This window comes from Fistularia commersonii, chromosome 1, assembly GCF_037954325.1.
Source record: "Fistularia commersonii isolate RoL2024-O1a breed Wild chromosome 1, RoL_Fcom_v1.0, whole genome shotgun sequence".
In the NCBI taxonomy this organism is placed as follows: domain Eukaryota; kingdom Metazoa; phylum Chordata; class Actinopteri; order Syngnathiformes; family Fistulariidae; genus Fistularia; species Fistularia commersonii.
Window position 1 is genome coordinate 4,325,614 of NC_141284.1, and position 72,089 is coordinate 4,397,702.

General features: G+C 42.6%; 2 protein-coding genes across 2 annotated transcripts; one reads left to right on the forward strand and one right to left on the reverse strand.

Annotated features, from left to right (window-relative positions):
• Positions 1-855: 855 nt before the first annotated feature.
• On the forward strand, positions 856-7,533 carry rgs4 (regulator of G protein signaling 4). Its single transcript, XM_086144879.1, has 5 exons — positions 856-1,028; positions 1,145-1,231; positions 3,138-3,205; positions 5,588-5,751; positions 6,739-7,533. Exons 1-5 carry the CDS (start codon positions 985-987, stop codon positions 6,961-6,963), a joined length of 588 nt encoding a protein of 195 aa, XP_086001005.1. The 5' UTR covers positions 856-984; the 3' UTR covers positions 6,964-7,533.
• A 9,108-nt stretch (positions 7,534-16,641) lies between these two features.
• On the reverse strand, positions 16,642-27,224 carry rgs5a (regulator of G protein signaling 5a). The gene is made up of 5 exons (XM_086144909.1): positions 27,060-27,224; positions 26,428-26,541; positions 24,460-24,521; positions 20,564-20,730; positions 16,642-19,118 (listed from the first exon to the last, which is right to left on the reverse strand). The coding sequence occupies exons 1-5, from the start codon at positions 27,101-27,103 to the stop codon at positions 18,954-18,956; spliced, it is 552 nt and encodes a 183-aa protein (XP_086001035.1). The 5' UTR covers positions 27,104-27,224; the 3' UTR covers positions 16,642-18,953.
• Between the last annotated feature and the right edge of the window lie 44,865 nt (positions 27,225-72,089).

Genomic DNA, 72,089 nt, shown 5'->3' on the forward strand with positions numbered 1-72,089 from the left:
GCGATGGTTAAGAACGAGGCGGTAACCCGATCGGTTTCTGGGTTTTACGATAATATCGTGTTGATGTCGACGAAACACAACCAACAACCAACGGACGCTATTTATTTACGGCCAACGAGGTCCAGATCGGTACGGAGCGTCCAGAGAGAGTCGCCGATGGCGGAACCGTGGGCAGAACAAGCGATGTGGTGAAATAACAAACGTTCTTTGAATACTTTATCGATCCCTTGTGGGAAATTGTTTTGAACAAAAGCATGAACATGGGAGCGGTTTGGGGTTCGGCGTCAACAACACCTGGACACACTGGGAGGAGCTGGAAATCGTGGAGTTCCAAGGACGATCGCTTTAACCCCTGCGCCGCGCCACCCCTATAAGTTTCCCCAATATCTGGGCAAAACATTGCACGGTGGGAAGAAATCGCTGAAAGAATCTAGGTTAGATAGCGAAACTTAAAAACTAGTTTCTCAACATGAGAGTGTGGGAGAAGATAATTTTCCACCAGTCTTTTCCAAAGTCTTCTGGCGTTCGTGTAGTTTTAGACGCTCGTGCACATCATCCAACCTGGTTTGAGAAAACACTTGTTACAACCACCCAACACACACACACACACACATATTTTTTAACCCCCCCCCCCCCCCCCCCCCCCCGCCTTTCCATTGTGTTCTTGTGTCTGGAGTAAAAACACTTATTTTTGTTTTGGATACACGGCCCTATCTCCCGAATCCCCTTGACACCAACCTTCCTCCTCCTCTTTCTCTGATTGGTCGGCTCCCCCGGGCTCGGGGGGGGTGGGAAGTGTTGGGAGGCAGCGGGGGGTGGAGGAGGGGGGCGGAGGTATAAAACAGCCGCTTCGACGGGGGGTGGGAAGGGGTCCTGAGAGGGAAGACGCCTTGGAAGGAGCACAGCTGTCAGGAAAAAAAAAAGGTGAATTCTTAGGAAATTTGAGAAAAATAAAAGCGTGGTTTGTAGTTTTAAGATTCCACCATGTGCAAAGGACTGGCTACGCTCCCGGCAACCTGCTTGAAGAGGTGAGACTCGGACGCGGGAGGAGGACGGGCGGGGAGATGATTTGGAGTTGATCGGATGAACAAATGAATGAATGAATGAATGCACATGATGTAAAATAGCATCTATTTTTTTCCAGCGCCAAAGATATCAAGTACAAAATCAGCTTCCTGCTGCAAAAGCCCGAGCCGCTGGCGACGGACAGGAACGCGGCGGCCGCCAAAAGGTCAGTGGCTTTTCCAGCGTTGCTTGTGTGTGTGTGTGTGTGTGTGTGTGTGTGTACCTGAACGCGGTAATAAATGCATCATTAACGGCGGTGCGCTCGTTCTAGATCGTTTTTGCCGGTTCCAGCGCGATAAGCCGGCCGGATTGGATCCCATCAGCTTGAATAAACATCCATCGCACGCCATGTTTGACGTTGGCTCGGAGGGCAAGGCGAAATATTTGGAAAGTCCCCCGGTTAAAATGATTATTTACGCCGGGTCAACACCGCGTCCTGGCCGACTATGCTTTTTTTTAGTGTGTGTGTGTGTGTGTGGGGGGGGGGGGGGGGGGGGGGGGATTATTTCAGCCCTTTTAGCCAAAAATCAAAAATTGGTGTCCACGTTCTGAGCAGCAAACGCTATCAATGCGTTATTACATCGTCATTACATTGTTATTACAGCGTTAAAAGTAGTTAGGGATGCTCGAGAGAATTGGAGAGGTCAGGAAAAATAACAATCAAGAGTGTAATTACATGTCAATAAACAGACGTCGTGGAGCACGTTTTGAAACGACTGCACTGAATGTGTGGAAATCCATTCCAATTGAATTGTAATTACAGTTTGCGTGTCCAACCGTGACCTACTTTTTGAGTCGCCGTGTCTCCTCACGCGTGTGATTGCTCCGCGTGAAAAAGACTCACGCCCTCCTCAGAACCGCTCCTCTAAGACACTTAAAGATAATCAATAATCAATCCTCATCCCGTCAGTTCATCATTTGTGTTTTCTCTTTCCTAATTGGTTCACGGTCGTTTTCTCTCTCATTTCCGAGGCGGCGGCGGCGCCTTCGGAGGGGGGGGCGTGAAAGTCACCCGACGCCTTCTCGGAGCATTGATCCGATTTATTGATCGCCACCGTTGCCCGGACGATCACGACGGTGCGAAGGCTTTGAGGAAAGCTGAATTTGGATGGAAATGCGTTCAAATTCTCCGTCAACTTATCGGGAAAAAAAAAAATCAGCAGCGATGGACGCAGTAACAAACTCCCGCCACCGGTTGGGGGCGGAGCTTATGTGCCGATAAGAACCGTTTCCCCTCAAGGCGCTAAGGAAAAAGCAACCTCATTAACCCCCGGAGTTCCCATAGGAGGACAAATTGAACGCATTCTGCACAGTGTTAGTGGACTCGACTGTATTTAGCGCCACCTGGTGGCAGCAGATACAAACCGATCAGCGGAAACAATACAAATCGATCCATTTGTACCCATTTGAGATCATCTGTGCCCTTAAGCCCTTTTCTGTCCAGCAGAAATAGCCATCTTGCTAAAGCAATACCCCAAATCCACGTGAAAAAAAAAAAAATAAAAAAAAAATAAAATAAATAAATAAAATATATATATATATATATACGTATATATATATAATTTTTTTAATATAGTAATCATTCAAACGGATTTACACCGACATAAACCCATCGTATTGTGAATTAAAAAAATATGACTTTTTCTTTACATGGGTTAGATCTTACACAGCTCGGGGTAGTTTAAGCTGCATAAAAACAAAAAAAGTCCCTGGAGGTAAATGAAAAAATATAAAAAGCTTTTCTTCAATCAAGTTGATGATCTCTAACCCAATTATTAGAACATCCAACAGATGTTTGCGATTTTCGGATACGGCAGCCAACCACAACATCTGCAGCTTTTCTGAAATGTCCATAGAAGGACGTTAGCACTCGCTAGCAGTGCTATTGTTTAGCGACTATTTAGCTACTATATAGACGTTTAGCTGTTTAGCCCTAAACCTCTAAATGTGTGATCCAGAATTTTAGCCAGGTTTTCAGACTGCATGTAGAATTGTTTTTTTTTGGGGGGGGGGGGCACCTTTGCGCCCCCTTGTGGACACTTTCATGCTAACAGAAGGATCTGGTGTTCCAGTGCGCCGCCGACGGCCTCAGAGGTGGAGAAATGGAAGGAGTCGTTCGGCCACGTGATGAGCAGCCAGGGTGAGTGTCGGTCTCGTCTCACGATGCAAATACTTCATCCTAAAGTGGAAGCGTCGTGGCGGGGGAGGAAGTCGCTCGCCCCGCCCGTCCGGTCAGACTTCGACTCTCGAAGGATTTGCAAAAAATATCATCGGGGGTCCTGATTCCAAAAAGGCGATTTTTCTCTTGTGACCTGACGGAGAAGCAATCATGGGAATATCATTGACGAGCTACACATTCCTCTCCAGGCTCCAGAGGGATTTGGACACACTCTGCTGTTTGATACTTTGATTCAATAATAATAATGATTCAATAATAATAATATACTATTTAAATGAACAGGTGGTAAATACACCATAGGACCTGATGCTATCCTTTCCATACATATATATGCATGTATATGTGTGTGTGTGTATATATATATGTATATATACACACACAAGTATATATACATATATAGGCTTGCATATATCTACATATTCATACATATATGTAGATATATACACATATATACATATGTATATTATACATATGTGTGTGGGAACATACCTTAATATATATATACATACATACATATATATACACACACACACACACATATAGGCTTGCATATGTCTACACATAGGTACATATATACATACACACACGCATATATGTAATTATATGAATATACATATACACATATGTGTGTGGAAACATATATATATATATATATATATATACACGTACACATTTAAAGGCTTGAATTTATCTACATATTTATACATATATGAACAGATACACACGCACACACACACATATGGCAGTATTCTTAAAACCTATATTCATTTTACATCAATAAACCGCAGATCAGTTTGGGAGCTCTGTCTCTTTAGCTCTGTGTAGAAAAAAAAACAAAAAAAAAGCTAAAATAAGTCAGAAATTTGAAGATCTTTGCATTAGCGATGCTAACGGTAATACCGCTAACCGCCTGTGGGAGTGGATTACTGACTCAAAATTCTGCAGCTGCGTTGGCGGCCGACCAACTACGACGAAAGAGCGCCACCTCTTCGGATTCACGGTCACAGTGGAAACGGAAAGTTGAGGCTTCGGCTTGAACACACACACACACACACACACACATACACACACACACACACACACACACACACACACACACACACACAAATTCTCATGCTCTGGTCAGCTGCTACGTGTCTCCAGGCACTACTGGAGGACCCTTGGGGGACCTCGCTGACCAGTGGCGACCGTCAATGTGTCCGAGTGTGTGTGTGCGTGTGTGTGTGTGTGTGTGTCCTGAATCCACAACAGGAGCAATGGCCTCATGGTAACCGTTTGAGTTCTAACCCCCCCCCACACACACACACACTCCCTTTCGCGTTCCACGACCTCATCGGCCGTCTGTTTCCTCATCGGCTCCCAGCGTCCTTTCAAACTGAAGCAGAGCTTTTAATTTCTTTTTTTTTTTTTTTAATAAAACCCTCACGTCTCAAACCGCAAAATCTGGATTTAATAACTTGAATCCAAAGCGGGGAAAGGATTCAGGCGCCGCCATTATTTCCTTTTCATCGGGGGACCGGCTCCCGTGTAAATCGCCGGTGTTGTTGCTGGAAAAAAAATGTAATTAAATTAAATTGTATTTATTAATCATTAGTCGGGCCGCGTCTTCCAACAGTTTTTACTGGCAGGAAAGCTTTTTAGAAAAAAAAAAAAAATTACGCTAAACGAGCCGGAGAACTTCTCTGGTTTTATAATCACACTAATATATAAATATATATTTTTAAAAAGCGGATGACCTCATACGTGCTGCTTGAAGACGCAGCGGCCGGGTCATTGAACTCAGAGCTGATAAAATCCAAATGATGGGCTGAGGGTTTCCTGAACATCTGCCAATCTTATTGGCCGTTAAACTTTGACCGACATACGACTGAACTATAATTGTATTTGAACATATATTCCACCAGGCTTCGGTCCAATGTGTTGATCCGTGTTTTAGTACCCAACTATAATCGTATCACAGCCGGGAAGTTCTGAGATGCTAATTCTGCTTCGGCCGGATGATTTTCTTCGCCTAAATCCCAACCCAGACTTGAGATTTGGAGTTGCGGTGTGTAGAACACAAAGTACTACCAAGTTGTACTCCAAGTTGTACTTCTGGTCACATCGGGTGCCCTAACTTTCAAAACACCAGGTGGTCAGTTAATTGAAGTATCTAATCTGAACGTCCTTCAAGATCCACTTGTTTTTCGTCCAAGTTTTTGGAAAAAAATGGTTCGTCCCGATGCAGGATATGGATCTGTCCCTTGTACAGCCTTACATGTTTGGAATATACCATTTCTCCTTGTGGACGGGTGTCAGAGGCGCACTGGATTGAAAACCACCTGCTTTATTTGTGTCCTGCAGCCGGTCGTTCGGTCTTCACCAGTTTCCTGAAGACAGAGTTCAGCCAGGAGAACATGGACTTCTGGGTGGCGTGCGAGGAGTTAAAGAAGACCCCTGCGTCCAAGATGGAGACACAAGCCAAGCAGATCTACCAGCAGTACATCAGGGTTGACTCTCCCAAAGAGGTGAGCGGTCCTGATGGGGTCGAGACCTCGAGCCAGTTCTCAGCACCTTCGTGATTCTTAAGCGAAGTCGAAGTTCTCAACAGATTTCGCTCTTGTGAGCCTCCAAACCAGCCTATAGGGAACCACGATGTCATCAGACTGCAGGCTACTGATTGGCTAGAGAATGTCGTAGCTAACTGTGTCGCTTGGTGGAAGAATCAAACCTGCTGGAGCGCTACATGTTAGCATGGATGATAGCCCTTAGCCTTCTCTTGAGTGAAAAAACAGCCATAGACGTTTTGAGGAGGAGCTCCCCAAAAACAGTCTTTGGTCAAAAATACTGGCAATAATTCTGTAAATGAAATTATAGATTAGCTGATGCAGCCACGCCATGTTAGCATAGGTGATAGCACTTAGCTTTCTCTTGCGTGAAAAAAAAGCCGTACCGTTTTGTGGAAGAGCTCCCCAAAAACATTTATTGGTCGAAAATACTGGCAATAATTCTGTAAATGAAATTATAGATTAGCTGATGCAGCCACGCCATGTTAGCATAGGTGATAGCACTTAGCTTTCTTTTGCGTGAAAAAAAAGCCGTACCGTTTTGTGGAAGAGCTCCCCAAAAACATTTATTGGTCGAAAATACTAGCAATAATTCCCTAAATGAAATTATAGATAAGATAATGCAGCTGCTACATGTTAGCATGGGTGATGGCCCATAGCCTTCTCTTGTGTGAAAAAAAAGCCATAGACATTTTGTGGAAGAGCTCCAAAAAACAGTCTTCGGTCAAAAATACCAACAATAATTCCATAAATGAAATTTCGAAAAATTTGAGAAAAATAAAAAGTTTTTAAAAATTTTTGCCAAATAGGTCTTGATCTAAATTGACAATCGAAGGAAATTGTCATACTTTTATATCTTCGCAGAAAAAGCAGTCGATGGTGAGCAAAAGCTAGCGGTTAGCATGTAGCCAATCTAATTTTCTAACTTCCTGCTTTTCTGTTAAAAAGGTAAACCTGGACGCTTCCACCAGGGAGGAGACCAGGAGGAACATCCAAGAGGGCGCCTGCCCCTGCTGCTTCGACGAAGCCCAGAGAAGGATCTACGTGTTGATGGAGAAAGACTCCTACAGGCGCTTCCTCAAATCGCAGCTGCTGCAGGAAACGCCGCGGACGCACGGCGACAAGAAGGTTGGCCGCCACGGCAGACGGCGGACTTTAGCCGGCGGCACTTAAACAGGAAGTAGGAAAGGGCGGGGAGGGTGAGAAGAAAGTGCCGAAGACTGCTTTGTGCATGGGAGGAAGGGAGGATACGTGGCGAGATTTGAAGAGTTAATGAAAGAAAGAAAGAAAAAAAAAAGATGTTTTAGTTTTACAAACTGATAATGAAGTTGAACCGTCTTGGTTACCAGAAGAAGAGGAAATGTCTCAAATGGTTGCAAGAGCTGAAATGTTTCGCTGGCAGGAAGGAGAGCAGATTGGGGAGGGGATGGGGTGCGTGGAAAACAAATCAAAAAGGGATTTTAATCGTAAGCTAACCGATGCTAACTGAACGAAAGGTAATGAGTTCAGCTGCTTTAATTGTCTTCTGTGAGGTCAACTTTTTTTTTTTATTTTGAAGGGAGACTTCAATCTCTGGTTTACTGTAAATAAAAAAATCAAAAAGCTGCTCTCCGTCTCACCACCCTATTCACATCGACCCCGACCGAAACAGCGCCCCCTACAGGACGCCAACAACGGTTCATTTACCCGACTTAGACGCGGAATATCCGTCTAAAGAAATAAAAAATAAATAAAATAAAAAAAGAGGAGAGAGCGGCATCTGAATTTTTTCTCACTGAGAGCATCAGTGTTTATTCACGTTGAGGATTTACACACTCGGACAGATTTTATACATCTTACAGCCTTTTATTTTGAAAAAAACAAAACAAAACAAAAAAAAAAAAACTGACGTAAAGTTGCGACGGTGGCGAAAACTCAACAATCTGCCGCCTTCGCTCTGGTTAAATGTTACTCCTTCGTAGTGACTGTAACGCTGTGTACTTGTTTTACTATGAAAAGAGCACCCAGTGTAGTATCGCCATGCTGTTTAACAAATATATTTATTTCTGTGATGTTTGCACGTGATGCTGTGTTCGTCGTGACCTTGCATATCAGGAAATGTTTATCCCAAGTAATGTGTTTTATATATATATATATTGTATACATACGTATATGTGTATTCATTAAATTCGATTGATATCATGTGTAGATACACAATGTCTGTTAACCAATAAAAACCTCCTGTTTTGTTCTGTTTACTCCCTAGTGTGTTTTTGTTTTGGTTAGAAAAACGCATCCTAACCCAAATCTTTCGCTTACACTCTGACAAAGTTTGCCGACAAACTGGTCATGTTGACTCTCGCAACAAGAAAAACACTATGCGAGTAACACCGACCCCTAAAAAACGACCTCAGCCTGACATGCAGGTGGCTGTGAATATTATTGGAATAAAAAAAAAAAAAAACGGACTGAAAGTTGTAATTCACAGTTTATACATGGCTTATAAAAGCTAAACCAAAACTAATTCAAAATAGTGTTTGTTGACGGTTAATTTTCAGTAAATTGGTTGCCGATATTGAGACCGGCGAGGGTCGGACCTCATTTCAGCCGCCGCCAACGACGGAAGCTGAGAACCATTCCGACCCGAATGAATGTGTATTTTGTTATATGTTTGATACTTAAACATAGTCAAGAAATCAAAAAGCAAGTAGGAGATGTATTAATACATGGCTATCTTCATTTGTTCATTGCTAATGATGCACCGCTAATGATGCATACAAGGTTGCTGTAGGCCAGGAGCAAATTCCAGCTCACATTGGTAGAGGTGGCCATTTAACAGTTGATCATGGAGCCACGTACAGACATGCAACCATTCATGCCGTTGCCAACAACTAAAGATAAATTTGAGACCTTAATTACATACTGCATGTTTTTGGACAATGGGGGGAATCTTGACAAAAATCCCCCAACAACAGGTCATTTGCGGCATCCGGATCCTGTCCGGCTCCTTCCCCATCCTCCCATCTTGAGAGGCGTAAATCAATTTTCTTTGTGCATAACGTCCTGTTAGCTTAGCCTCCAAACACGCTAACTCTTAATGCTTTGGGATTCGGTTATATTTCGCTACAGAATGACTAAGATGACGTGGTGACGGGTTGTTCGGACCCCCCCATCTCCCCCCAACGTCCCTTGCGGTGTTAAAAAGCAGCCGTGATGTATATATATATAGACGTCAAGCTCCATGTGGTGTAAACAAACCCTGCGCCCGTCGGCTCGGGGGCTCCCAACCTCGTGGTTTGACCTACAAATACTCAGCCGGATGGTTTGAGTCTGCGACCGATATCTGTTTTCATTCATTTTTCCCCCCTCGGAAAAAAGGAAGGACAAAAATAAAAGCAAGAATTTCACTTGATTTGAGGGATTTGACATTTTCCAAATTAAAAGTCTCAATGTGTGAGGAACTCGGCGCAAGTCCGATCGCCGAAGCTGTTTTCGACTAGCCGCCTCTGATGTGTTTGACCTTCATCTGAGTTGTCACAAAAACACACACACACACACACACACACAGCGGTCGCTGGTACTCCTCTTCACAAAAAAAAAAAAAAAAAAAAAAAAAAAACAGCCCGCCTGCAAATTGGATTTTATTGTGAAATGGATCATTAGCCTTGAGGCCCCGGAGCCATCTGTCTACTTCAACCGTTGAAAGACTTGTTTTCCCCCAATTCTTATGCTGAAAAGGTTAGCATAAAGGTTAATTTTGCTTTTCATCCGTATCCATTCTAGGAGCTTATACATTTACTTGTTGCTATGTTAATAAACCAGCAATACAATATGTTTTTGACAGCAACGGTGAAATAATATGCCAAGCAATTCTGCCCCCTGGTGGTTCGGAGTGTGTAAAGTTGTAGTCACACACAGGAAGTTTTTAGTTTCTAAATAACGCACTGAGTTGCGCGTATCTAATTAAAAAAAACAAAAGTGAAATCTGCTTTAGTTCGATGTAAGCAAAGTACTCAAATTGAAGCTGAGCTTGTAACCGCGGCGCCTGACAACAATGTTGCACAAACGCCGTTAGCGTGCCTGCTAAGGCTCCGACGCCCATTTGATGATAACTTGCTTATTGCCCACCCTTTTCCTGATGCCGGACAGCTGCGAGGCCCGCTAATGAAAACCTGCCCGGGGCGAGGAAGGGGGTCTGGTGCTATAATGTGAAAGGAGCACAGGTACACACACACACACACACACACACACAAACAGCTGATGCTGCCATCGCTTGAAGGCCACACATTTGTTATAATCTCACCCATCAGAATACTGAAACTGAAATAGCCAAGATATTACAAGTTGTTTTTCTTCGGCTACACAATTCTACTCAACACAGACCCCCCCCAGCAAACACACAAACACACATGAGCGTGCAAACACACACACACACACACAACCCTGGGGGTGCATGTCTGGATCCCTGGTTTATTGTCTAGGATAATAAACAGCACAGGACTGACGTGATTCAGCTCTGTTGTCTCTCCACAAGCCCCTGCTTTCTGTTGCGGAGCCTTATTCATGTTCATGTTGGTGCGAACATCTGGTTGTAAGAGCAGAATTTATGACCCCTCCGCCATCACCTCCCCCAGTGACTTATCTCACCGGTAATGTAGAGTGCAGAGTTGAGAGCCATGGCAAGCACCAGGATTTTTAAGAGAAATCCATTTTGGTTTCACTCGCTTAAGCAAAGAATTAAGCCCCGCCCCTTTTTGGTGGCTTTTGGTGGACAGAAAAAGCTCTGGAAATACCTCAAGGGGAATCTTTTCCGTTACGTACACCTTACGGGCAGCGCTTGAAAACAAACCGCCGGTAAGAAGAGGAAGACAACAAGGACGACATGGAGATTGAATATTAATGGTGGACTATCAAAAGAGTTGACCGGTTTCTACCCGCTCCCTGCGCTGATTCGTAGTGTGAAGAACCTCGCTGTTAGCTAACTCTGTACTTATTTTGGCAAAAAAGTTGATTTTCCTCGGCGAGTCCTGGAAACCCCTCTGTGGCCAGAAGAGCGTGGACCCCTTCGTTGGTCCTTTCTTGCCGGTTCCGTCCATTTTGTCGCAAGTAAACTAGTAACCAACTAGTAACCAAAAGAGATAGTTTTTAAAATGGCACTCCGGAATCCACAAGAAGTATCTGGCAATGGGACCGGCTTAGAGTTCCACCAATCCCCCATGAGTTCCTATGAAACCCTGCCACGGAGTAGTAGGTCAAGTGGCTCCAGGAAACGAGTTCCTACTTACCAGTTCCCATGCTGGCCTAGTTGCTGAAAAGGTTTTTGGAACAGTAAAAAGTTCCAAAAAAGGCAAATGTGGCTCATGTATTCTCGGCTGCACTCGGCTGAGAAACGAAGCCAGAACACGGATTTGTAGAAGTCCTTGTTTACAAATGGCACAGAAGTTGTCTCATCTCTGATGATGCACAGAATAAAGACAATCTCAAGGGCATGACGAGGAGTCTACCCATGAAACGCTGACAACAGTTCCCAGCAACCCTCCGGATGCAGAGGGATAAAACCAAAACAAACCCCGAGTTGGAAATGTAACGTTGGGTGAGGAAGAAAGGAAGGAGGTGAGAAAACAAATCCTTAAGATTAGCGGAAGCAGCAGCGGATGTCCAGACGTTGTATGCCAAGAGTACAAATCAACCAAACATATTTGAGAGGTGAAATCCCGAAAATCATTTTTTAAATTCGCCGGCGCAAGAAACCTTAGAGCTAAAAAATACATAAAGAAATACACTCACCAGCCAGGAACTCCTTTTCTGGAACCGGACCGGAACCGCTTTTGCCTTCAGAGCCCTCTCAGTTCTTGGAGGTGCAGGTCCAACCCCTATGCAGGAACCATCGCAGCCGCACATCCACCACACTTGTCTCCAGTCCCCCACATCCCATAATAACAGCTCCGCAGGACTGGGACTTGTTGGCCTTGGAGGCCGCCCTAAGTCCTCACTTGGTTCTCAGGGGCGACGAAAATACCCCCTCCTGGTTACGTTGGTTTGCAGGAGCAGCTATTCCAGTGACGTTCACAGGCATGCACCTGACTTCCTGACTGCCAACTCCAGCAGGCGGCCTTTAGTACCGGACCCCCTGATTGGCCGATCACTCGAACAAGCTCGTAGTCCACTGGCCGATAAAGACGTAGCTCTAGAAGATCTAGACAGTCTGAATTAATTCATTTTCTATACTGCTTATCCTGGATGTGGGGGTTGTTGGAGCCAAGAGGCGGGGCTTAACCTGGATCAGACACCTGTCAATCATAGGGCCGCCTATTAGAGACAACCAGTCATACACGATTTTATTTCCAGCTATTTTGGAGTCTTTTCGGAGCTACGGGCAATTTGGTGTGACGCTGTAGCGCTAATAAATTATCCTGCGATTAGTCACCGATGAATCTACTGATGATTTTGGTTTACTTGAGGAAGGTGGAGAACTTGGAGAGAACCCAGGCAGGAGAACATGAGGAGGATGGAACCAGGAGGAAGCTTCTCGCTCGAAGGTGCCGCGCCGCCAGGAGAAGAACAGCTAGCATTCCACCTGTCACACTGGAGAACGCAAGAAGGATCTTTTAATCCCAGGCAATAAATATGACAAAGAAACACGCGTCTGCAGCTGAGAAGTAAACTCCCAGGATAGAGCTTCGTCTTCTTCGTTTTTTTTTTATTTTTTTTTTTTTAGTCTAAACACAACCGGAGCTTGTTCACTAAACCGTAAACAATTATCTCCGAGGAATATTTCCACCGGGGACGGAAAATTACGTCGCACGTTTTGTCGGGAAGGCATTTCCATGTAGAACTTAGGATACACTGTAGCTTCACGAAGGTACGTGTGGAGTTACATGTGCACGAAGTAACACGAGGTAGTATCACGTGCATCTGCAGTTCAATGGATAAATACAATGATATCCACACTTGATGAAATAAACCATCAATATGGTCTCGCGAGGATCTATAAAACATTAAAAAAACACCAATATATTCAAAAGAAACAGTATAACAGTATGCATCATCACTGCTTTCCTGTGTAATATCACAAGCTTCCAAGTGTTTAGTGTCGTAGGTACGGCATGGAAATGTGTTTCCTGGTAATATGAAATTAATTCTTTGCTGCCAGCAGTGTATTTGGCCGGCATGCAGCTGCAGAGCAAACACGTTTTGTCACGGAGGCTCCCATGTTGCGTAAGAAAAGAGAGGAAAGAGGGGAAGACAAGGGGGAAGGAGAGCACATTGGTCATGTACATTTGTCCAATAGTACTCAAACTACTTTGACTCATTTATTACTTTCAGCCGCGGTTTTTGAGGTTTTGGACCACTGTATTTCTATCAAAAGGATTTATAATGATAATAATAATAATAATAATAATGATAATAATAATGATAATAATAATGATAATAATAATGATAATAATAATGATAATAATAACCCTAAATACTTTTAATAAAAATACAGTGGTAATAATAATAGTAATATTATATTTATTTTTATATTAATATTATATTATATTATTGTTATATTATTACCATATTATATATATATATATATATATATATATATATATATATATATATATATATATGTGTATATATATATATATATACACATTAAATAATGGTAATAATAATAGTAACAACAACAACAACAAAAACAATAATAATAATAATAAAATACTTTTGATAAAAATACAGTGTTAATAATGATAGTAATATTATTATATTCTAATTATATTATATTATTATATACAGTATATATACATATATTATATAAAAAAAAAAAAATAATGTTATTATTGTTATAATGTATTTGTTACATTTTATGTATTTATTTATTTGTTTTATTTTTGGCCTTGAAAAGCCAGCCACTGTGATAGTTTGAAAGGAATTCGTGTTCCCGTAACTAAGCATTGAGGTACGCTTGTGCTGTCATACTTTAAATCCCCACATATATATATTCAGTCATTTATTGTCTAAACCACCAAATCCTGTATTCAAGATCGTATTGAAGCTTGAGCCAATCCCAGCCGACGCCGGTCTGAGGGGCGGGTTTTAACCTTGATGGGCCACCTGTCAATCACAGGGGTCTCATCTAAAGGTCCATGCTGTCATTCACACCTCTGGACAGTTTGGCATCTTAAGTGAAGACGGAGAACCCTGAGAGAACCCAGGCAGAACGCTCAGAACGTCTGTGTCACGCAGACTGACAAGGTGGCGCCGCTGGCGATGAGGAAGTTAAATAGTGGCGTGGTTTCCTGCGCCCTCGCCTGACCTTCTTTCAACAATTGTAAATACTGAAAGCAAAAGCATACTTTTATGGTCTTCATCCATTAGCAAAGACTATTTGGGTCCCTGTTGTGTGTGATTTTGTGTGGATGTGGGAGCAAACACCAGCCTTTTCCCAGGTCTCCACGGCAACACAGCCAAATGACCCTTGAGGGACTTCTTTCTTCACAAGTACGGGTTGAACAAAACCAACCTAAACCTTCATTAGCGTGTATTTACAATAAAAATGGATGTAAACAGGAAACAGAAACCTCTGGGTTGTAATATCTGATGAAGAGATATTGTTTTTGTTTTGTTGTTAAGGAATTTGTCAAAACAGGAATAGCTACCAGTTTGGATTTCTTATCAGTTGTTCAGTCAAGTGCTCCCACTGATGGCACGGTTATAAAATCAAATCAAATAAAATAAAATAAAATAAGTCCATCCATCCATACATACATCCATTCATTCATCTTCTACCGCATATCCTGCACTCAGGATCGCGTAGGACGCTGGAAGCTATTAAGATAGGATAAATAAAATCAAAGAAAATCAAATAAGATAAGCTAAAATAAGCTAAGTTAAAATAAGATAAGATAAGATAAGATAAGATAAGATAAGATAAGATAAGATAAGATAAGATAAGATAAGATAAGATAAGATAATACATCCGTCCATCCATCCATTTTCTACCGCTTATCCTGCCCTCAGGCTCACGGAGGATGCTGGAGCCTGTTAATATAGGATAAATAAAATCAAATAAAATCAAATAAAATCAAATTAAACAAGGTGAGATGAAATAAGATAAGATAAGATAAATTAATCCATCCATCCATCCATCCATCCGTCTTCTACCACTCATCCTTTACTCAGGATCGCCGAGGATGCGAGAGCCTATTAAGATAAAATAAAATAAAATAAAATAAGATAAAATATGTGGGTGTCACTATGGGTTGTGAATCCGCCTTGTATGTCTCTATGTGAATAACAGAGCGAATGATTGTGGCCCCGTGATCGACTGACGACTGTTCCGGGATGAACCCCACCTTTAGCCCAATGCCAGCTGGGATCGGCTCCAGCACCCCCACTTCCCTATGTGCACGGCAAGAGGTAGTTCATGAATGACTATATGAATGACTGAATGAATATCTTTTAATAGGAAATGTACCCATCAATCACACGATCCTACACCACTACATTCATTTGACATGACTTTTCAAACATCAGTTATAACCAACAAAAGGAAAATGAAATGCTAAATAATGTGTAACCGCCACTCGCTACCCGGCAAAGCAGCATTGTGCTTTCCAACGTGCATGTCCAGAATAGTTGCACGGCCTCTTGAGAGTAGCTTGGACCCAGAGCTTCTGGGATATTTATTTTAAGGATTGGGGGCCCGACAAGTTTGGGAGCCCCTGGTGTGTGAATCAGAAATATGAGCTCTTCTGTCGACTAATGGCGAGCTTCCCCTGTTAGCTTACATTTGCCGCCGTTCAATCCGTCATTGCGCGGGGCGTTTTCGACATTCCTGATTAATTCAAGTTTCGAGAGCGCAAGGCTTACTGCCGTCGGCCATCTTGGAGTCACGGACATTGAATCGCGCGTCTGGTTGGAATTTCCCGAAATAGCAACCTGTTGCCGTGTAGCCATGCCGTCACCAGCTGGAATGAGGCTAAATTCGTGCTAAGAGGCCGTTACAAATCAAGAGGGCAGGGATTTTCAACCGCGCCGATTCGGTTGGATGGAACAAACTTGGATTTTCAAGAATCTCAGCAGCAGAATCTCAGCAATCTCAGTGTGCGGTTGTAGTCGAAAAGTTGAAAGTGCTCATATTATTTAGCGTGTTAGCTAAATAATACACATTGATTCTCAGGTCATCTGATGACATTAACCCATCACCTGCCGCCGCCGCTATCTCGCAAAGCTCAACCCCGTGTTTTCCCCCAACCCCACGGAAACATTTTCGTAGCTCCGACGATCACGCCGCTTGTTTTGGCTCCGAAAGAAAAGTCGATTAGATGCTTCACATGCTAACCCCTGGCATGTTTACCTCATGTTTGACCAAAAGCGCCGTGTCGGCAGAGACGTCCACGATTAGAAAAAAAGCATTGAAAGAAGATAAAACAAAGAAAGGTCAGAAATCAGGTCGAGATTCAGGAAAGTTGACATTTCTGCCGCAACGTTGACTGAACAGCCAATCAGTCGCGACTTCACGGAGGCTCCGCCCCCAAACCAGGTGCTTCCCACTCCTCGGGTCAGTAAACAACTGTCGCTAGCACCTCCCTGTAATTGGAAAACAACGTTTTGGCCTCCAGTGATCACACACACACCCATACACACACATTGCGAGTAAGAAAAAGCAAAAAAATAATTTGAGAAGAAAAAAAACAGTGACAATGGAAAGTGGGATTTTTCTTTTTTTTTTTTTCTTCTTGTTTTTATATTTAAAAGAAGTGAAGAGCCCGGACCCAACTCGCTCCATTCGTTCCCAACGTCTCAACCAATAAGTTACGAGACAGCGGTTTTGCAAACAGCAAATATTTACATGTAAGAATAAATACATCTTGAGGAATCGTATGCATATATGTATATTTCTTTTTATGTTGCCAACAAGACGTACATGCAAGGCTACATGGGATAATACATACTCAGCACTCTTGAAGCCCCCATTGACTCCCGATTGGTTTTCGGACTTCATACCCAAGGGTTGCGACGCGAGACTGGCCAATCCGCGCCGCAAGATGAACCAATCGGCAACCAAAGCTGAAGGATCTTCCGTTCTCTGATGCGCCGAGACGGGATTTTGGCATCTCGGGCGCAAACGGGACTTTTCCCGAATGCTGAATACTCCAACGAGGATAACTCGTCTGACGCTAATACTTACACATTGGAGTACATACAGTCACACTGTGATCACTACGTTCAACTGATATATGTTGGAGATAAACAAAACAAAAGAAAACATTGCGCCCCAACCCTGATTTCGGGCGGGGCCGGTGAACGCGTGATTTCAAAAACATCTGATATCGTGACACGATGGAGGTTAATCGGATATGTGTGTGTGTGTGTCTGTGTGATACAGGCTTATTGTCAATCAAACTGTGATAAAACTGACCTTTATTTTGATAGCAGATGAAAAAAAAAAGGCCCGATCCTCCGCTCGCCCCCTCCTTTTTCCACTCCCGGCCCCCTTTGGTTGTGAAAAATATAAGCACTGCTCGGTCCTCCCGTCTTCCCGGAATCCCTCCCGTGTGATTTTTCCATCTTAGCAACTTGCAGTTTGGTGTTAGCTAAGTAGCTCCACCACTGAGCCAACTGGCCGGCGCCGTTTCTCAAGGATGCTGTTCAAAAAGGGAAGTGGGGAGCGGCGGTCAGTTTTTATTAAAGTCTAAACTGTTTGCGGCTGTGACAGTGTAGCGACGTTTACGTGATCGCGAGTGAACTCCATTCCGAGCGACCCCGCTGTTTAAAAAATCAGCGCCATCGCGGAGTTTCCTATTAATTGGGTCCCATAGCCCAAAACAAAACAAAACAAAAATGACCGTTTAAGGTCACGACCTTGGCGCTGGATTACAGCGTTGACATTATTCCTTGGGAAAGCACTCACAGGAATCGCTGCTGCGTCTAAATTTGGCGTTTGATTTTAATCCGCATCGAAGGCGAGAGACGAGTTTAGGGCCGTGGGCATGTTTGGATTCGTCGAATGCGGTTGTTTCGGGGGCGTCGGGGGTCGAGTCGGATTCTTTCCAAAAAGTATGATGCGATGTCTCGTTTTTTTTTGCAGCGTTAGCCGCGCTGAAGCTTAAACGTGCGGGTGAAAGGGACAATTTGGGCGACCTTATAATCACGTTTGTTGTTTTTTTTCTCAATCCGAACGAGACGTTTCGGCGAAGTAAGTTTAAAATGCCCATGTTCCACCTGTTCTGGACTCGGTGTGTGTGTGTGTGTGTGTGTGTGTGTTCCCGTCGTCTTCCCGGGCCAAGAACCCGACAAGGCGAATTTCCCTCTTGACTCATGAAGGCAGGAAAAGCGCTAACATTATCTTTGGCTCTGATCCATTTTCTGTTTTGTTTATTCGGCGGCCTGCGGCGATTATACAATTTCTTTGGCGGCGAGGGGTTAGCGCATAGCATCAGGGGACTGAGCTAAAGCAAGAAAATACACCCCAAAACGGGAAATACTTGCCGTGGGACGGCGAGGAGATGCGAAACACCGACTGACATTTAACATTTTCCGATGTAGCTCCGACCGCTAAACGCTAACAGGAATATGTTCTCTGAGACGTGAACTGAAAAATGCTAATCTTCAGGTTTTTGTGGACGACAGCAGTTACACGTTAAAAACAAAACAACCAAACCCAAACACAATGCTAGTGTTAGCTGCTAATTATCACTCGGTATCACTACTGGCTTCTTTGACATTTCGATACACAAACAGACAGGAATAATAAACGGCTAGCCGCTAGTGCACGCTAACACCGCCGATGTGTGTGTTTCTACTTCTGGTCACGGCGCTACCAACTCGCTGTCAGTTCGGAACGGATAAAGGGCAACATTTATTGACATTTTCATTTCCAAGCTAAGCCCATTACGTCCAGCCGGCTGAATCCCCTCCGCTTGTTTACGTGACCGCCAGCGTTTAAGCCAAAACGTGCATCTCCGCTCGCTTCCTTGTGAAATATAATTACGAGGGGACAATCGAATTCGGGGGCCATCTGTCACCGTCGTGTTCGGCCCTATTTAATTTAGCACGATAATTATATCTAACCCTGGTTTCTCCCTCCGACGGCGACGTCGTGGCAACCTGTTTTTTTTTTTTTGTTTGTTTTTTTAAACCTCGAATTATCTTGTTTGAACCCCCCCTCCCCCCCCCAACCCTCCTCGGGCTCCTTAGTTGACCAGGAGCTCCAGGTACTGCTCCGATCTCAGGAAGCGGCCGAAGGAGTCCTTCTCCATCAGGGCGTGGATCCTCTTCTGGGCCAGGTCGAAGGTCCCGTGGGAGAGGTCCACCAGGTTCCGCAGGGTCACGTCCTTGGTGAAATGGTCAATGTTGACCTGCAGCGGGAAGCAGGGGCGCCGTGATCATGAAGATCATGAAGATCATGAAGATCATGAAGATCATGATGATCATGATGATCATGATGGGCAACGAGGACGATGGTACATCTCAACATCTTCTGCATTCCAATCCAACACACCGAAACATCACTCTCTTGTATTTAAGCCATGCGTATATTTTAAAATCCATCTCATTCTGTGTATAAATATATACAGGACTGTCTTAGAAAATTAGAATATTGTGATAAAGCTCTTTATCTTCTGTAATGCAATTAAAAAAACAAAAATTACTTTTTCATGATAGTCTAATATTTTGAGATAGGATTTTTGAGTGTTCTTAAGATGTGAGCCATAATCAGCAATATTAGAATAATAAAAGGCTTGCAATATTTCAGTTGATTTGTAATGAATCCAGAATGTATGACATTTTTGTTTTTGTAATTTCGTTACAGAAGATAAAGAGCTTCATCACAATATTCTAATTTTCTGAGACACTTCTGTATTTACATCCATCTCATTTTGTATATATATATATATATATATATATATTTATATTTAGATATTTCTTTGCGGATACTTTTTATGATGCTATCTCTTATATTGTGCGTATGTACCTGGCTTATATGACAAATGAATTTGTTACATTTATAAAGATCATTTGAAAAGAAAAAAAGACATGGATGTTTTTGCTGACATTGATAAAATACAATTGAAATGTATAAATATAAATGGATTGTTTCCTCATCTGTATGGTTTTTATTGTAATAAAATTTCTATTGTAAAGATAGAAAAAAAATCAAATCATATATATACTATATATATATGTGTGTGTGTGTGTTTGTGTATCTAATAATCGAATTCTAATAACTATAATTATCATATTTTATTATAATGAACGATTATAATGAACAAAGTCTGCATCAATATCCTGACCAACCAAAAAGTTAGGATTGAATTTCTAAAAATAAAAATATATCCTTTTTCCGATATAACCTAATAATATTAAAAATGATGATAATAATAATAATAGCCAAATGATGATTATTGTAATGTCTGCTTTTTTTTAAATGACTACCTTAATAATCAAAGTCTGCTTTTTTGTATATTAGGTTTTTAATCCAAATCTGAATCTCAATCCTGATCAACCACAACATTAAATACACAACACTGATTGACTGATGAATGATTATTATTATTACTATAATATTCCAAAATGTTCAATATCACCATGAGGAAAATTAAACCTTAATTATAAACGTAAAATTTTGCTCAGTTGTCTGCATCGAATAAAAGTTTGAATCAAAACAACGCCAATGTCGGAAGTAACTCGGCAGTTTTACTCAATTACTGTGCACCACTCTGTTCCCATGCAATTTTGTGTGTGTGTTTGTGTGTGTGTGTGTGTGTGTGTGTGTGTGTGTGTGAGTGTGTGTGAGACCGACCTCTCTGGGTCCCTCGGACTGGATGTAGTCCTCGTAGATCTCCTTGGCCTTGGCGGCCATCTTGACGGGGTTCTTGATCTTCTTGAAATCCTCGCAGGCCTTCCAGAACTCGATGTTCTCGTCGCTGAACTCAGACTGCAGGAAGCTGCGGAAGGCGGCCAGGCCGTCTGACGGGAACCAAAGCAATAAAAGATTAAAAGTGAAATTATAAATAAAGGCTTCCCGTCGTGCCAAAATCTGGCAAATTGTGTAAATACACTCGTCGATTGTTGCGATGTTTCTTTCGCTTATCTTTTCCCAAATGAGCTTTGAAAGCAAAGGTCAGAAAATACCAAAATAAACCTTGTATGAACAGAATGATGTGAAATAAAAATAAATCAAATTCTGAAAATATTTCAAAATTTGCCTGAATGATTTAATCAAAAGCCTTTCTACTTTCTTCTGAGAATCATGTCTGAGTTATACATGTCAGTTATCTAAGATATGGAGTTAACGCATATATATATATGCATATATTTTATATGCTAAGTTTCATCATTTGCAGTTTATCAATCTTATATATCAAAATTGTAAAATTAGAAATGAAATAATCGCAGGCTTGAATTTAATGATGAAACGATTATATGCACAAACAAAAATGTATAGATATGAAAATAAAATAACATAAATCATCATGTGTGAAATATCAACACCCTTTGCTGATTTGTCCTTTATATACTGTATTGGATTTAGCCATCTATTTTATCATCGTATTATAGTTTAAAATCATATTTCGGATAAAAAAGTTTGGCCCCACTGATATGAGCTGCTCACTTAGTTTAATCTCTTATTCAATATATTTGGGTTCAGTGTCAGTCAGCAAACAAGACAAAGGTGAATTTTAATTTTAACTTCATTTATATTTTATCTTTTTTTTTGACCAGCACAGACCGGAGGCTGTAAGTCGCCGCGGAGACTCAGCATGGCATAAATCCAAACATCAGATCTTGGGCCCAATCACAAACAACACCCCAGAAAAAAAAAGAGAAAAAGAGAACAACGCCCTTATTTGGAGAAAGGTTAAAAGAACGGCGGCGCTAATGAAGATAAGACAGTTCATTCGAGCCAGCGCCATTGTAATTGAGCACAATGACCCGCCGACGGGCCCCATTGTCCCCACGGAGCATGTGTTGCGGATGATAAGCTCCTCGGCCAATCGGAATCCTCGATATTTATCTGCCATCTAAACGACCAATCGGCTTCAAAACAGCACCCAGGCGCAATCAACTAGGGCTAATCTTTATATATTATTTATATATGTATATTTTCATTTTTAACAACGCTGGGTACAAAGGTACCCACACCCATAAGGACACACACACACACACACACACACACACACACACACACATGCACACACACACACACACATGCACACACACACGCAGGTCGTGCATTAGCGCAGGAACCTCAAAAACAAAATAAAAGCTAAAAAGTGCCAGGATGAGTTGTGTAACCAAGTACTGAAAAACATCATTATACAATATATAAACAGTGTATTTTTGCATGTATGTGTGTTTGTATTTGTGTGTGTGTGTGTGTGTGTGTGTGTGTGTGTGTGTGTATAAAACCTGAATGGATAAATAAGCCTCCTGGAAATTACAAAAAGGATTAATTTAAGCCACTTATTTTTCAGAAAGGATTCATTTCGTTATCATTTAAAATAATAATTTCAAAAATAGAAATGTGTAATATACCCAAATTAAGCTTTCTTGCCAAAGCATATGACTTACTCAAAAAATTCCAATACAACATTAAATATAATAATAATAATAATAATAATGATAGTAATAATAATAATGATAATAATAATAATAATAATTTAATGTGGATAAAAACACATTTATTCACATTAAAAAATTATTATTGGTTTTAATACTTCATTAAAAACAGAAATAAGTACGCTGATCAACATTCTGATTAAAACTGTCATTGATTGACAGGAGATGAACACTTTAGATTGTTATTTAACACGCATGACAAAATGTTATGTTATTTTAATTCGTTATTTGAGGACCCCACCCACCCCCACTTGGTAGGAGCAAAGCATAACAGGAACCAATGGGACGTCCTGCCATACACACACACACACACACACACACACACACACACACACACACACACACGTGTTTGTTTTGATGTAGCAAGATCGGGCTGGTGGGGTCGGAGGCAAGCCGCAGAGTTTAAGTGATCCATTAGAGTTAATCATCAGTCGTCTCGCCTTCAGGAGCTCCTGCGTACGTGAGTGGGGTGGTTGGGGTTCTGGAAACTTCTGCCGCTGCTTTCCAACCTGTTTCATTCGGCACGAGTTTCCCAGTCAGTGCGTTGCCCGATCACTTTGGCCTTTTTTTTTTTCTTTTTTGCACGACAAACCCAGGATTACGTCATTTCTTGCGAGGGCTAATCTTGATATTTTAATTTTGAAGAAAAAATTAGATAAGCCCACCCCGGTCACTTGATTCATTTATATTTGAATATGGTTAATTACATAGTAATCACCAAGCTTCTGCCTTTTTTTTTTTTAACCATTCATTTTTCATTTAAATCGGTCATAAATATTCTTAAAATTATTCCCATGAATAGAGAAATATTCACATAATTTCTGAAAATGCAAACGACCATTTCATCTTAAAAAAATGAATTATTAATAAATTGCAAATTTTGTCGAAACACTTTTGAGCGCAGTTCCATCGACGGCCACCGGGGGCAGCAGTGAGCTACCAGAGATGACCGTCGCTCCACGTCTCTCCGCTCTCCATCACCCAACTTTAAAAAAAAGGATCTGTTACTGAACTCCAAATAACAACAGCATTTTTAACAAACAGGAGAAGCGTCGGCGCATCCCGTGGAGGCCCGAAAGCGAGTCTGGGAGACGCACGCCAGGCCTCCAGAAAGGCATGTTATTGTCTGCACGGCCGCTCCGTGTTCAAAACGTCAACAGATTACATAATGAGTTTCTTGGAACGGGACGGTTCGGAAGAACGGCGCTCGCACCCTTTCGGCGGGGATGTGTGTGTATGTGTGTGTGTGTGTGTGTGTGTACGTGTAAAAATAGAGGCTCTGCAGATGTGCTGCGCTTCACTTAAAAATGTCTTTCAGTTCCACCGTGTCGATTTTTCGGTGTGGGAAAATGCTTTATCTCTGTTATTACTACATGATTACACATTTGCACAAAAGTTTCAGGTATCACATCCTTGACCGGTTGGGTTAAAAGCCTTTGCGCAATGTTTTTTTTTTAAATAGAAAATCATCCAATGCACATTTCCATAACGTTACAATATATATTTGTATATACGAGCATTTTATTGAAATAGCAACATGAAATTTAAAAATATAGACTTTTTTAAAAACAACTATTTCCGCACCAAAACAATGCCGAACTGACGGCGTCCCAATGGAGACTCTTGCAAAATAAAACATTTCTCCTTTTTCGCAACCGAAAAAAACACCATAAGCAATTAAATTTTAATTCACTAATTTTTTGAATGGAGTTTGGTTCCAAAGGCAAAAGACGAGCAATATTCAACTGTGCACGCGAGAGGAAGAAGGGCATTTTTCGTTTTCCTGAGCTCACCTCGGAGAACGTCACGAGCAAAAACATTTACTAAAGAGTTGTTCTCTCCCTACGTGGAGGATTAATTATTTATCGCTAATTAAGCCGCTACTTCACTATTACCACCGAGGTCTGCCTGTAAGCCTCTGAGTAATGATGGTGTTTTTCCCTGACGGCATCGGCTGCTAATTAGGAACGTCTCAACTGAGTCACACCTTTTGTGAGGAAAAAGAAAAAAAAAGGGTGTGCAAATGCGTGCGTGTGTGTGAGTGTGTGTGTGTGTGTGTGTGTTTAGTAGACCTACAGCTGTTGCTCAGGACTCGATCCAGATTCTCGCGCCACTGAGCAGCCTCTTCGGGCGACGGCCTGCGGAAGGGAAAAAAAAAACAAAAACGACAAAAAACCCCATCAGTCAAGCAACATGCATTATATATTTCCAATCTGATAAAATTATAATTTTGTAATTAGAGGAAACATGTCATCCACATCACATCATTCACCATTCATTCATTCATAATGGAAGTGTCTACGTCTAAATGTTACAAAACAACAAAAAAACCCAACACTAAACCACAAATAAACATTTCTTAATATAAATCAAATGAAATCAAATAAAACACAAAAAAAAGTAAAAAAAACAGTATACAACAACATAATGTAATATAATATAATGTTTTAAAATATAATGCAATGTAAAATAATGTCACATAAAGTCAAATAAAATAATATAAAATAAAATAAAATAAAAAAATAGAAGTAAAATCAAGATAATATGTAATGTAATATTCTAAGATGTAATCTAATATTAAAAAAATGTCACATAATAAAATAAGATAAAATAAAATGAAATGAAATAAAATAAAAAAGTAAATAACAGGCTGATTATCAGGAAAATACCAGGAACTGGATCGGGCGTCACTTCCTGAACGACAGGTCGACGACTCCCCACCCCGCTGAAGGCCGAGAATATAAACAATCAGGCTTTTCAACGAGAAAAAACCCAAAGGGGACGAGGATGAGGCGGGGCGAAGACGCAAACCCGGTGACGGGATTGAATCCGGCCCTGATGATCCGGCTGTTTCCAAAGAGAGCTGTCTGACGCCAACGTTCGGCCCCGATGCCGCGTCAAAACGCCACAGTCTCAAATTGCCAGGAAACATCTTGAGCCCGGGGGAGAAGCATCGATTCTTCATCGCGCTGACAGGTCGAAGTAAAAAATACTCCCAAACGTCAAATATACGTTTGATGCATGTTCTTGGACCGGAGGAGCCGCGTCGGAGCCAGATGCCGGTCTGGAAACCCTCCCGCCGACAAACCGGCTCCGTCTGGTCCACGGACACGTCGGAAAGGGAAGCGAAAGCAAGCTGGCATTGTAAAAATAAAATAAAATAAAATAAAATAAAACAAAATAATATAAAATAAAATAAAATAAAATAAAATAAAATAAAATAAAATAAAATAAAATAAAATAAAATAAAATAAAATAAAATGTTGTGAAGCTGGGTTCGATCAGGCAAAACCATCCGTGATTTTAAAAATGGAACCGTGGTGCTACTACTCTGTGCTGTACGCAAAATAACAACAACAATGATAATAATAATTTTTTAACATGACCACAATGGGGCGCCTGATGAGTAGTTACATTTTGCAAAGCTCAGGGCTAAAAGAGGGCCTTGGATATTGGTGGTTGTTTCTGGAAACCACTCCACGACTCCTTGCTTCGTTCTCCACGAAGTAATTCTATTACATGGTAATTACCAGTTTATAGCCATTTGGATTCACGTGATCAATTCGCATTCATCCAAACCATGGATTAATTCACAAAAGAACAAAAATCTATGTGCTATCGTGATTGAATTTCCCCTCAGAAAGGTGTTACCAGTGAATAACGGTGTAATGTAAAGAAGCGCCTCCATTAGCGAACGTCGCCTAACCACCGTTCAATCACGGATTTTCGTCCCGGGAACTGATTGTCCGTTCGATCTCGCGGCGGCGCCCCGTTACCCGAGAGGTCGTCCGGGAGGACGTTCTCACGGGGAGCGTCGACTCTCTGAGAGGAAATCCAGATGTGTGAGAGTGCACGTGTGCGTGCGCGTGGCCGGCCGGCGTCGTGTCTCGTGGCCTCTGCGGCCTGCAGCGTCTCCACTGGACGCTAAACCCTTTGAATCCTCCATGAGCGGATTTCTGAATGACTTCCAGAATAAAACCTATAGATGTGATCTGATCAAATAATTGAATTAAAGTGTATTGAAATACACATTGCGGAACTTACTTCTGCAGCTTCTCCGGCTTCTTCTCGGTCTTCTCCGGGTAGGGGATGATGAGGTCGATGGCATTTTCCGGCTTCTGCAGCAGGACCCCCAACTTTGACTTGATCTCTTTGGCCCTGAGAAAATGAAGCCGGGGTCAAAGCTTGCGTGACGCTTTTGTTTTATCTCAAAAAAAAAAAAAATTTTTTCGACAGTTTAATTACACATTTATTACACACTTATTACACTATCAGCGTCTGCTGTCAGCTTCATTGTCTGCTGTCTATCTTTCTCTTCAGCGGCTGGATTGCAAAAATCCTAACCACCGTGAATCACGTCGTGGTTTTATCCTGCCCTGACCTTCAACTCCCCCGCGGTGAAAACACACTTTCTTAAATCACCCCGGGTTGTCGTCAAAAGCATATAAAATGATGTAAAATAAGTAAAAAACAGCTGTCATCGGGATGAAATAATAGGAGATCGGTATAATACCCCTGCAGGAAACCCTTCAAAAATAAAAGTATGGGAAATAGGAAAAAAAAGGATCATTTAAAGTAGAAAAAAAAAAAAAAAACATTAAGAATAAACCTGTGAGTTGTTTGCTGCAAACGGCTGATCTTGCGTGAGCAAATCCCCAGTGTGTGTGTTTGTTCACCTCTCCAGGCAGGTCTGGGGCAGAGCGGCTAATCCTTTACACATTTTTCCTCGGTGTTGTTGTGCGTCGTGGGTGTTTGCGGGTCCTCCTGGTTAGTCCAAGCTGCAAGCCTCTCAGTCGCCGCTGCTCTTCTGAGTCCGGCTCTCGCCGCGCCGGAAGCTTTTATGCGGGCGGGCTTTGGGCTTTGGGCCAAGACCTAAGCCAATCAGACTGGAATGTGCTCGAGAGCCGGGTCCGGGGCCCCCACACGCACACACACACACACACACACACACACACGTGTATCAATGCTTTGGGGTGTCAATCAACTTCCAAAACACACACATGCGGGTGTGCTGATCTATTCAGCCCTTCTTGGCAATCTTTGGTATCATCCAACCGATGGCCGTCCTTTGAGCAGGAAGCATACAACATCCAGTGCCAAGAAGTTCAACAAGTAACGCCGTTATTTGTAGTATAAAAGAAGTACTCGAGCACACTGGTTTATTAAATTAGTCCAAGTCCATTCAAGTCCATTAAGGTTCTCATGGATGAACCCGTACCGAAGCTCCCCCTGGCCTCCTGGAGACCCGGAGAAGATGAAACTGTACTTCCTGTGCCTCCGGTACAGGTAGCAGTACCGCCGTGGTGATGCAAGAATTTGAAACCAGGTCTCATTCTAGAACCTTCCTCCTGCATCGAGAGGTCTGTTGTCACTAGCCACCAGGACGCACTCGATGCTCTGAACCATCGGCTCGGGATCGCGGTATATCCATTTTGCTCTTCCGGACTCCAGGGTTGGACGTTGACAAGCGGACCAAAGTGCTCATTTTGAGATTGAAAACAGAGGCGTTCATTGGACACTGAAAAACAACCGGTGCGAGAGGAGACACTGAATTTTTTTTGGGGGGGGGGGGGGGGTCGTTGGCGATTCCTTGACGGGGTTAACAAAGACAAATAGAATAAACTTTATTGAAGCTTCGGAATGGGAAAACAGGAAATGAACTCCTGGCTCTGGTTTGGCGTGACGCTCCGACGCCAGTGAGTTTATTTTCATTTGTCAAATTAGAATGAAACTGCACAGGTTGCATCAAAATGCAGATGTTCGTCCGCCCACTCCACGTCATGGGGTGGCGGGAGGGGAGGTGGAGTTGGTCTCTCGGGCCGTGCGGTTTGGATGGCGGCCGATTCCCCTCGGGAACGTCCTGTTGCGCTGCTCCGTTTTTTTTTTTCTCATCGATTAAAATGGATTCGCCCGTTTCATGGGAAGTCAATCTGCGTCTCACGTTCCTTGTGGTTGGTGTAGGGGTTCACTTTCTCACGTCAAAACTTTCTCAAATTTGATTTATGGGCTTTTCCCATTGTTCTAATCTGAGCCTCCGTCGCTTCCCAGAGGAGGTGCAGACAAACTTCTGGTATCTCGGGCCTACGTACTACAACAGGGTGCCTGCACGGATGTTGACGTAGCTTCGATGCTCTCGGTCAAATAGCCTACGTGGGAAGCGCTTTTAATTTGAGGTTCATGTCAGCAGTGATTGTAACGATATAGAAAAAGATGTGTGGTCTGCCAAAAAACAAAATGGCGGCAGAAGCAGGAAGGGCAGCGCGGCAACTGAGGGCGATTGGCAGTCGGACAGTAGGGGACCTTGAATCGTAAAGATGATCCGGATGCGATGAAGACATCCATGTTTGGGGTTGGGAGGAGAAACAGAAAATGAAAGCAAGTACAGGTGAAAGCAGGAATACAACAGGAAGTTGACTCAGACACTTGATGATCCGGATGCGATGAAGACATACATGTCTGGGGTCGGGAGGAGAAACAGAAAATGAAAGCAAGTACAGGTGAAAGCAGGATTACAACAGGAAGTCGACTCAGACACTTCTTTGTTCACTGATTCTGTCCAGAACATTTGCAGACAGAGTTCCAGGGTGCAACCAGAGCAATGAGGAGATCCAGTTTGATGGCCTCAAGATTTGGAACTCCACTTTTTTGCAGATGGAGTGGAGGGGTTCAAGTATCTTCAAGGGGTCTTGTTATGAAGACAGAATGAAACGTGGATTGGTATAGCGTCAGCAGTGATGAAGACCCTGCATTGGTCTGTTGTGGTGAAGAACTTCTTTTGCTGGTCGATCTGCATCCACACCATCCCCTGTGTTCAGGAGTTCTGGGTGGTGAGCAAAAGAACCAGATCATGGAGGCAAATGTGATAGGGTGAGAAGCTCGGCGATCCAAGAGGGGGCCACAGTACAACCACTGCTCCTCCAGTAATAAGAGTAGCCAGATGAGGTGGCTTGGGAACCTGGTCAAGATGCCTTCTGGGGGCCTCCATGGAACGCGCTGGGGGACACGTCCATCTGGAAGGAGGTATCCTTGATTTTTCTGGGAACATTTTGTGATTGCAGGGAAAGGAAAGTCTTGGTCTTCTAGCTTAGCCTGCTGCTTGGATGCACAGATGGTTGGATGGATGGATGGATGGATGGATGGATGGATGGATGGATAGTTGGGACACAAGCACACTATGGGAAGTAAATGATGACCTCCATAGGTGTCCATTCTGCATCGGAAAACCAAATGGGGATTGGTGGACTCCATCACTGAGAACTCTTTTGTTTTGAAAACCTGCCTATGATGAAACGCAAAAGTTATTCGAGGACGAGGGTGTTAGTACCGCTTTATGTCTCTGGAGTTAAATGCGGCGCCGGCGAAAACTTAATTGCTCCATTAAATCGTGTTTAATGAAAACAAGGAAGACAAGTCTGACGCTCCCCGCGCCGCCATGGTGTTTGACGAATAAAGGTCCTGGATTAAAACGCGAGCATCAAAAGCACGGCCTCGGCAGTTCATCGGGCAGTTAGTCAGGGCCTCATGGAGACAAGAGTGACGCAACCGCTCCGCGGGGCGGATGGATGGCGGCCATTAAACCCGCCCAGTCATAACAAAAGATAGGGCCGTTTTCAACCCGTTTCCACGGCGATTACCCGAAGCAGACGTTATTACGGGAGGCTATTCTGAGGTATCGGGGCTGGAGATCTGCGAGAGCGGGGGCGCCTGGTGGTTGTGGGGTGGGGGAGCGGGGTGGTTCTGTCAGCTGGATCAAACCTTCTTCAACTTCTCAGCGTAATGATGGTGAGAATAACAAACTTTATTTATCCTTATTTTAACGCGGACCAAAACGAAGTCACAGGATGCTACTAGAGTCCCCGTTGTCCGCGTCCACCACAGCACGCTAGCCCATGCTAAGCACCGCAGGAATCTGACGGGAACTACAGAAACGGTGACGTCGGCCTTTCGAGAAACTGTCGGCACGCCACTCTTCTTCCTCTGTACTTGCTGTGTGACCAATTTGTCGCCAAGGTTTCCCCATTTTTTGGCAACACACGCTGTCCTTTAGGCACAACACTCATGCTAGCTCATTCCAAAAAATGCTAGCTATTTGCTCGTCTTGCCAATGGTCTCCACAACTTGCGGCTCAGATAGCATCGGCGAAAAAGCGGATTTTCTGACCAATATCAAGCTAGCTCTCGGACGCTCGGCGGGAAAAAAAAAATGTATATCCCACTATGTTTAACCATGCCGAGTTCAGCCCAATAGATGTTTCTGATTAAAAAAACAATGAAAAAACAATGTAAATTGGAAAAAAAATAAAACTAAATTATTAAAATCCCAAGCAGCGATTCTTGGATTCTGTAATTTCCTACCAATAGATGTCAGTAAATGCCTCTGGGGGTAAAGTTTAAATCTAAAATTGCCCGATCATGGAAAAATGTATTGATTTAATAAATTAATTGAAAATCAAATGAATTACAATATACTCAAGAATTGATTGATGAATTCCATTTATTTATTGCCCGAGGTGCAGCCTGGCCTCGTAATGTCACGGTATATTACAAAAAAAAAGACACAAATGCCAGGAAAACAGTGATTCATAAAGGCCAATGTAACTTGAGTACCCTGATGACAGAGTATGTGTGTGAGTGTGTGTGTGTGTGTGTGTGTGTGTGTGTGTGTGTGTGAGCAGGGCAGATTAAAAAAAAACTGCGCACATTAGCATGTTAGCATTTCGCTTACAGAGGGTGGGCCTCAATCTGATTCATCTTGATGATCGATTATTCTCGATACCATTTTCCCTCGTCCAATCCAAATAAAATTCCCTTTCTGTCTTTTTTTTTTTTCTTCTGCCCAGAAAAGACAAAAAACACACACACACTCCCAAACTGACCCCCCCCCAACACACACACCTGTTTCCTGATGAGAGACGTGGAGCAGGTGTGGGACTGGAGAACACAGGACAGGGCGGGAGGACACACACACACGCACACACATACACACACACACACACACACACACACACACACACACACACACACACACACACACACACACACACACTTCACTCATCCATATTTGGTAAAGTAAAGGCTTACCGGAACGTCTGGATGTGGGAAAGTTGCACCCGAAGGACGACGAAAACTAAACCAGGTGTGCCAACTACAGGTGGGCAGGAGGGACAAAATAGCATTAAGCTAACAATGAAGAGTGTTGCGTGCGTGCTGTCAACACACACCTTGCAGCCGTGGCAACGTCAGGGTCATGTGACAAAGCGGCGATGACCCGTGCACGAGCCTTTTGCGCACAATAATAAAAAGGGTCCTAGATGGAGCGAGGAGTAGAAGCCATGGTAATGCTAAAAATGAGAACAGCGTGACCCCCCTGCGACCTGATCAATCAGGAAGGTCGCAGGGGTCATGCTAGTGTGTGTGTGTGTGTGTGTGTGTGTGTGTCGGGGGTGTGTGTGTCAAACATCGCTAATCAATGGGGACCTGAGGTTTCGAGGTTTTTCCGAAGAGCCTCGCCATTGTGATGGTCATGGCGTGCAGGGTCGGATATTTTTGATTCTGTTTTTGTTAATTCTGAAATAAAGACGAAAAAAACAGAGAAAAAAAAATACACGAGAAGGAAAACAACGCAGATGGAAGAAATTAAGGTCACGGAAAAAACTGCATCTGAACTAAAAAAGAAGTTCAGATGGAGGAAACGATTACAAAAGATTAGGCGTTTTCTCACAGGTGTGTGTGTTGAGATAGATAGATAGATAGATAGATAGATAGATAGATAGATAGATAGATAGATAGATAGATAGATAGATAGATAGATAGATAGATAGATAGATAGATAGATAGATAGATAGATAGATAGATAGATGGATGAAGTAAGAAGCATGTACACATTGTAAGTACATTCACACATTTTGGATGTGTATATATATATATATATGTATACACACATATACAGGACTGTCTCAGAAAATTAGAATATTGTGATAAAGTTCTTTATCTTCTGTAATGCAATTACAAAAACAAAAATTAATTTTCATGATATTCTAATAATTTGAGACAGGATTTTTGAGTTTTCTTAAGATGTAAGTCATAATCAGCACTATTAAAATAATAAAAGGCTTGCAATATTTCAGTTGATTTGTAATAAATCTAGAATGTATGACATTTTTGTTTTTGTAATGGCATTACAGAGGATAAAGAACTTTATCACAATATTCTATGTAGAATATTGACTGTGGACACAGTAATATTGAACAGTTAACCATATATGTTTACTTGCAATCTGCACATGCGCAGACTCGCTGTAGGCGGGGCTTATGTCTGTTGGTCCAAATTCTATCATAACCTGTGCTCTGCTCTTCAGTAAATATAACTAAGTGCTACTCTAATATCTCCGGTCGCATCTCTTTTACTCAAAACACAACATTCTAATTTTCTGAGACAGTCCTGTATAAAAAAATATACATACACATATATATACGTACATATGGAGATATGTATATTTGTATTCATATGTGTATACTTTGTATACACACACAGGATGTCATGAATATTAACAGAAATACTATATATATATATATATATATATATATATATATATATACACACACACATATGTAAAAATATACAAACTCAAATATACATATGTGTATATATATATGTACGTACATATGTGTGTGTATAATATTTATGCATGCACAGGATGAGATGGTTATTGACAGAAATGCAATATTTTTTCCACATATGTGTTTTTGTATATACATATGTATTACATGTGTATACTATTTATACATACGTAGGATTGGATTAAAATTAATAGGAATACAAAAAATACACATATATTTGCATATGTGTGTATGCGTACACATATTCTATGTATGCATAAGTGAATTGATACAATTTATTGATGTTACACTGTCATATGGGTAAAGAGGGTATGCATGTGCAAATGTAGAATATAAACATACATACATAAACTAAATTGGATGGATATAATATGTAAGTATAGAATATGACGGTTGAGTGTGATGTATGTACATAATGTTTGAGTATGCTTGGATTGAGCGCAGGAGATATATTTGCGCCTCCTCAATGCAGAAGACATTGGAGGTGCCTCAGTGTAAGAGACGTTGGAGGTGCCTCCGCTGGGTTTTCTGCTGGTGGACGTCATCAGAGCAGCTGAGTTGTCTCTTCTGATGTTACTGGGCAGGAACCACTTCCCCGAAGCTGCTCCTGAGGCCGTCCATAAGGATTATTTCTTCAGCGGAACCGACGTCCGGGCTGCTCGACAGTTGATGACTAAAAACCAAGGGTTCATTGGAGGTTGCGTCGGCGTGGCCGCTTCTCCCTTCTGTTTTTTTCTTGAATCCGAGGAGCAATCAGCGAAAGCCTGCCGCGCAGCCGATGGCCCTAATAGTCTTGTTTTCTGTTTGCATTCTTTGCGCCACGGTCCATCTACCGCAGCTGCGCCTCCGCTCGACTCCAACGGGCCATTTAGAAGCCTGCCGGCGAGCCGATAGCGCCGGAAAAAGAAAAACAACACGGCCCAAGATAAATAATGCTATAAAATTGCTCTTGGCTGCTGCTGTCAGGACTCTGTGGTTTAAATCAAACTGAAGAATCTGTTTTGCCGTCTCTTAAATCTGCGTTTATTTGGCAGCGGCGGATTCAAACAGGTTTCCTCTTCGATCGAGCCGCCAAATAAAAACACGGGATTTGCGGTTAAATCCGAAAGGCCTCGCGACGGGATGGAAAGTGAAACAACACACCGGGGTGTTTCGTGACCGTTTCCTGGAAGCCGGTGCAAAAAGAAGGAGAAGAAAAAAAGCACGTCCTCTTTCCCGGATGTGTGTTCAGACCTGTGTTCAAACAAACCGCCATCCCGGCGGCTTGTTTACCCCGCCGACAGAAACCTTCACGCTCAATTTCTGGCCAGAGCCTTCTTTACCGGCCGGGGATCGACCCGACGGCCGCAGGAGCAGCTGAAATCTGAAACTGTGACTAAGGTGAACGCTTGGATCTGGAAAGGAGCACAGATGTTTGCGGGCTAACTGGACAATTTGGCCTTGAATCACTTGTTGTGAACTGACAGGCGACGACAGCCGTGACTTAAAAAAACAGCTCCTGTGACATTGTCGCTAACCGCCATCCCATCAGCCTATGGGGTATAACTGAAGGCTAGTGGACGACCGCCATTGGAGGGACTAGTGTGCCCACTATGGCTAACACTAGCTGCTTCTTGACGCAAACTACCGTGAAGCAACAAGATAACTGACTGTTAATGGTTTGCTGTTGTGACAACATTTCTGGCAACTAGAGCTCCTTGTTTTACTGTTAGCATGGCTACGGTATGCCCGCAGCAGCTGGCAAAAACCACTGGAAGAACTAGCGTGCCTGCTATGGCTAACGCTAGCAAACTTTTTGACGCAAACTACTGTGAGGCTACAAAATAAGTGACTGAAAACAGTTGGCTGTCGCTACACAATTTCAGGCTGGTGTAGCTCTTTGTTCCACTGTTAGCATGGCTCAGGAATGCCCACAGCAGCTAGCCAAAGCTGTCATCCCCGCTCTCATTTTCATTGAAAGAGACAAGCAACACATCAGCCAATCGGGTATAAGCTGAAGGCTACTGGAAGACCACCACTGGAAGAACTAGCGTGCCTGCTATGGCTAACACAGCCACTTTTTGATGCAAACTACTTTGAGGCTTCAAGACAAGTGACTGTTGACAGTTTGATGTCGTATCACTATATTACTGGCTAGCTTAGCATCCCCAATTATTTTCATTTGAAGGCAAATAGGCAACGCATCTGCTAGTCGGAAAAAAGGCTGAAGGCTAGTGGAACTAGCTTGCATGCTTCTGCTAATGCTAGCAGCTTTTTGAAGCAAACAACATTGAGGGAACAAGAGAATCTACTTTTAATGGCTTGCTGTTGTATCGGTCTGTTTCTGGTTAGCGTAGTACCTTGTCTCGCTGTTAGCATGTCTCACGAGCGTGACGTCCTGTTTTATGACGTTCTCACCGCAGAATAAGATCCTCGTGTCGATGAAAACAAAACCAAACGTGCTTTCGTCCATCAAGAAGTAATCCCACCAATAATCCCGCAGAAATCACCAGCTGGAAATGTTTGACCCGCAGAATCAGAGAGGAGCCACTTGAGATTTAGCAAGAAATGGCGCAAGAATTAACAAGAACTTGTCTCAAGCCACCCGTTATTTTATTTCCAGCCGATCATGGCGGCGGTGGAACAGGAAGTCGACCTGTTTGATGAGACGAGAAAAAAAAAATCTAATTCATTTATTTATCCCGTCATTCCCTGCATTGTTTATTTTGGTGGGCGGGAGGCCAACCTGTGGACATCACCTGCTAATCGCAGGACGCCATGCCTAGACACACACACACACACACACTCAAGTAAGCACTCTGTGTCAAGTACCGCTAACGTGTCCTCATTCGTGATGTAGCATAGCGTAAGTGTGTGTGTCTTCACGTGTGTGTGTGTATGTTTGTGTGTGTGTGTTTGTTTTTGTTCCCTCATTTCATGCACATTGTAACAAGCACTCCGCATTTCCAAAAGCATACGAATGTAGAAGTGTGTGTGTGTGTGTGTGTGTGTGTGTGTGTGTGTGTGTGTGTGTGTGTTTGGGGAGGGTTCTCCACTCACCCGCATGGAAAAGAGCTTTTCCAGGTATTCCTTAATGTTTCAGCTGCAGGATCTGGGCTGCAGAGAAAAAAAAAAATAGACAGGAAATGACATCATAGGTCACCGATCACAGCCGCCAAAAAATTTATATTATTTAATCATATCGGCATCTAAAGTGCCATTTTATTCCAGCCCCTTCCTCCGACCCCGGGGGTGAGCGGGGAGGTGTCCCCTTTCTCAGTGCTTGTTGCCGGTCAGAGGAAATTAAACGGCGTTTCCCACCGTGCCGAAAATTGTTTTTGTTAATTCTGTTTATTTATGGCGGCTCCTCCAGTCGATCCGGTCCTGCGTCCTCCCGCCGAGTCCCGACGCGCCGGGGGCCGACACCAAGCGGGCGGGCGGGCGGCGGCGCTGGTGGTGGAGGGAGGATAAAAAACCCCAAACAACAAATAAGCAGTCGCTGGTTAACATTCCCGGCTTAGAGAAATAAATGGGATTTTTCATTTGGAGGGAAAATGGATTTTCCACTGGAGGGGTCAGAACCCGAAGGCCGGACTTTTTTTTATGTAACAGGGACGGCGGCCAGACGGGGACGAGGTTCCTGCCGGGTCGACCCGCGACCCACGTCGTCAATGAGGGGCCTTCGATTTCCCATAATTTCCATTCAAATTCAAAATTCCGCCATATGTGAACACTTTAAAAATCCACGTTTTTAACTCCTAACTGATATCGTGATGGTGTGTTGTTACACCCCCTTTAGATAAAGAGCATCATGTAACAAAGTAATCAATAACTAATCAACTGAACCAGATATATTCTTCAATTCATTTGATTTGGTTAGTTATTTATTCACCCATTTGTTATTTTATATTTATTTTGCTTGATTTAAATGAAGTCAATAAAAAAAAAAAGTAATCATTAATTTAGTTTATTTCCTTAATTTGAATTTTTAAATGTATTTTGATATTAGAAAATATTAATATATATATATATATTTATATATATTTAATGAATATTTATTGAATATTACATGAATATGAATAATGTGAATATAGATGAATATATATAAATATACATAAATGTGTAGATTAAAATATTTAATTATAAAATTATTATGATTACGATTTTAATTTATAATACTTTAATTTGTTTAAATTATTTAATCATTCAATGTTATAAAATATTGAAATTTAAAATATGTATGTGTAATTATTTTTATATATATGTACATATATTTAAGATTTGGTAAAAACATTTTTTTTTAATATTTATTTTCAATTTTATTACCTTATTTTAAAATGATATTTTATATATATATACCTGTATATATGTAAAGGATGCCCTCCCCCCTCACGCTCCCCCTTGAGGTGGAAAATCGCGGCAGCTTGAGTTGACGTTGCAGGCGTCATCCTCTCTGTGCCGCTGCCAGTGAACAAAGGAGTGTGTTTGTGTGTGTGTGTGTGTGTGAGAGAGTGTGGGTGGGTGTGTGAGGTAGAGGTGGGGGGGGGTCTTTTTCCGTGGTGCTCACTTACATTGTGTTTGTCTTGTTCACATAGGCTCTAATGCACCTGGGTTGAGAGTGTGTGTGTGTGTGTGTGTGTGTGTGTGTGTGTGTGTGTGTGTGTGTGTGTGTGTGTGTGTGTGTGTCAATGCTATATCCTACCGTATGTCTTTCCTCCCATTTACCGACCAATTTATCTCCTCACGGGTCAAAGAAACTGTTTATGAAGTATCAGATGTGCAAAAATCCCGCCCAATACCTTTAAAAACACTTCAATTCATTTCTCATTGTTGCATTTAGAAGTTTTTGTCCTCAAAACTTGATTCTTTACAATCCCTGTTCACCCCATCAACCATTTGCAGGATCTACATGCCTAATTCTGTGTAGCATGCATTTGACCGCCCCCTCTTGTGGTCCTATTGTCCTCATATGAGGACATCTTTTTTTTTTAATCTTTTTTTTTACAAATTAGCTTCACAATAGCTTTTCATGCTAACAGACCACCTGGGGATCCCAGATACCTGAGAGACTGAAAACTGAGGAATTTAAATCCTGGAGTTACAAGATAATATACAAGATTTCCCAGGTAATGATATAGTATAATATAATATAATATAATATAATATAATATAATATAATATAATATAATTGGTAATTGTTATTAATATTATTGTTATTATTATTATAACTGCACGTCTTATACTTTGCTCTTTAAAAATGTAGTCATTTTAAAAATTATACGCCATTCAATTTTGGCATGATGGCTGAATCCAAATCAGAAAAAAAAAAAAAAAGGATGATTCAATATACTGAAAAACAGCCTTGAGTTTCAAAATTGGGAACGTTTTATTATATTTGATGTAATTCTGTTTCATTTTTTTTTTTTTTTACCTTTCTTCGTCTCTAAATCAAACGCACCGGTTGCCCGGTTGCCTGTCGTCTTTTTTCAAAAACATCTGGCTCTCATTATCGGGGGTTCGCCTCGCCAGTGCGTCAACACGGCCATCGTCGTGATTAGATCTGCAGCTTGATACTCTGGGGGGAGTTCAAAGGCTTGCATGCACACACACACACACACACACACACACACACACACACACATACACACACACACACCAGATGAATGTCCCGGTGAAACACTTGTGTGAAGCTTGCCTCTTTGTGTGGTGTTCGGGGCCATTAGTCACAAAGTAACCTCACCTGATTACTCCATGTAGAATGTAATCTGTTACTCTTTTCCCTGGGATTACTTCTGAGTTAGGCTTCTGCATGGATCCCACCAGATCCTCACAGATCATTTGCTCAAAACGAGCTTCCGTTTGTGCTTTCACACAATGATACAGTATATTTTTACATTATTAAAATGTAATAATCTAATTACAAAGTAAAAAATGCAAAAAAAGCAACAATCCTCAGATTTAAATATAACTTAAATTTTAAACCACCGGTGTGTTTAGTGTGACATGCACAATATCTCAAACACACATACACACATATATATGCATAAATATATAATTAAGAGTACACACTAGATAACTGACAGATTAATGATCAATAAATTGTGTCAAATTGTAAAAATCAATAAAATAAAGTAAATACTGAGGGCGATGCTTCTGTGCAGACACCTCCGATGACTCATCACACACACACACTTTTACACACACACATGCGTGATATCACTATGCATGTGTGTGTAAAAGTGTGTTGACACTTAAAACCCAGATCAGGATTGCCTCAGTCACATTTTAAATTTAGAAAAAAATAAAACAAAAATAGGACAGTTTTTTTTATTTTTGTGAGTGTTTCATCTCGTGACTTTAGATGAAATATTGAGGTCTTTATGACATTATATAAATATATATACTGTATGTATATATGTAGACATATATTTCAGATGAAGCTCACACAGATGACGGCGGGTTCAAAAACATGACGCTTCGATGATGAAAATGAAAGATGAGCTTATTTATTTGGTTATTTTTTTAACAGCCCCCCCCCCACGTTGCCATGGTGATGGTTGCTGTTTTGCAGGCCTGAGTGTGATCCTGGAGGATGTGAACCCCGAGGAACTGAGTGATACTTAGATGGTGCAGCTTTTCCCTTCTCACAAGGGATTCACATCCCGAGGTTTCCCACGCTTGGAGTGTCATATGCTGTTGCCCCACACACACACACATGCACACATCACACACACACACACACACACACACACACCCACACACACCATTTCTCTCACTCCACCCGCTCCTCACCCAGCCGTCACCTCAGTCCTACCTTCTGTCTCTCCTCCCGTCCTGCAGGATGGAGGTGAGGTGCCTCCTGTTGTGTGTGTGTGTGTGTGTGTGTGTGTGTGTGTGTATGTGTGTGTGTGTGTGTGTGTGTGTGTTCGTGGGGGGTTGGGGGTGGAATGCACACATTGGGTTATCATCTCCAGATCTTGGAGGATGGGGTGTCCTCACTTCATGGAACTGGAACTACAGGACACAGCATGTTCTCCCTGCACCTATTTTAGACCAGGGGTCAGAGGTCGTCTGTGTATGTGTGTGTGCGTGCGTGTGTGTGTGTGTCGGTTGGGGGTTGTGGGGTTGTGTTCAGAGCAGCTAATGGCGATGAAGGCGAGCGCGGCCTCTGTTTCCCTGAGAACAAACAGTTTTTTCCATTTCATCAGCTGTTGTTTGGAAATCCTTCTGACGTGTGTGTGTGCGTCTGTGTGTGTGTGTGTGTGTGTGTGTGTGTGTGTGTGTGTGTGTTCCATTTTCAATTCCACTTTATATTGGGGGGCTCTTTTGGTCATGAGGGGAGTAACTTTTTTTGTGAATAAAAATGGAGTCATTCTCATATGGAGACAATGGGATTATGCATAACTGCATCAATTGATCAATCAATCAATCAATCAATCAATCAATCAACCGAACCGCAATTAAAAACATCGACATTGAAGCAGGTGTCATTTCCCTTGCTGCCACTAGGGGGCACAAACCCCTGACGCATATCAGAACAATGTTTATTTACTTTTTTGTTCACTTTGTTTGACGTTGGTCCTTAAACAAGCCTGTTCTCCTGTCTAATCAATTCATTGATCGATCATGTCTGTTTGGTGAATTTTATTGATTGGTTATATTTGATTGAGCGTGACATCCAATCTTTTGTTGGGATTAGAAAATGGTGCCAGGTCAAAGGTCGAGGAGTTTTTGGGGAACTGCGACAAGCCTTCCGGGAAGAAATTAATTATTGATCATTATGTGTTTTCTGATCATTCTTATGCAATCCAAATACTGCTGATTTGTTGAACACACTGTTTATTTACTGGTCTGCATGTTTGTGTGTGTGTGTGTGTGTGTGTGTGTGTGTTTGTCGAGGGTGATCGGTTTTGTTCACTGTTGGGTTTTTACTGCCATCCAGTGTTCGAAGACAAACCCGCAGCGCTCAGGGCGGGATCCTCATAATTTTTAAAGACTTTATTTATTTTTGTTTCCATGCAGGACAGATATTTGTTTTTATGTTGTTAAAAGTTAGGACAAGAGAGCGCAGCAGACGTTGGTCCAGGAGTTTCGACGTGGCCCTGCTGGACACCACCGGTCCATGTGCTACTTTGAGGTACACACCAGATGGCACTAAAAACACACAAAAAGCAATTACTATTATTATCATGAATAATGATCACATCATAATTACTATAATTATTGTATAACATTATGACTACACTGAAGATGACCATTATGTTAATCACCGCCGTAATAAAAATCATAATCCGATTAAAATACAAAAAGTGATACAACAACAATAATTTTTATTATCATGCCTGTTGATATTTTATTGTATTATATTATTAATTCTAATTATTATTGTTATTACAATCATATTATAATAATCAAAATACATGTAAAATGTACATTATGACGCAAAATTGATATTAATTGTTGTATAATTTTTATTGTTACTGTTGTTGTGTTATTATCATTATTATTATTATCATTAAAATTGTTAATCAAAATACTATTATTCATTGTTGTAGTTTCTTTTTTGTTGATTATTATTATTATTGTTAATATAATTATCACGATCACAATCGTCATGTTTCCCTGTTTAAAGAGTAAAAGGTTGGAGAAAATAATGATAATATTATTATTATTATTATTAGTAGTAGTAGTAGTAGTGGTAGTAGTAGTAGTAGTAGTATTAGCACTAGTAGTAGTTGTAGTAGTAGTATTAAAATCAACACAATATTTTTTACAGAAGCTTCAACATTTAACTGAGAAACAAAAAGAGCTATATTATTAAATGATTTATTATTTATTGTCGACTAAGCATTCATTTTCTTCCCTGATAAGCGGCACCTTAAATTCATTATTAAAGGATGCAGTTGCAACCACCAGATGTCAGTGCAGCTCTGCAAGATAAACACCGCTTGCTCCATGTGTCAGGCGGTCGCCATCACACGCCTTCCTTTTCCAAGTTTTACTTCACCCTTAACAGGAACAGAGGAAGGAGAAGCTGGTGATCCAACCAGGGACCTTCTGGACTGATCCCTGACAAGGAACTGAGAAGACCAAACCAATCCTGACCAAAGGAAGCACAGAACATGTATGCTCATCACTAGAATGAGCACACAATGCAAAGACCATTCCTGACAGAACCCGCACAAGCCAGATCCATCTGCACCCAAGCGGACGGAGCGACAACAAGCCCGAAGATGAACTAACGGACTTCTGGTTTACGCAATCTACGTGTAATATGGATTCCAACTCAGGTGAGTCCAACGGGATTTGTACCTTTGTGTCCCAAACCATCTCAACTTGGACCAATGACCCAGTGGATATGCTCCGGGACCTCCCTACTGTCCGAAACACGACCTGGACCACTGAGAACCCTCACAGGCACATCATCTCGACCTGTAATTTGAAATCTTAAATGCAGTTTTGAAGCTTCCGTATACAGAAGAATCCTGTACAGCACTGGAGATGGGCGGTACCTGAATCAGCGGGAGAAATGATCCGAATCTTCGCACAGTCACAACTCAGGAGCCTCCATCAACCCGGATGGTATCAGGGTTGGTTGCAGTTTAATACACAAGACGAGATAATAGACTCACTAGAAACCCTACTGAATCAGATGATTGAATCGGTTGAATGACTTGAATCAGCGGACGAAATGGAAACACAACTGAGTCAGATGATTCGGGTCAACCAGTTCACTGACTCAAGTCAGAGGACCTACCAGAAACACTGCTGAATCAGATGGTTCAGGTGAATCGGTTGATTGACTCAAATCAGCGGACAAAATGGAAACACAACTGAATCAAATGATTCAGATGAATCAGTTCACTGACGCTCATCAGCACATTCACCAGAGACACTACTGGGTCACTGACTCAGGTCAGCGGACTCCAGAACTCAATGGACTCAAATTATTCTTCTATATTAAACGTAGCTATACGTTTTGTGCATTTTGCATTTTTGTTCAGTTTGGTTGGCTCTATTTGGTCATTGTTCGACATATAATTTTTTTTTTGTAAACCAATTATGCTTATGTAGATCCTTACTGTGGATAATCCTTTTTTTTTTCATTTATCCAGGCGGAGGTGCCAACAACACCGACTCAACTGAATCAAATGAATCGTAAGAGTGAGTGACTCAAAACAACCAGAAAAGTCCAGAAAATGAACCGAGTTCACACCCAGTCTTCAGCCAAGTCATGGAAAGAGTCAGTTTTTAAGATGAACCTCAGCCCGACTTCGGTGAACCACAACGTTTACAGGGTGCAAACATCGGACGAACCGACCGAGCTGCCGCGCTCCCTCCGGACACTAGATGGCAGCATCAGACTTGGTTCACCCCGCTTGTTTTTATCCCCAGTCCAGGAAGCACTTCCTCGTCCAAGATCCTGGACCTCGCGAAGACCAGGAGGGAGTTCGGGGAAAAAGTCCCCCACCGAGGCAGTAAGAACAAACTCTTTTGGGGAAAAAAAATGTTTAACATTTGTGTGTATTTGTGCATTTGTGTGTATGTGTCTGCATCAAAAGTGTTTTCGTTATACTCTTTGTATGGCTTTTTTGATTGTTGTATATCTATATTTTTGTGATTCCCCTGGTATATATTTTCTAAAAAGAAAAAAAAATAATGATAATTTTGGCCATTTTGTTTTTGAATTTGATAAAACCTAGAAGTGAGTTCATGGAGCAGAACCTAACTAGTTGTTAAAATTCAGTGACAATATTTACAAATGACTATACAGTGCCCTCTTAAGATACGGGTTTAATTTGTTCCAGAAGTGGGTTTGTATGCTTTTTTTTTTTTTTTGTCGTATCTTAGATGAATTTGAATCAACATTTAAAATAACAGAAAACAAATGAATTCGTTGCAACTGCCCCGCCCTCGAAATAAGGATATTAATATGGAAAAACCCTTAAAAAGAAGGATATTTATAATGTAAGGGATGTCAGAAAGAAAAGAAAAATTATGGTTATTGTGAATGTTGTGTTGTAATATGAATCCTGAGCTCAGACACAGACGACTGCAGACACTGAGCGAAAAATGTGCTCTTACAACAAACTTAATATTACAATAAACGTATGATGAATGTGAAATTAAATTTTATTTAAATTAATTCTACGTGTCATGAGTTCCCTTTTTGAATTTGAACATTTCAGGGATAAAATTTGCTCGAATTGCGCTATCTTAAAAAAATATTCCTTTTGCTTTTTTGACATGCCACGCCACAAATTAGTGTATTTTTTTCCAAAAATGAATATCTAATATTTATGTTTTTTAAAAAAAAGAGCCAATCTGTAGAGCGGCGGCGCTCAGCCATGATGTGAGCATTGAATTAAAAAAAAGTCCGTCACACACACACACACACACACACACACACACCCATAACATGCTTGGGCATTAGAAATTTTTGCTGAACTTGAAGACTTCCATTAAAGAAAAAAAAAAAAAAAAAAAAACATTCAATTTGCTTTCTGATTCGTCCTGCGGCGGCGGCGGCGGCTGACTGGGATGCGGCAGAACGCCAGCGGCCACATTTCAGCCCTTCTTTGAATCCCTGACAGGACACGGGCGCCTCATCCTGAGTTCCTCGTCCCCGGAATGGGCCCTTCATAACGCTGTCGAATTTATTCGGACTGTGTCAGCACTTCTGCGGCTGAAAAGAAGCGACGAAGCCGGATTTTAACGGCTGAATCCTGTGGTTCTGGCCACTAGGGGGCGCTGTTGGCAAAATACGGATATCAGTTCTAATATATTTAACGTTTACCCGACTGATGTTGATTGCGAATCGCACGATGGTTTTGGTGACTTTTATCTTTAAATGTCGGGGTTAGCGTTTGTTAGCGCTTGTTAGCGTCAAAGAAAGAATGAATGAAATGCCTTTTCTGTTGATTTAGAGGTTGTTTTTTTTTCTCCACGTTCTGAATTAAACTTTACCAAGAGCGAATTTGTAGCACTGAACAGGGACAGGGTTTTTTTTTCCAGAATTCCTTAAAAAAGTTGATGTCGGATACAGTTTAAATCTAGATTTGGTGCCGTTACTCCATCGGACGCGAGGAGTTTCCCGATCCGACGAAATTTAAAAATCTCCGACAAGTTCCAACGACTTGGGGTTCTTCGGGAACAGGGTGGGGGGAGGACGGTTCTCCCGTCGCTCTGGTTCTCCGATCATCTACGTCCCGGAAACAAGGATTAGCAGATTAGGTAATGGACGAATCGACAAACGGCGTAGCGTTCTCTGGGTCGTCGATAACCCGATAACCCACTAATGCTGAGGATTGGGATTAAAATCTGGGATCCTGTTTTCAGCGCATCCGTAGGATCGGCCCGCGCGGGGTTACGAAGAAAACCGGGATGGCGATCCTTCCTGGCGCTCGCCGTCGTCGTTTTCTCGCCCCTTATCACGCGTTGCATTTCGGGGATTAACGGAGGGGTCCCGTCCCGGCGGAGGGACGAGGCCCGTTTTTTTTTTTTTTTTTTTTCCAAAGCGCACAATGACTTGGGCGTGAAGTGGAGCCTCCTCGCCGCGACAGCCCTTTAGTACTTCCTGTCAGACGGAACATTGTCGCTCTTAGTTCACCTTAAGTGTCTAGACAGTGGTTTCCCTGCTCCGCTGGTTCTCCCGGATTGAGGCCAAATCTTCGCTCTCCGAGGCGATAAGAGTCTTATCTCGCCGTTAGAGGGGCTGGAGACTGGAGCAGAGCTCAAGTGAGTGTCACTCAGGTGGCGGGGGCACCTTTAGCGGCGGCGGCGGGGAGATTCAGGCAGGCTTACAAAGACACACAAACACCAGGGCGTGAATATTCGCGGCGATTCCCCCTTGGATTTTTTTTTTTTTTTTTTTTTTCCCTTCCCCGGCTCTTGGAAAGAGAGAAAAATCCACGATTGGCGAATCCGGCGAAAGTCAGCGAAACAAGGATGGGGCGGGGGGTTGCCCCCCCCCCCCCCCCGAAAAGCGTTTTTTATCGTCCGCCGCCGCCGCGATAAGCGATGAGATTGAGGTCATCCATTGACGGGGGCGAAAGAAGAGCTCGCATTCTTCGCCCCACAAAGGCCAAGAGGGTAATACAACGGCCATTCAGACGCAAACCCGGCCCCCCCTCTTTTGTGCTCTTCTTCGCCGTGAAAAAAAATGTTTGTTGTGAAGAGTCCAAGGTCCCCCCCCCCCTCCTCCCCCCCGCGGAGTAAAATCGATGTTGCGATTGTACGCTGGTCCTTGTTTGAATCGCATTGTGGCTGAATTCCCCCGGCCAGGTAACACAAGAACGCCGCTTTATCCTCAGCCTAGTTGATCCACAATATTGGCAAATGGTCCTTAATTCCGCCCCCCCCCTTCTCTCCGGCTTGAAGTAATTCAGACACTTTTCTTTTCGTTGGCCGCTGAATGGCGGGCCCGTGTCGAAAAATGAAAAGGATTCAATAGACGTTGATGATTTATATGCCGGGGGGGGGGGGGTTAACGCGTCCGAACGAGAGGCATGACGGTATTCTTTCGGGCGAAGGACACGTTATTTTCTGCGATACGAGGCGGGAAATCTTACGGCTGCTCAATTCATTTCGGCGCCCACAAAAGGGTTTTGAATTGTGGGGGGGGGGGGGGGGGGGGGGGGGGGGGGGGGCGGGAAAGAAAAAAAAAAAAAAAAGTTTGTTGTCTGAATTCACAGATGATCTTGATTTTCAAAAAAAAAAAAAAAAAAAACGATAGACGCGTCGTACCTTCCGGGACCTCCGAGGAATGAGATGCAATTTGGCGCACAAAGGCCCTTTAAAGATTACATATAATATAACCTTTCATCTGCAAAGCAATTTTTCTTATTACCATATATATATATATATATATATATATATATATTTTTTAACTTTAAATGGTTAAAGCGGTCGGAGTTGAAAGTGACACAGTGTGAAGGGGGAGCCTGTTGTTATATAATAATAACGATCATGTAATAACATACATGGTGCTGTTTTTGATCCCGAAAGCGTGACATTATAGATGCGGAGGCTTCGCCGTTCCTGCGACACCGCGGCGGAGAAAAGATAAATTGTATATTGCTACGTGTTATTGAGAAAAACGGTCATAGCCTGCGATATTATCAGTTATGATTAGCGTGGTAATAACAGGAGCAGGTGATTGGCAGGTGTTGAAGACACACAGGAAGTTCATTGGAGGCCCCGGATTGTGAATTGTGGATGCTAGCTTACGCTACGTCAATTGTGTAATTACTATGTAATAACAAGGTGGTATGTTGTTATAACATTGTAATAACAGGACCTTCTGGGAGGCGCTTTCTGCTCGGGGTCGTGCAGCGGGGGCGGTGTGACACCGAGGCCTGGTTTGGGATTAACACACACACACACACACACACACGTCCCGCACTTTTGTATCGGTTGTTTTTTCTGTCACTCTCCCTGCCAAATATAATTTTTATCTCCCCTCATTCAGAGTGACAGCTTCTCAGAATGGCTGCATGGCGAGGGGATATTCATTATTACTTTCCACGGACCTGCCTGGGAAGCCCCGTCATCTTTCTTCATCTCTCATCTTCTTCACTTTCAGGAAGACTTTATTTTTTTTTATTTTTTTATTTTTTGCTTCCTCAGGCAATTCCGCCGCTTTCCTCCCGCCATGACCTTCCCGCCTAAATCGCTGGGCCGGTGTCGCACACAGCTGGAGATGATGAACGGATAACTTGGCGGAGAACTTCTGGGTTCCCATGGTGCCCGGCGGCGGCGGCGGCGTTGGGATCCCTAAAAAAAAAAAAAAAAAAAAAACGCCACGAGGAGAGGTGCTATTTTGCTAGTTTGCAAAGGTAAGAGGACGTAATCGCCGTCAAAATGGCCGGCATAAAAAGCCTCCTTGACGTGTTACCTCTCTTGTCTTGTCCGGCGGTTTCGCCGTTTTCCCGTTCCCTGAAAGGCTCTCATCGGCGGCGGATAATGGCGTCTGGAAGTCTCGGAGGTGCCTTTTGTCAAACGCGGCACCGGTTGTCCATTTGGAGCATCTCGAACACTAGGAGAGCTTTCATCTTTCTTCATTACCTCCCAATTTCAGATAAATGTGCTGATAATGCCGCCTCGTCCTTCTAATGAAATGAAACTCTTTAGCCGCCGCCGCCGCCGCCGCCTCACTTTTCGCCCTCTTTCATCTCCAGACGGGACAAATGAGTCGGCGGGGGCCAAACGCGGAGACACAAGGACAACTCGCTGATAAATATTCGGGGTCGGGGTCTCGATTTTGTTAACGTGGAACGGCGGCGGGAAACCGGCGATCGTGAACCCGAGGTCACGCCGCGTCTTCCTACGCTTTTTTTTTTTTTCCCGCGCCATCTCCGATGCGGGCCGTGCAATTTATTTTTGATATCCGAGATGAAAAATTTGAGAAAGTATGACGGCCCTAATTTCGGGCTCGGCGCCGCCGCCACGACGGGGAAATTGGTATAATTTGGAACATGCCGGGGTAGAAATAGGCCAGATGAAATATCAACGTGCCTGGATCTGACCCCCGGGAGACGCCGCCGCCGCCGTGACGGATGCCATTCGTCACCAATATGCGCGCGGGCCGAGGGCCGGTGGTCACCGACGCCCCCCCAAACGCTCGCTGGAGCTCCGATGATGTCCCGCGTTCATGGTCGGCGCTCGCGCACGTCTGAATTAATGTGTGATTTCAGCCCGACTGGCGGTGGCATCTAATTCCTGGAGACGGGCACGTGACCGCCTCGTAAGAATTACCATATTCGGGCACGATTTTTGAGCTAACGGGTCTGGAGGGTTCTCATCTTCATGTCAATTTGTTATTTTGAATTTATATGACTGACTGTTTTTTTTTTTTTTTTTTATAACACTGGAATAAGTCTTATACCTATGTTATAACACCTTATGATTGTTATAGCTATGTTATAACACAATATGACATTTATATCACTGTTATAACACACATGACCGTTATACCTGTCATAACACCATATGACGTTATCTCATTGTTATAACAGATATGATTTTTATACCTGTGTTATAGCACCATATGACTTTATAACAGTGTTATAATACATGTGACTGTTATACCTGTGTCATAACACCATATGATGTTATATCTGTGATATAACAAACATTACTTTTATACCTGTGTTATAGCGCATATGACATATCTGTGTTATAACACCATATGACTGTTATACCTGTGTAATAACACCATATGACTGTTATACCTGTGTAATAACACCATATGACATTTTATATCAGTGTCATAACACGAATGACTTTTATACCTACGTTATGGTGCATATGACGTTATATCTGTGTTATAACACCATATAACTGTTAAGATTCCAGAATCATAGCGTTTATTGTCACATGCACAGTGTAGAAACGTGTTTCCTCGCAAAGTGAACAGTGAAATTCCTACTTTGTTATACCTGTGTAATAACACCAAATGACTGTTATACCTGTGTTATAACACCATATAACTGTTATGACACCGTAAGACTGTTTCACCTCCTCCAGCTCTTCATGTTTTTGTTGTGGTTGCACAGTAGAGATGAGAAGCGTCCTCCTCCCACCTTCCAGGAATCCGTTCGCTCACGGGATTTATATAATTTTTTTGTTGCCCTATTTGTCTGTTTTTGTCACCGTGTTAATGTCTCTTTTGCTACTTGAACCCTTTGTATCAGGAAGAGAAGATTTGGCACGTGTGTGTGTGTGTGTGTGTGTGTGTGTGTATGTGTGTGTGGAGGGGGTTGTCATAATGCTTTGTCTAAAACACTTTGTGCCGCCCCAGCTGGAGGGAAATTGATGGATTAATGAAGCTTTATTGATCGATTGGCTGACTGATATCACGACTGTGCGAAATTAATGAGAACAATCCAGTCCTATATTTTACACACACACACACATACACACACACACACACACACACACACACACACACACACACACACACACACATAAATGATAATGATGATGAAGATAAAATAATTAAAATAATATGTTAGCTTTCTATCGATTTATTACAAATTACACATATTAGATATGAAAGAAGAGTTGATTTAGCAGTTAGCAATTAGCAGTTTTCTCTCCTCTCACCTCTCCTTCTTCTTCTTCTTCTCTTTCTTCTCCTTTTCTTCTTTTCTTCATCTTCTTCAGGAGCTGGAGGTCAACGTGAGGGACCTCCACGCCATCAGGTAAAGTGTTGAATTGATGCGCAGGTGTTAAATAATCAAGCACACAGAAAAATAGAGCAATAAATGAGTAAATTATTGAATGAAGGGGTGAATAAATACACAAATAAAATGAATAATAAATAAATACACACATGCAAATGACTGCATTCATTAATAAATGAATGAAGAAATAATGAGATCAATAAATGTAAACGTAAAAATGAACAGATATGTGAACAAACAGACAATTGCATACATAAATGATTCAATCGATACATGAATGAATGAACAAACACCTAAATGCGATAGATAGCTCGATAAGTATGAGAATAAATAAACAAATACATGGATAAACAGACAAAAAAAGGCATGCATAAATAATTGAATGCTTGTATATAAATTCATAATTGTTTGATAATGAATAATCAATCAATAGATGAATGCATGAATGAATATATAAATACCCGAAGAAATGTATAGATAAATACAAACAAAATGAATGAATAAATAAGCACATAAATGACTAAATCAATAAATCTCTGAAAAATTGTACATTTGACAAATCAGTACAAATTAATAATACAAAAAATAAATAAAATTGGGTGTAAAACACAAAAGAAATGTGAGGATATAAAATATAATCTAGTATTTATCATCTGTGATAGAGATATCTATATATGCCGCTAAGTAGCAGCTAACCGCTCATGGTTCATCCATGATTGTATAATGCAGAGAAATAATTTCCTCTAAGGGATTAATAAAGTATAAAAAAAAAATGTATAATAGATAAGAAAAAAATGAAAAAATCAGAGAGCCGAAGATGGGACGATGTTTTCCCACAAGCTTTTAAATCAAGGTTATAAAATATGTAAGGGTGTAGGGTGTTGCCGGGGGGTCACCTCGGGTCAGAGCACGCGGTATTATTAATACGCGCACCGTCGCTGCGCGCGGAAATGGACGTTTTTGTTATTTAAAAAAAAAAAAAAAAAAAAAGTTTCAACCCCCGCGCCAAAAATGGGAATCAAAATAAAAACCCTCCGTCCCTCTAATTAGAAGTGTCACTCCTCATCGGTTCCACGTCTCGGGCAAGATGCGAGAACCCTCCACCGACACGTGTTGAAAGCGTAATATCACGGGGAATAAAGATGGCGGAGGGAACGCTTCTTCTGAATTAAGCGTTCGCCGAAAAAGAAATAAAATATATAAAATAAATAAATAAATAAATAAATCGCCGGGTCCTAATCTTTTCGCTCGGAGCGGCGCTCTGCTAAGCCGTGGTTCGGGATGACAGGTCCCCCACCTGGACAAGCTTGGACAATGTCGGCGCCGTGTCTCGTTTCGGCGGGAACAGACGGCTAATCACGTCCGGAACCAAAGGCACCTGCCCTATCTGCCTCTACATTTGGCGGAGGGGATCTCCGAAAAGAGGCTAAACCTCACTTTCATGCTTGTCTCTTATTCACGGCGAGCGCTTATCGAGAAAGAAGAAGGAAAAAAAAAAAAAAAACAGCCGTTTGCCGCTGCCCCATCTTCCCTCCTACAAGCTCCGAGAATGCTTGACGTAAGTACAGCCAATCTGGGTAAATACGAATCTCTCCTTACTGTCACTGCTGGCATATTATGCCCCTGAGGGAACATTCTTTTCATAATATCATAAGCTGCTTAGCGGTGTGCTTCTATTTAAGGCATACATATTAATAGCTATAAGGAAATCATATTTGAACTGTTCCTTGCAATCAATGTCTTTGGGTTTGCTGTTATACTTTGTATAAGAAGGTGCTAATAACTTGAAGGCACTTACACTGGGCCGTCTAATCCCTTTGTGTGATGGAGAGCCGTTTTTTTTTTTTTTTTTTTTTTTTTTTTTCCCTGCCAAGGAGAGCCAGATCATAGGACAAGGTGCCTGCAAGAGAGGTTTTTTCTTTTTTTTTTTTTTTTTTTTTAGTCCCTTGAATTATTTATATTTTCCCGGGCCCGTCGGACGAAAATTGCGAAGCGTCGACCCCCGAGGGGCGCCGTCTGTTTTGTTTTTTTTTTTTTTTTGCTCTCGGTTTTATTTTCCTTTTAAAAAGGTAAAATGGAGAAAATAGAGAAAAACAATGGGAATTTTTGCCTATTCGAGCACACCAATTATCTAAACCGAGCAGACGGTATTGACTTTGTCCAAATATCGCTCGGAAAACTTCGGTCCGAGGAGTTTTCTTGTTGCTGGGGTGTTTTTTTTCTTTCTTTCTTTCTTTCCGTTGAATCCGCGGAGGAGCTGCAGATATACCGCAGTACTCAGGAGGGGTATTAATGTAATACCGCATCGAAATAGCATCGCCTCCACTGGTGTCTGGGAAAATTCACCGAATTGCACGTTTTTTTTTTTTTTTTTTTTTCTTCTCCCGAGTACAATAGAATTCTCCAGGTTAAAAAAAAAAAAAAAAAAAAAAAAAATTGAAGTTGTAATAAAGCGGTAATAAACGTGTCGTAACGCCGAAACTAGACTTCGGCCTCCGAGAGAGGACGCCACCAGGGGTAAACGTGAGGTTTGGGGGTCCGGGTCGGCCCCGGCTGCAGCGGCGGTCGCCCAGCAGGGGGGGCTGGCTCACAGGCTTGGAGGCTGTCGCCGGGGCGCAGCTTCCCGAGCTCCCAGACGAGCGCTTCAATTGTGGGGATATTTTCCCCTCTAAGCCTGCGGTTGACAGCAACACAGTGCACTTATTTAAAGCAATTTCAAACATGTCGTGTCTGACAAGTTTTAAATCCTACTTAACGCCCCGTAACAGCCACGAGTTTACTGTCAGAATTAAAGAAGAGAATTCTCAAAAGGGAGAGAAATTATCACTTTCATTTTGTTCGCCGCCGTTGTTTACGGAGGACATGGCGGGGATGTTTACCTAGGGATGAATATATTATTACCATTTTTTGCAACGCCGTCATTTCCACGCCGTTGCAAAGTTGAACTTATATATGTACATATTTATTTATTTTGTGTGTTTTTTTTCTTTTTTTTTTAAATTACTGCCATTACAGCGATTTAATGTTTCCCATTAAAAAGCTTATTAAAAATAAAAACTCACCTCGGTGAGTATATTTTATAACGTTAATTCTCTCAATGAGGGTTATCCTTATCCCCGTCCTCACAACATAAAAAAAAAAAAAAAAAAAAGAAAAATAGGACTAATTTTTTTTGAAAAGCCCCGAGGCCATTTTTTTTTTCTTTTTCTTATTGTCGCCTTTGGCATCGACCACAAAAAAAAAAAACAAAAAAAAAAAAAAACAAAGCGACCCGTGGGAGGGACGGATCGAGGCCTGCCCGACTCGGGCCCCCCGCCATGCCCACAGACGGGCCGCCCTGCATCGGATTCCACATCCTTTATCAGAGTCGAAGAAGAAGAAGAAGAAGAAGAAGAAGAAGACGAAGAAGAAGAGGAGGAGGGGGCGGAAAAAAAAAAAAAAAAAAAAAAAAAAAACAAATCACCAAATGTAACAATCTTCCTCCTGTCCTCCTTGTGATTGCACGTTAGGCAGCCGGGCGATAAGCACAGTGCTACGTGTTGTTGCTGTGTGAAAGACACCCTTTATCGGCTCATACCTCTGACTCCTGCTTAGTCTAGTCAGCCGGGGAAATATGACGGAGATCTGATAGGAGTTGGGGGTGGAGGTGTGGAAGGAGGGGTGGGTGGGTGGGGGGGGGGGACGGTCCCATCTCGCCATCAGCGCGAGAGCACGCCTGGCGAGCCGGTGTTTACGCTTCCCGGGGCCTTGTGTTCTCCGGGAAAGGTTGGGGGGGGACTTGGATCGGGGATCTGCAGAACCTGATGGAGACGGAGGAGGAGGAGGAGGAGGGGTTCTGATCACACTGCTGGAAAAGATGGGTTTATTTAAACCTCAGCCTTAGAAGAGTGTGTGTGTGTGTGTGTGGTTGTGTGTGTGTATGTGTGTTTTCTTTGTCGATCTTAAAAAGTATCACAAATATCAGGAGTCTGATTCTTTGAAAATGACCGCATCCCCCCCCCCATGAAATAACGGCCTGGCTGTTTTTTCAACATCGACACACACACACACACTTGTGATCAGCACCACTGGACTGATGTGGTTTTTTTTTCACAAATCCAAAGAGAAGCCATCTCTTCCCGGACATTTGATTCCCACCATCTTTTCTGGATGATTTATTTTGGGCTGTTTTTTTTTTTTTTTTTCCAGATCATTTCTTTTATTTATTTATTTTGGATCTTTATTTATTTTATTTCCCTGGAAAATCCTTGTGGGATTTTTTTTTTTTTTTTTTTTTTTTTTACCTCCCCCCGTTTTCGACTCGACTCCTATTTAGCTGTCATTTTTAAATAAAGAAGAAAAAAAAAAAAAAAGAAAGTGAAATCTGATGAAAAGCTCCTATCTATTAAAAATAAATGGCTGGAATTATCAAAGCCCCCCCACCCCGCTTTGTATTAGACAATAATCCAAGACGGGCAAATTAGGATTCAGTTGTCTCTTGTAAAAAAAAAAAAAAAGGAAAAAAAATCATCAGAGAACGTCCATCATGTTCCGTATAATCCCTCATTCCAGCTGCATATTTGGGGTCTTTGTCATTCCTCCGAGCCCCCACCCGCCCCCGCCCAACCCCCCCCGGGGGCCGGTATTGTCTCTCCGGGCACCTTTGATTCCCCGAAACTCTTTCAAGGTTTGTCAGAAATTACCGGGGGGTCCGTGAGCGGAGGAGGAGGAGGAGGAGGAGGAGGAGGGGGGGGCAACAAAGGGCGTTCGTCTGCGGTTATTTTGCCACCATCGCCCGCAACATCTGGCCCTGCTGGCGGCGCGGGGTGAGTGGGGGTGGAGGTGGTGGTGGGGAATAAAAAGGAGATGCTATCCCGGCCTAAATGAGGGAGGCTTCACGCGGAATAATGAAGGCCGGACCCTCGGCTTCACGGCCGATGTGTATCTGAAAAGGCTGTAAATACTGTTTGTGAGCGGGAGGCCTTATCAGCAGATATACATGTCCCCTGCAACCGCCGCCCCACATGAGGGCCCCGGCTATCGCCTGGATCGCTTTTTAGACTTGTTTTCTTTTCTTTTTTTCTTTTTTTTTTTTTATCTTAAAAGGGGGCCGGGGAAAAATGTGAGACTTTTAACTCTTTCGGCTTGGGAGGAGCGGGGACGGAGGTTTTTTTTTTTTTTTTTTTTTTTTTTTTTTGAAGAGATCTTCGCTGATTTTATCCTACGATGTTGTGCGAATTCAGAAAGCGTCGTCCGGGAGGCACACGGCGAAATATACACCGCGTATCGGTGGTCAAAGCACTTGGAATGTTAGAAAAGACATGTATGATGACATGTAAGAACACGTATTTTCAATCAATATTGAATTTAGAAACTTTTTTTTTTCCTTTTGTTTATTTTTGTATGGATGGTACATACATGGTACATTGGTCAGTACATTTATATTGTTATTGATGATTTTAAAATTGAAATAAAATAACAAAAAATGTAAATATTTAAATTGCGATTTTCATTTTGTTGGCCTCGTTGGCCCGTGCATTAAAATAAAATAAGAAATGTGGCCCGCCTGCCAAAATAATTGCCCACACCTGAGTTAGATACAGGTACTAGGGTAGAAAGTGCAATGCTTTAAATACGTCATCCGCAGATACTTCATGCACAGAAATACTTTAGTACAGGGGTCCCCAACACTCGGTGCCTGGATCATTTGGTACTGGTCCACAAAAAAATCTTTCTTGGTACAAATGATAGTTTTTTTCATTAGACCTTCCTGGTCTTATTTTGAAAAGTAATTGTTTCCGCCTTTGTCTTACTGTCACACATTAGCTACCACATGCTAGCTAGCCCTAGATAAAAATGAGCCAAGGGAGGAAACGAGCAAACGATAAGACGGCAGAAGCGTCGCAGACTGACGGCGAAAGGAAAACTCCATTTAAAAGAAAATATCAAGATTCTTACCAAAGTTACGGATTCATCGCAAACAGGTGATATGCAAGTTCCGCGCACGCTATTCATTACAACAGCTAGCTAATGAAACCCATAAAACTTTATTTATTATATTTTATTACAAAATTATTGCGATTGAATTAAAGTGACATTGTTGTATGCAGATTAAATACTGTGAACTGACAAAAGCTTTTATGATTTGAATCCCTGTGCCTCGAACTGGTCCACAGAAACATTTTTCATGCATAAAACTGGTTCCTGGTATAAAAAAGGTTGGGGGCTGCCACTCTAGTAGATACAAATCCAATTTAATGTGCAAAAAATAGTGTAATGACTGATATTTTACATCTCTATTATTTGTTATTGACTTTTCAAATGGGAATGCAGACACACACACACACACAGGGAGATGTTTTTGCCGTTTTGGGGCTGATGGTTTTAAATACTGAACCTTTCTATTATTCTGGAGAAACCGTGTTTAACCTGATGGTGAAAGATCCAGGTTGCGCCGCCCTGGTGGTGAACTACAGACATGTGTGTTTCGGTTAAGATGCTAATCGGAGCTCCATCCGCAGCTCTCGGACTCTTATTTTGGAATTCAAAGGTTTCGTAACGACTCGGTTCGGGTCTGCCGTCGTTTCTGATCATTCGCCCGACAATATGGACCGATCGGGCTCTTCATCGTCCAACAAGAACTTGGTTTTTTTTATGAGGAACCTCAGACACAGACACACTCCTGCTCAAACACACACACACACGTGAAAGGTTGCACCTGCTGGTTTAATGCGTCACACTTTCAAAATCAATGGTCCCCGATTTTGCGATTCTCGGAAGGCCAAGACCTTTTCTTTGATACGTTCATCTGAACTTGGCCACAGTGACATCCAAATAAAGTTTTGAAAACTAGTCGTCTCTATGTCACTAAATGACGTGAGGACGAGAGGGTGAAGGGTTAAATGTCACTATATTAATGAAAGAGTGGATAGTGCAGGATAACTGGTATAGAGGGATGTTTTTTTTTTTTTTTTTTTTTTTTTAATTAAAACAGGAATATCTTACACATGGGACACAATTTATGAAATTATTAATTTTTTTCCTGCCAGACTTAAAAAAATCCATTCTAATATTGGATCAATGATTGATTTAAATTATTTTCTTGTCTTAAATAGCCCCCATTTCTATTCTATTATGTGGTGTATGTCTTTTTTTTATTAGTATTTGTTTATTCAAAATGTTATATTGTGGGTCAAGTTGAAACAGAGAAACCGGAAATACGTGTCATAGATCGTCAGCTTCAATTTACGTCACTTCCTTGCCCCGCCCCCACTAACGCGCCGGCAGGCTGGAGCCCATTGAAGCGGAGGAGCCGTCGCACCGCTCAGATTGATTGACATCTCCTTCCGGAACAAACCGGAACCGGAAAGCCACCGAACCGGATCTCCAAACCGAACCGGGTATCTTCCGGTTTCTGTGGATCCCCTGCGACACCCGCGCGCGACTTTCACGCGTCTACATGTGAGCCAGGTGGACGGAGGCGGGGTGACGTCACGCCCCACGAGCCACCGAGACACCGGAAGTCCGGAGGCCCGGACGCAAACCACTTCCGGTAGGTGAGTACGCCTCCATTTTACGGGCTTTTATTTTGAAAATCTATCAAAATGAAGTGGATGGAGTTAATCATATGATTGAATTACATTTGTTTTATTAAATCCAAAGACATGCAATGTAATATAAGCTGGTTTAAATATTGTAATAATAATGTAATATCTTTGTTTTTGAATTGATCTTTGTTTGATTGAATTGAATTCCATCACATTTGGTTTGAGTGACAGATTTTCAATTTCATTTATTGTTATTGGTTTTTGCTGAATTTGATTCCATTAAATTCACTGAAATGTAATTTTTGTTAATTTCATGAAGGTTATTGTTGTTATTTAATTTTATTTATCTTGATTATGTTAAATTAAGTGAGACGAGATGTGATGAGAACAACTTTATTTATCCTGAAGGAAATTGTTGTGCCAGAGTTTCAAGTAAAAAAAAAACATAACAGTAATAGAGGATAGTAGAAAGGAGGAAGAATAAGAATACAATGAAATATGAAATATAAGTGCTGTTTATTGGAATATAATTGAAGTTATTTTCTTTCTTCTTTAAGTGTATCATATTCTAATAAATTCAATGAAGCATAATGTCACATAATTAATTTATTTTGTTTTATGTAGCCACACCAGCAGACGAGTAGGTAAAAAATAAATCAGGCACGATTGTAGTTTTCTCTCTGTAGTTGTATAATTTACAAAAAATACACTGTGGTTCTTTTATGACTGTAATCAGAATATTATATTGAGTTGTTTTCATTTTAAGGTCTAAGGGTTTTTAAAAGTCTCTCAGTTTATCCTAGAAAAACAAACAGGGGCTTCGTTTTAAACTCATGTGAATTTCCAAACAAATAAACTCCTCAGGCTCCTGCTTTTCTCTGGATCTAAAAACAAATTCCTAAAATGAAGCGTCATTCGGTCCACGTTCTTCAATTGTTTTATAAACAGGAACAGCAGCTGGAGGGCAGCAAGGAAAACATTCAGAATGAATACATGAGTGAAACCACACAAAAGGCCTTTCTGATCAGGTAAAGTAATAATAGCGCTCATAAAAGACCCGATAAATCCCGTCGTTACGACGGAACGCCATATTGGATATCTGCTCAGGTCCGGTTCCGGTGAGAGCGGAGGTCAGAGCGTGACCCTAAACGTGGGAAAGCCTCGCCTTTTGGGAAAAACATGAAACCAAATTCCCGCAGACTCGAACTCGAATCGCTTCCGCTCGGTTCTAAATCCCCAAGCCCCGTATCAGGACGTCGTACCAAGGCGGCGAGAGGCAAAGACGCGTGGAAACGGACGGACGTAAATAACCAGAAATCCTGGGGCGATCCCTGTCAGGCGGCGGCGAGCGCCCGGCTTAGGCTCTGCAGGTCGCGTATCCTCCACGGCCCAGATTGTTTGGACTACACCTGAGCCTCAGAGCGGGCGGGGGTGGCTTCCCGCCCTCCCCTGTCGCTCCAGCCAGAGGCTCGATTCTACGCCGAGCGTGGAGAGACTTTGATTCCAGACGGATCTCCGCGCAGTTTCCGGCCTCGTGATGGAGATCGGAAGGTGCACTACAGGACAGCCTGCTGTCAACCGCTGCAAGAACCTCATCATCGACCTCCTTAGCGTCAGTTAGCCTGATTTGTTAGCGCGTTGGATGAGGAGGGCCTGGATCCTGAAAAGGTCGATGCTTGCTGAAGAGCCGGTGGTTGATCTCACGCACAACGGCAACCTCTGCAGGTTCGAACGTCCAAATTTTTATCTCCACTCCCCCACATCGGTTCTTAGCTAGCAGGCTAACTCTAGGCTACATCCGGAAGGCCGAGAAGGTCTTTCTCCGCGGAAATAAAAGGCCATGTTCTCTCCGCGGCAGTGAAGTACTCCTGAGTACTGAGAGTTCCTACCGGGGTTCTTCAGTGTTCTCTGAACGTTCTCCTGCTTGGGTTCACTGAAGATTGGACGTCATCGGACGTCTGTTTGATTGACAGGTGTTCGTCCCGGTTAAGCCACGCCTCTTGGCTAAATGGCAGAATAAACGTGCTCTGCCTGCTGGTGCTTCTTCTCCCTCCTTCGTCCTCCTGGTTGCTGCACCTCCTCTCCAGTCCTTCTCCTCCGCTTGCTGTAAAAGTAACTCGCTGAAGATTCTCATGAGCACAGTTGCTGCAGCACGTGGCTGCCGGTGCTAAATTAATTTTTGGAACTATTTCTATTTCATATCTTTTAATATTGAAATGCAATATTTTTTAAATATTTACTTTTTAATATTTGAGCATTTTTTTATGCTATATTGCATATTTTGAGTTATATCTCGCATTTCAATGTAATATATTTCAAATTGTAATCTACTAATTTTCAGATTCTTGTTTAATATTTTCAAATTCAAATTTTGCACGTTTCAAGATATTGATCATATTTTTCATATTTACTCTTGATATTTTTAACATAATAGTTTGATATTTTAAGTATTCGAATTTAACATTTTTAATGTTTTAATTTGATATTTTTCTCCTTTTAATTTCATATTTTCAGTATGATGATATAATATATTTTATTTTCTAATTTACTTTTGACATTCGATATATTTTTATATTATTTTAATACAACATTGTTTGGATATTTTTGAAATTCCAAATGTAACACTTTTCATATTCCAATGTTATATGTTTCATTCGCCAATTTAATATCCTTTAATAATTTGACGTCATATTTTTCACAGTTAAATTGCATATTTATCATTTATCCGTGCGTCCAAACAGAAGCTCACATTAATTCAGACATTCACTGTCTTTCTCTTTATCAAACCAAACACCAACACACACACACACACACACACACATAGATGTTTCGATGGCACAATAGAGAAAAAGTAAAACACTCCCATCTTCCTTAACATCTAATTTGCGCTGATTTTTCCTCAACACACAGTGTGTGTGTGTGTGTGTGTGTGTGTGTCAGCGTTTGAAGATAACCAACAGACAAAACACAGGGGGCGGGGGGGGGGGGGGGGTCGCGACGGTGGAGGGTGGGATTCCAGCAGCAGGTATGAAGAAGATAACACGACCGAGATCTGTAAAGTATCACTTCCAGCTGTTGTTAGAATCCATCCCAACTGTCTGCAGTTGAAAATGCCGCATTGTCCGATGCAGAGGTGGTTACAGCGGAGGGGGCGGTGGTCGGGGGGGGGGGGGTTGGGGGGGGTCGCGGTGGTGGTGCTGTTGGGGAGGCTGCGATTGTAGTCACAATACAGATCAAATCTGGCCCTGTAATCTACCGCAGAAATCTTGACAGGACTCGGGAGGTGAGGTCCCGGGGTGTGGAGGAATGCGGAGATTACATGTTCTGCAGTGATCTGCCGCTTTGAAAAAGGAGAGAACATTTTCATCTTTTTTTTTTTTTGTTTTTAAGACCCACCCTCCCCCCCCCCCCCGAAAAAAATAAAAAATAAAAAATAAATCCATTGTCTCTCTATTGGAGATTCTTGATTGACAGTTTTTTTTTTTCGCAAGAAATGCGACGAATAAGCTTCCGTTGTTTTTTTTTTTTTCTTTTCTTCTCTTACCGCCTTTCCATTAATACGATTCGTCCCTAACTAGAACTTTTTTTTTTTTTTTTTTTGTTTCCAGCCCGTCGCAGGGGGTCGCCGAGGGAGGTCGCCGTTTTGTATCGGCATTGTGGTGAGGGGGAAAAAAAAAAAAAAAAAAAAAAAATCAAAATTATTCCACAGATAAACGCGCGGAGAAAAGAAGCCACATCCTCTCTCTTTCTCCCCGGCCCGTCTGGGATGGAAGAATGGCGCTCCGGCTCGAGTTAAGGAATGGCAATGGCCATTTAATTAACCTCTCCCGCCTCAATCTGCTCGCAACAATTTTCCCCGTGACTCCCTTTTAATGGTTTAATGACCTTGCTGTGGGTAAGACTGAGCCCGGCCAGTCGAGGTACCATTTAATTAAAGGAGCCGTGCGTTTAAGGGCGGACCCGCGCCGGGCGCTGAAACACCGGGGGGTCCCCGGAGCCGCCGGGCCCGACCCCCCCCACCCCCCAACTTCCATCCTTCGGCATTCAGCGCCGTAGCATCGAGCTTAAATAATTAGCGGTAAACGCAGGGGGGGGGGTTGTTTGTCCGTCTTGTAGTGCCGGCGTACCTCCACGAAACGGTGCTTGGGTCCCTTTTCGAGATCGGGCTCGAGACGGTTTCCGAGCGATCGCAAAATGTCAGATCCCCCGTCTCTCCGCTCGGCGCCTTCGAATGACGGAGCGAACGTTGTGTGTTTATTCGACACTCAATGAAGGAGTGAATGTTCATCTTCTATATGTGACGGTTGAATGAGAGATTGTGTGTTTACATTCATATAAATGAAGTAGTGAATGCTCTTTTATCCCTTTTGAAAAGAATCGACGGAGTATTTAATTAAAATGCATTTTATCTCGTATCTCCCGATCGCGTAACATATAAATAATACGCGTTAAAATATTTCTGTGCTCTTAACAAGCGACCTCACCCGTCAGTAAAAGAACGACAGCGCACGGAGAGAGGACGTTTGCTTTGCTGCCGGTGGATCATTTAAGTTGCCTTTTTTTTTCATAATTACTCAAATAAACATGGAATATTTTGCTTAAAAGTAACCTTGAACCCAACGAGTTCAAAATGTTTGGCGCGTGCAGAAATGTCATTTCATTTTTCTCTGCATTGATTTAAAAATATGCAATAGATATTTTCTTCATACATAGCGTAAAGGCAAATAAAATAACGTTGAATGCCGTGTTAATTCATTTTAAATTTCTAAAAGGTTGTGTGGATCCCGGTGTTTTCTTTACTGTTTGGAAACGGGTTCAAATGAGTGGTAAAAGTTGCCCTGATCTATATTATGTGTGAATGATCGTGTGTTTATATGACTCTGAATGAAGGAGTGAATGGTTGGAATCCCTCCCGTCTGTGATTGACAGGCCTTTCGCCCAATGACGGCAGGGATAGGCTCCGCCCCCCAACCCCCCCCCCAATGAATGAACGTCTGGAAACAATCTTTTTTTTTCTTCCAATCAATCAATCAACTGCTTCGCTAAATCCACCTTTTGATTGTTTTCTCCATCATCACGATCGTCCTGTAACCACCGCTGTCCACCCTAACACCCTATGTGTGTGTGTGTGTGTGTGTGTGTAAATCCTAGGATTTCGGAGGGTGGGGGGGGGGGGTCACCTGCGACAGCTCAGCCGACTGTCAGACCCTGATGAGAGTGAAATTACTCCATAATGGTCGGGGTGTTCCTGGGTTTCTACGACGATATGATAATCCTCTTTCCGCACAATGGTGATAATGATCGTTATTATGGCCGGGGAGTCGGGGGCGAGGAAAGCGCTCGGAATGGAGACTTTGCCGCATAATCCTCCTGCCTCCAAAGGTTAAATACGGATTTGAATATTATGATCCCCCCACTCTGAAAACGATAGCGCCGTATTTGAAGGAAACGCGCTCGTCGACGGCGCCGGCGAGGCGGGGCGGCGCCGCCGTGGACCGCCACGCTCTGCGGGAGGAGGCCGCACCAATGTTTGGGAGAGAAAAGAAAAGAAAAGAAAAGAAAAGAAAAGAAAAGAAAAGAAAGAATAGACCCCCTCGGAGCAGAGCCTGGCTGTCGTTACACGCTGAAGGTTAGCCGAGAAGCGGCGCTACCTGCTATAATGCTATAATGCTAGGAGGCTGTTCCACCCACTGGACAGGAAGTAGTGTGGCGGTTTCTTCACCACGCTGGAGCTGATACAATCTGTCAATCATCAATTGATCGCATGCCTGTCAGTCATCAATCAATCTGTCAGACTCCTGTCATAACCAACCGATTGGATGCCTGTTAGTCACGAATTGATCAGACTCCTGTCAACAACGAACCGACCAGATTCAGTCAATCATGATCCGATCGGGTACCTGCCAATCTTGAACCCCTATTGATCGTGAATCGTGGAAACCTGCCAATCACGAAACGATCAGACTCAATCAATGATGATCCCATTGGATTCCTGCCAACCGTGAACCCCTATTGATCATGAACCGCGGAAATCCGGCCAATCACGAACCGATCAGACTCAATCGATCATGACCCGATCAGATACCTGCCAATCTTGAACCCCTATTGATCATGAACTGTGGAAACCTGCCAATCACGAACCGATCAGACTCAATCGATTATGATCCAATCGGATACCTGCCAATCGCGAGGCGGGTGCCTATCGATGGTGAACCGTTGAGACTTACGTAAATCGTGAACAAATTGGACACCTGTCAATCATCCGTCAATCAGACTCCAATCAATCATGAGGTACAGATACCTGTCAATCAAGAATCGATCAGATGCCCGTCAATCATCAACCAATTGGACTCCTACAAATCACAAATTCATCGGATGCCTGTCAATCACGATCCAATTGGACTCTTATCGATAACAAACCGATCGGACGGCCATCGATCATGAACCAATCCGACTCCTGTCAATCATGTACCAGCTAGTCCTACCACGAGTAATAATAACAATAAGAGTACCACAACTGGTACACAACCTGCGGTAACAAGGGATAGGAAAAGAAAAAAAAAAAAAACAGCAAGCGTGAGATCTGGCTGGTTGCGACGGCGGCGGCGGCGGAGGTTAGACGCCACTTCAATCTGAGGGCAAGAATGTGTGAGCCGCTTAGCAACCGCATCACAATGAGAATAAAAATGGAGCTCAGTCGGCGTCCGCATGCCTGATAAACAAAGCGTTTCAAGCTCCGTGCTCGTCCTCCCGCGGCGGCACCTGATAGCTTACCCCGATAGGCCGCCGCTGTCGCGCCGCTAACACGTCGAAACGCGACCGACCGGAATATAACATCCCGCCGTCGCTTCAGAAAGGGAAGATATAACCCCGCCTGTTTTTCCCCGTTGCGTTTCCATCCTCCCGCACGCCATTAAAGCTGCCGGTATCTCCGGGGTTCCAAACCAGAGGCTTCGCGCTGACATGGAAGCTACCGGGCTATCTGAAGGACATCATACGGAGGGGTTGGCGGCGGGGGGGGGGGGGGGGTTAGATAATCCCCGGCGCCGGCTCCAGATGACCACGACACATTAGTCAAATCTGCGGGAGATACCGCCGGCCGGCTAATTACGCCCGCGGTGGAGAGACGCTACAAGCCAAGGGCAAAGCGCTAACGCCGCTTCCTGGAAAGCGACTCCTTGTGTTCAGCTCGGAAACAAAACGCTGGAGGTCATCGGTAAAAAATATTCATAAAATCATAAATCTTCATTTACTTATTATCGATTACTTCACGGGGTTATCGGCGGGGGGTCACCAGGTCACGGACTGGATGAGGAATAAATAGATTCGCCCGACGCCATGACGCTTTCTCTTCGTCCAATCGGCTCCTTGCGTTCACCTGCCATCCTGCTGCTCCCATTGGTCCTTTGACTTCCTCAACCTCGTATATACATATCCACATTTTTAGACACATACAGTATATGCAAGGGTTCTGAGATAGATAGAACACAGGTTCTCTGCATGTTCTCCTACTTTGGTTCTCCGTGTTCTCCTGCTTCGGTTCTCCATGTTCTCCTGGTTTGGTTCTTCATCACATGCATTCTGCATGTTCTCCTACCTTGTTTCTCCATGTTGTCCTTCCTTGGTTCTCCATGTTCTACTGCTTTGATTCTCCATGTTCTCCTGCTTTGGTTGTCTTTGTTCTCCTGCTTCGGTTCTCCATGTTCTCCTGTTTTGGACCTCACCACATGCATTCTGCATGTTCTCCTGCTTTAGTTCTCATGTTCTCCTACCTTGGTTCTCCATGTTCTCCTGCTTTGGTTCTCCATGTTCTCCTACCTTGGTTCTCCATGTTCTCCCCAGGCTTAACCAGGTTCTCAGTCTGCAGTTATGAGTCGTCTGATGTCTGTATTTGATTGGCCGCTGACCCGTCCCCGGTTAAACCCCCGCCGTGTCACTGTAATGCTTTTTTTATTCATATAATTTGAATCTACATTAAAGATGACGGACGATCAAGTGGAAATGACACAGTTGTTGCATCGGGAGAATCATATTTTCTTGTGAATGCAGCGCAGGTTGTCTCCGTGATGCGAAAAACATTTCAAAGTTACCTTTAAAATCCATTTAATGGAAAGATGGAAGGTGGTAATAAAGGTTTAAAATCAAATTTTCTTCAGGAAAACATTTTTTTTTCACGTTCTGTAATGAAGTCCTCGCGACAGAAGGTTCTTAACAACATGCAAATATTACGATGATGATTTTTCTGTTATTATTTAGTCGTTATTATGAATCCACGTGCCCCGGAATCAGGCGCGTCTTATTACAAACAAACTGAATGTGGGATGAAGAACATCTAATTGCTGACTCACCGCTTCTCTCTGGCTCGCCGCCTGCAAAACATCTCGGCGGCGATTAAAATAAATAAGTAAATAAATAAACAACCACCCCCCCAAAAAAAGAAAAAAAAAAAACCGCTATCGTCCTCACGGCGCGAAATCGCACATCTGAAAACATCCGATCCACCTTATCAGATGACCAAGATTCTTCTCGGGCAAACCAGAAGAGACGCCGGGGCGATGGCCGCCGTGGCGTGATATTGCGCGTGCACGTGTATACGTGCGTGCGTGCGCCGGCAGGCCTCGTGCAGCCGGAGCCAAATTTTTCAAACATGATTTACATTCTCAATGTAATGTATTAAAACGTTGACAGGGCAAAAGGGATTCACAAGATGCTGCATTAGAAACTCAATTTCTGTGATGAATTGCCTGCAGCCACTGAATTGCAAACTGCTCCCGACCACCTTCCGCCCCCCCGAAACCCCTCCGACTCACCCCCGCCGCCACCTCCGCCCCCCACGGCTCAGAAGTTTTTTTTTTTTTTTTTTTTTCCTGCGTGTCAAAATCTTCTTAAACCTCTCTCTTAATCTGATCTGCTGAATGTGAGAGGGTGAAAGGATTTCCAGACTAAAAAAGCATTCATTTTTTTTTCACCCCCCCCCCCCTTCCCTCCTTCCACCTAACACACACACACACACACACAGACACACACCTCCCTACCATCTTGTTGTGCTCCCCCTCCACCCAAGTGCTGGGTCAGTAATATTCAAAAAAAAAAAAAAAAAAAAAAAAGAAAAACTTGGCTGCTCTGCTCTTCTTGCCCGCTCGTCTCGGGCTTATGGATGTCCTCTCCACACCCTCTCCTCCGTCATTATGTGTGACCGCTGAAAAGCTGCCACCGCGCTAAACTAAGTGTAAGCATTATTAACTAAGTAGAGGAGACAGATTGTGATGAATGTGAGGATCGGGGGTGTTTGGGAGGGAGGGGTTGGGTTTGATTTACAGCCGGAATACACAGTATGTTCTTCTCGTATTCGGGACACAATAAAACCCGCGGTCGTCCGTCAGCTTAATGGCGCAAAAAGAGGGAAATTTGGACGTGAAGGAGCGGGAAACAATGGCCCAGGAGGTCTTCTCCGGGACGCGTGGGATGAGGTTCTTCTGCTGCTGCTTTCCGGGGACGAGATCAGGAGGCGGTGACCGCAGTGCAGCCTCCCCGCCACTAGGGGGCGCTGTGTTGAGAGCTTTTCCCAGTTCCTTCAGCCCGGGAATGTTTCAACTTACACCCAGCAAAAACAACCTTGCAAAGATTTAGGATTGATTTTGATGATTTTTTTCTTACATGTCGAATCTATTTTATATTCATTTTACAATCCCTTGGTTAGATGAGGAGGACTGGATTCTCGAAGGACATTTTCGAAAGGAAAATTTCATTTTCACAAGGAAAGGGTTGAACAGCCGACCAAACTTCACAGTCTTTTTTGATGAACTGATGAACTAATTTTATTTTGGAAACTTTTGTTTAAATATTTGGGTGTATGTGTATCAGCACAGACAGTATTTCAGTTACACTCTTTATACTGCTGTCTGGTTTTTGCATCTATGTATATTTTTGTGTTTCCCCCATGCTAAACGGATTTGTTGTGCATGTAGATTTGTTAATAAAAAGAATAAATAAAATTAAAAAAGAGCAGGAAATGGGGCAGGGGCTTTTTGACTCCTGTGATTGGTGGAACTGACTAATATTCCATTTAGATATGAAAAATATTGAATTAGAATATGACAAATATTTCATTGAAATATGAAAAATATTAAATTAGAATGTGAAAAAATGTCCAATTAGGCTAGGATATTAAAAATACTGAATGAGGATCACCATATTAAAGGATCACCATATTAAAAATGCAATATTTTGATATCAAAAGTATCTAGGATGCGGAATACATCGAATCAAAATATGACAAATGTTCACATCAAATATGTTTTTTTTTCGGATATTAGAATAGAATTTGAAAAATAAGCAATTGAAATATATAAAAGAATGTAACATTGGATATCGAAAGTAAAGCACAATATTAAAATGTAAAATTAGAATATTGAAAATATCATATTAAAATGTGAAAAATATTACATTAAAAATATAAAATATTAAAAGTAGAATAGTATATATATCAAATTACAATGTGAAATTGAAAATATGAAATATATTAAATGTAATTATGAAAGGATGTTTCACTGGCACCTATAAAAAGAAGCTAAATATAGAATTAGAAAACTAAAAATATCAAACTAGTATATTAAGAAACAAAAATATTACATCAACATATTCGAAATCAAAAAGAAAACATGAAAAACATTAGGTTTCTGTGTGTATGTGTGTGTGTGTATGTGTGTGTGTGTGTGTGTGTGTGTGTGTTGTGTTGTGTTGTGGGGTTGGAGTGACTCGTATCTTTCAGTCGGATATTGTATGAATCCCATCCAAGCTAGTTTTCCGTCTAGTTCTAACTCCATTGTTGATCTTCATACTAAAGCTACGCTAACAATGCTAACGACACCAACCAGGCTCTTCCCGGCCGATGTCCGATCTGAACGGCGTGTTCTGCTTTCTCCTCCACAGACTCTTCCATCCACATCAAACGCCCGCCAGCCGCCGGTCTCCAGGTGACGCAGAACATCATGGAAGTCCTCCAGTTGGGAGAACATCTCAAAGTAGGAACCGGGGGGACCGAGGGAGGGGGGGCTCTGCTGCTGCTGTTTATATCCTCCGAGTGATTCTTTGCCCGATGTTATCTACCGCCGATATCTACCGCTCGTTTTCACCTGGATTCGCTCATGTGTTTTGATTGGATGATGATGAAGGTGTTCTGCTGCTGTTTGTTGACATTCAAACCCTTCTGGATGTAAATATTAAGACACTTCCGCCATCTTGCTCTTTGTTTGAGACGTGCCTGATTGGGTCAAAGATTCCCAGCCAATCAGGCCGCGGCATTGTGACCAAACCAGGAAGCGATCGTCGTCGTTCCTTGACGTTGCGATCGGTGTGGTGTGTTCTGCCGTCCGATGATGCGGCTCCTGTTCATCGGCTGTTCGATAGGTTTTCGGGTTCTGAACGAAGAGCCCGACGGAGCTCCACGGTTCCTCCAGAAATGCGATGAGAAGAAAATTAAGGCCTGAAGTTAAAGACTTCAGCACTGTGGGAATCTTTTGCAGTTTGAACCGTCACAGGAAGTTTGCATCGGGACAACATCGGAACTAGGAAGTTGGACGAATTTCAAGGCACTGTCTTTAAGCTTCCATAGGAGCCTTTACCAGATGCCTCAGAGCGCCATTTTTAAAAAAAAGCTATTGCGGTGTCTGATTGGTTGTTTTCCTGCAAGACACTAGACAGAAGCAGCGACAAATGGACCGGAGAGGAGATCCATTTTGGCCAAGATAAGTTCGCAGCTAGCTAACATTTGGGTTTTTTACGCGGTGAAGCACGTTGGAGTCCATGGTTATTATTCCCGCCATGCGGAGCACGAGCGTCTTGGCTGTCCGTGTCGTCTTCGTCTTCTGCAGGCCGGTCGAGATGCACCCTACTGTCTGCATGTTGGAATGCAACGCTAAAAGAAAGACGCGAGTTCCAGGAACCGAATACCGTCCCGGAGTTGTCTGTCCGAAAGCGGCCAACAGAGGAGGATGTCGTTTCTTGGCGCGAGCGCTCGAGGTCTTTGGTCCAAACACCCGATTTACATGCGCCGCTATCGACCCCCCTTCCCGCCATCAAGCTAACGGGGGAGGGCGGGGTGGGGCGAAGTCACGGAAACGCCCGGGATCTGTCACCCCAATAAAGAAAGCTCCTCCGTACGGCGTTAGCACCAAACACCCAATCAAGAGACGGAGAAAAAAAAAAACAGATTTAGTTCACCGCTGTTTGCTTCTCGGCACGGAAAAGGCCAACGCATTAATGGAAATCCAAATATTCCAGCATTACCAGAGGATGATAATGTAAATTCAAGTTAATATTGGTACAATGCGCGTGTGACAGTTTGCCATAATGCGCTCTTCCTGGATTAGTCATTCATTAAACAGGTTTGCCATGCAAAGCCACTGTCAGATTTTTGTCAGGGAGGACAGAAAAAGAGAGAGAACAGTGCCAGCGGAGGCTCTTACAATTAAAATCTGCCGGCTGATTACGGTGGCGGTGGTGATGGGGGGGGGGGGGGGGGGGGGGTTTAATCTCGAGCATGTGAGTTCCTCTGTAGATGCGCGGCGACGATTCTTTGAAATAATGGCGCGGGGAGACAGGCGAGACAAAAGGCGGTATTAAGGCGCTGTGTTTGCCGTGAAAAGAAAGATGCCGCGGAGCATTGTCAAGAAAATTATGTTGTTTCACATTAGACGCTTCGCCGTCTATTTATACCTTTTTTTTTTTTTATTTCTTTTTATTTTCCTGCTCCTTCAAACGCGCCGTCCTCTCGACGATGAGGGTTTACGGGCCTTTGTGCGCGCAGATATTTCCCAGATTTTTTTTTTTTTTTTAAAAACAAGTGTCGACTTAATTGTTAATAACAAAGATCTTTCCTTTTTTTGCTCTCCTCCTTTGTTTAGCTTCCTTGTGCCGTCTTTAAACCCTGGGTTTCCTCCCGCGCAGAGAATATCCGACAGAAGCGCGCTGGTTAGCAGCGGAACCGCCGGTCGCGTGGAGGAAAATATGGCGGCGGCGAGGAAAAAATAAGACGTGAAAACTGAGATCTGCTCTTGGCGTCAAAGATACCGCCTTTATTTTGAAAGTGTCCGTTTATTTTCCGGCTTCCATCCCTGACCCTTCTTGTACCCTTTACGCGTGTGTGTGTGTGTGTGTGTGTGTGGTTTTCTGTCGTGACCATTGGAAGTCGCCAGATGTTGTGACGCTGAGAAGCTAATGGTGCCGTTTGGACTTGTAATGTGTGTGCTATCAGGTAGGGGGCAACATCTGCAGCAAGTGTGTGTGTGTGGGTGTGTGTTTGTGTGTGTGTGTGTGTGTGTGTGTGTGTGTGTGTGTGTGTGTGTGTATGAGTTGTTTGCTTCAGTTGTGACTTTCAGTCAACCAGATGTTGTGACTCTGAGAAGAAAATCGTGCATTTAGTACTTAAAATGTGTGTGTGTGTGTGTATGTGTGTGTAGTGATATCCTGTATTGTGTACATGCACAGTACATATAATGTGTGGTATTCCGTAGGGTGCAGCATCTGCAGCGAGTGTGTGTGTGTTTGTGTGTGTATGTGTGTCTTCAATATTTGAACACACACACGTATTTGTGTGTGTGTTCAAGCTACATGTAAAGCAATCAGTTATCCCTTCTTCAGTTTATAGTTTATAGATAATGGTAATTATTATATCTCCTATTGTTTTAAATGGATTAATATCATTTCTGTAAAAAAAGTATTCTTTTCATTATTAATATTATTATTATTGTTTTCATCAACATCATCACCATCATCATTTTTATTAATTTATTATTTATTTTTGTATTATTATTTTAGTAATATATTTTCTCCAGCACCAACATCTATAATCTTGGTTATTATTATTATCGTTCGTCATCATGATCGTCCCCATCACATCATCATAATTATGTATCATCATTATTATTATTATTTTAACAATAATAATAATTACTATTATTATAATTATTTTTATTACTATTATTATTATCACTATATTTTTTGGAATATGTTTTATTCAGTGTATCTTCATATAATTATATTTATATTATTATTACAAATATTTGTCCGACTAGTGATAGCTTGCAGCCGTGACAGGAGGCCGTCTCGCTGCTGCAGGCGGAGGTGAAATTCTCGTCCAAAAACACCATTTAATTCTCCCTCGTATCTGATCCCCCCTCCGCCCCCCCCGCCGCGGTCCCCTCCGTCGGAGGATTTGCCGCGGGGGGTTCACCCCCCCCCACCCCCACCCCCCCTCCGTCCCCGTCCCGACCCCCTCGCCCGTTCATTTCCACAGAAATAATGAGATACAACGAACCTGCTGGGATAAAAAAAAAAAAAGAAGAAGAAGAAAAATCCAGACAGATAGTAACATAAGTTTGTTTGACTGCTTTTGTC

What these genes read in the sequence shown, in the direction of transcription:
- rgs5a (XM_086144909.1), bottom strand. Translation starts at nt 27,103, where the DNA reads ATGTGTAAAGGATTAGCCGCTCTGCCCCAGACCTGCCTGGAGAG. An exon ending in AAGCCGGAGAAGCTGCAGAA is followed by an intron (nt 24,522 to 26,427) that starts GTAAGTTCCGCA and finishes TCCCTTCCGCAG; the next exon opens with GCCGTCGCCCGAAGAGGCTG. An exon ending in AGTCCGAGGGACCCAGAGAG is followed by an intron (nt 19,119 to 20,563) that starts GTCGGTCTCACA and finishes TTCCCGCTGCAG; the next exon opens with GTCAACATTGACCATTTCAC.
- rgs4 (XM_086144879.1), top strand. Translation starts at nt 985, where the DNA reads ATGTGCAAAGGACTGGCTACGCTCCCGGCAACCTGCTTGAAGAG. An exon ending in CCGGCAACCTGCTTGAAGAG is followed by an intron (nt 1,029 to 1,144) that starts GTGAGACTCGGA and finishes ATTTTTTTCCAG; the next exon opens with CGCCAAAGATATCAAGTACA. An exon ending in GGGTTGACTCTCCCAAAGAG is followed by an intron (nt 5,752 to 6,738) that starts GTGAGCGGTCCT and finishes TCTGTTAAAAAG; the next exon opens with GTAAACCTGGACGCTTCCAC.